Source organism: Neolamprologus brichardi, chromosome 8, assembly GCF_056152115.1.
Source record: "Neolamprologus brichardi isolate AB-2024 chromosome 8, ASM5615211v1, whole genome shotgun sequence".
NCBI lineage: Eukaryota > Metazoa > Chordata > Actinopteri > Cichliformes > Cichlidae > Neolamprologus > Neolamprologus brichardi.
In genome coordinates this window covers 10,375,511-10,447,599 of record NC_142111.1, presented here as the reverse complement: position 1 = coordinate 10,447,599, position 72,089 = coordinate 10,375,511, and the positions used below count along the sequence as shown (strand labels likewise).

Sequence of the window (72,089 nt, the reverse complement as noted above, 5' to 3'; positions counted from 1 at the left end):
TGAAAATTCATCTCTGCAGCTCCACCTATCTGTAATCAGACCTTAACCTGGGAATACGTTTAAGTCTAACAGAATACAAGCATTTTTATTAAGTATCAAATAAGCCTTTATGCCCTGTGTATAGGAATCAGGTCCAGATATAATTACAATATGTTCTGGTTTAAGCTGGTTACGCAACTCAGTGCTTGATTAAATTTTGCCACATTGCATAAGCATTTCTTGAAAGCTGTTTTTGCAGACATCGTACAATGGCTGGCACCAGAATAAGAGTTTAAAATTTAATCATTCTTAAAAGTACTTTGGCCTGTTTGACTGAACCGACTGAGTCTTGGCCCAAATCAGAACAGATGGAGGCACGCAGGAGGGGGGATACTTGGACGTTAAAAGCATGCGCCACTGTAAACATTTAGGATGTTTCTCATTTGAGAAATGGCTCGGGCAGACCTTGTTTTTCAGGCGACCATCAAGCTGGTGTTCGGCATTATGAAACCCCGGGAAATGAAGTGTAGCTTTGGTGCGCACCCGCACACGTTCACAAGTCAATCAGCAGCTTTGAAGCAGAAATCTGCTTCCAGCAAACAAAAAGTAGCCTACACACATCCTCTCTGCTATCCTTATGAAACCCTCCTCCTGCTTTCTTTTGAATAAATGAGTTTGATGAATGGAATCAGAGGCATTGTCTGCTGTGTTCATGTTTCTCTGTACAAATCTCTTCATTTCAATGTAGTGAAAATGATCCAGAGAAAACACCGAGATACTGAGAGTGCAAGGTAGAAAATGTTCATCACAATAACAGCTTTTTATCCAACAGGAAATCTTCACCATGGCCTTCATTAAAGTTTTGTAGTGTGTAACATAAAAATCCTGTCCATTCAGGATGCTCGGCCAACACAACCCCAGTGTATGAGATGTTGCAGTTATTCAGCCAAAGAAATCATGCTGGTGATTACAAATGAGCACTGTGCATACCAGATTAAATTAATTAGCATGTTGCATTAGTCATTGCACTGAATTGTTTTTTTACTCACACATTAATTCACTGTACCTTCAGATGCGCTGTTTTTCTCGCCTTATATACATCGTCTCAGTTTTTCTGCATATGATAATGTTGTTCTTTTGATAAATACGAGCTTTCAAGAAAAGAAAGCGAAAGGAAGTTACCCAAGAACATATTAGCATACTTTACTTTTTCATGTGTTTTACTCTGTCTCCTTCTTTCCTTGGGGCGGGCACAAAGTTTTTTCTCTCATTTGACAGTGTAAAAAAGCCACGAAATGCAGCGAGTATAAAAAATGACTCGTGCACATCCAAAACGTTTGTCACTTCACACTCCACCGATTAGCCCCGGACAGTTGGATCACTTCAGAAAATGCGGTAATTGTGTTTTCATGCTGTCCTGATGAGAGTCTGCGCTCTCATGCCGCGCTTTGCCGCAATCAGTAAGAAGTAAGAAGAAGAGAAAAGTGCAGAGACACGGGAAGTAACACACGAGCTTGCAAGGACAGAAAGGGCCACAAATAAACTGCTTCAACAGTGTCGAGGCCATAAACGACAAGAATTTATTTGAGACAGTAGTTTAAGCTAAATTAGTGACACCATAAAAGAGGAGAAGTAGAAATAATAAATAAATAGTTTTGAATAAAATCTCACTGAATGGCGATGATTGAAGTCTGCTCTGCTTTTGCTGAAGAATTGAATACGTATTTACATTATGCAACATTTAAGAAATGAATACACTTTGTTATTTATGGATTAAGATCAAATGTGTAATAACACAAATGCATTATGTTAAGAGTCGGCTCTTTGAAAAGGAAAACTCTTTGAAAACGCTTTGTTGGAAACTGTCAATGAAATAACAAAGCCTGACGTTTTATGTATTCATGTTCATGTGCAGAAATCACACAGAAAGTTTTCAAAAGAAAGTTTTAATAGATTCAAGACAGAGACAAAAGCATTTTTGTGCTTGTATAAATGACAAATTAAAAAAATATACCTACATTTTTTCATAAATATACAGCGTTCACAGGTGTGTGTACTTGTTTATAATTGTGTATATGCATAATTATGTGTACACACATAAGAATCATCATGGTGGTTTGGATAAAGGTAGCAATGACTACTAATTTACCTCTTTTATTTATACTTGTTTTATTTAAGAATAATGGTGAAGCTTATGATGAGAGTTTTAGTTTGTTCTCTAAGTGTAGGTATTTCTTTGGCTTTGTGTAATGAAACATTGAGTAAAGAGAATGAAAAGGCTACAAAGAGACAAGTGAAAACATTTCAAACCAAGGAAAGGAGCAAAAATTCTTTAACACTGGAAAAAAGCAGAGGAATGTGTATTTCACTGGCCATTTTATTACGCACACCTGTTTGCTTGCTAAAGCAAAAATCTAACTAGCCAACCACTTCGCAGCAACTTAATGCGTTTAGCTATTAGACATGATCAAGATGACCTGTGAAAGTCAGACTGAGCATCAGAATGAATGGCTTTGAGCAGGGCATGGCAGTTAGCACCAGATGGGCTGATCTGAGTGATGGAGATCTATGCAGATCTACTGAGATTTTCTCAGAGAACGTTTTCAAGGCTGCGTGTCAGTTTGGAGAATGGTATCAAATGGAGAAAATATCTGTGAGCAGCAGTTCACTGTAGAAAAATCCCTAGTTGATGGTAAAAAAAAAAAAAAAGCTGACAGGAAGACTCAAATAATGACTCATTACAACTAAGTTTTGCAGAAGAGCATCTCTTCAACTTGAAGCAGATAAGCTAAAGAAGCAGACCACGTTTGTTGCCATTGCCATCAGCTAAGAAACAGGAAGCAGACATTACAATTCAATTGATTTCTGTTGCAACATTTGAATGGTAGGGTCAGAAACCACGGAATCCATCCTGCCTTGTATGAGCAGTCCATGCCGGCAACGGTGGCGTACTGGTGTGAGGGATTTAGTCTACCTGAGTACCACGACCATTATTTTATGCCTACAGTGAACCTGTCTCCTGATGGCTGCTCACAGCAGGATAACACACCATGTCACAAAGCTCGAAGGCTCGCAAACTGATTTCTCGAACATGACAATGAGTCGCACTCAAACGGCCTGCACAACCACCAGATCTCAATCCAACTGAGCACTTCTTTAACTTTGTATCATAAAAAATTCATTAAAATGGACTATAAATAGACCTGGAACTGATTAGGTAACAGGGCTGACAAAGGTGAGTAAACCTGCAAACGAACACATTAACAGAAAGAAAAAGGAAAGGAAAAAAGACACATACACACAAATCAAGAGATATGGGAAGGCTGTCGATATCTGAAGAAAAGCACAAGAATGTGTTTTCTCGAATAAATGTTTTTATACTCACTGGGCTCATGCTGCTACCGAGGACACAAAAAGGCTTTCAGAGCTTGATGGCACATACTCGTTAGATAAACCTAAATGACTGTATTTAAGAACACTAACAGTTAAGTCAATCTTATAGGTGCTTCTGGAGTTACTTTCTTATGCAGAACCAAGGTGCTGTTAACGTCAAATGTCACTCTGCTGGTGCATACTTGCAGGTATTTTCATGTTTTTAAAAAAAGAAGTAAAATATCACTCCCTAATGGTTGAATAATTAGTTGAATTCATTTAGCTGTTTTCCAGACTCCACTCAGGCAGGATTTGAAGTTGAATAAAAAGGGGGTGCTTTGAATCTGAGTGGATCTCCCTCCAGCCACTTTCTAAACATCACTTCAATTTGAAACACTTGCTTGGTGTAGTAAATTGGCATTTGCCTCGCCGTGGCACGCATAAACATTCATTCATCAATCTGTCCCCTCTCACATTCCCCCTCTTCATCTGTCTCCCTCAGTCACCTCCCTTTTTAGCCCCGCTCCCTCGTCTCCTTGCATTTCTCGCTCCTCTCCGTGCCTTTCTGCACGGTGCCCTGTTTCCCTTTTGCCACTTTCCCCCCCTGTGTTTCTCTCCTGAGAACTACACCACCTACTCCCATTAAGGCATCTGCGTCATTCTTCCCATGCAACTACGTCAGACCTACTTAAGAATCCTGGGGGCAAACGGGGTTTTTTGTAATGCATGCTCATGCATACAGACGGGTATAGGCGTGGAAGGAAAAAAGGGGGGCTGGAAGGATCTTTAGAGAATGCAAGCAAAAAGGAAATTAGGGAGAATAAAGAAGAGGAAAAGATAAAGGTAATGGGGTGCACGATACAAAGTTTTTTACTGGATCTAGTTTCTTGTAAGAACATTTTTTAGGTGCATGTTTTTACTTCTAACTTGAAGGCAGACATACAAGTCTAACACAAAAGACCGAGACTTTTGCTCTTTCACATTGCAGTTGCGCGACGGCCCGCATGAAAAATTCCCCTTTAATATAATACTATGTGGCTCTCTCTTGGCTTAATCATCCAAATCCTCTTCATGAGCCTGTATGCTTTCATGAATAGGCTGCCAAACATTACACAAATCCTAGAAGTTGATGGCATTAGAAGGACATCAAACAGGCAGCCTTTTGAGTAATGGCAGATGGGAAGCTCAACCCTGACACTGAAAGCTGGTTGGTTATTATTGCTGCTCCGGGATTACCTCTCATTAATTGCTTCTCTCTTATCTTCAAAGGAGAGTGGAAGCAGCGGAGAAAAAAAGGGAGCCGCAGCCTTCAAATGTTGAGATGATTGAACTTGTCGCGGTGCTCAGACCTAAAGAAAGCCACGCTCTCTTTTCATTTGATTTTGAACAGATTTTTGGAATGAAATGATTGCAAAACTGTAATAAACGACATCGCTTCATCACACTGACAGAAAGTTCGAACCAACACACTAATAAAACACCTCAATACGACAAGAAAATATGGATCCAAACTCGGGACTCAGACCAGAAATAATTTAAGTTTTCTGGTTTATTTACAGAAAACTCTGGAACCTGTCATAGTGTTTACACAGTCGCAGAGCCTGGCCTGTTTCCCTCGAGGAGGATTTGTGTGTTTGAGTTGGAGAGAGAAGTTTTACTATTGAGTGTAAAGACTGAGTGGACTCTACGGGGCCTTTGGTATGGATACATTACATAGAGTCTGTGGATGCTTTACCTTTTTTGAAGGACACTGTAAATCGTTTTTTCACATCACTGTAAATAAATTCACAGAACTGCATTCTGAGTCTGCATTTGCGTCCAGCCTGAACAAGACTCACAGAATCTGGATGCTGGAACAGGTGAAAGAACAGGTGAGTAGCATCCTTACAGGAGCTTTGCTGGGATTTCTGCCAAAGAGAAGAGGACAAGTTAGAGTAGGCCAAGGTGACAGTTAAAATTACTGTTCGAAGGAGTTTGGATCTTTTTTGTGTGAATCTACAGTCCTCCGTCTTGATCTTCACTGAGTTCCCAGGAGTTTTTTTTAACTGTTTTATCAATCCGACGAGTGCTGTCAAATGAATCATTTTTATGCTAGCTAAGAGAAACTACCAGAAATGAATACACCTTGTGAAATTAAAAGACATTGTAGAACTTTTATCAGCACGTATTAAAAGATTTGAGTGTATGCATATAGGTCCTGTCTGGACAAATAAATAAAGGTCCTTTATTTTGAACAAACTGAATGATTTAAGAGTGAAATGTATTCTTTGAGTGCATCAACAGATATAATAAAATAGAACAGTAAATCATGAAATAACACCACAAAATATACTGCAAACAGTAAGGAAAACCAGTGGCCTTCATCCCCTCAGGCCTGCAAGGTCATTCAACCTTCAACCACACCAACAAGCTTGCGGATTTAGCAAAAAGCTATAACTCCTTGGTAAATACAATGCTGAACAGCCCATCCACACGAAGCATTAATCTGGAGATAGATAGAAGCATATTTCATAGCATTTCACCTCAGTTAACTGAATGCCTTGTTCCAAAAGTGTCGGCTGTGGCCCTCTTCCTTGGCCTGACTGATTCTTGTCCAGGCATTTGTAGTTTTCATTCCCCTTCAGCTACTGTTTACCAAAAGCAGAGAAGATGCTCACAATATCTCATAATCCCACTAGTGGAAAGGAGAAATGTCTCCCTCCCCCGGATTATTCCACCTGGCTACAATATTTGAGCCTGTATGTATACTTCTGATCCTGTCAGGCTTAGATAAACAAAGTAAATCCAAACCTTTGCACCCAATTCTTGTTTTTTAAAGTCATTAAAGATGTGTGCTGTAAAATCACTCCAACCTGGAAAAAGAATAGTTCAAAGAAGTAATTAAAAGCCCAAAATGACCATGACATCTGTGCCCATGCTGACTGGACATAAACTTCTGTCCCACAACTGTAGGTCACTGGCTTATAAGCAACACCCCTCACCCCAAAGGAGCACTGTAAAGTTGTTGGCCTGTATCTTATGCGATAGCAGTGCTATCATGCTGGCAAAATCTGTTTTAATGATGCTTGAAATCTGTTTCCTGGAAGTCTTTTACCGACAGAAACTTGAATGAAGTGTTTGGCTTCCTGTCTCTGCAAAAATGCCAAGATGGTGGGTCTCCCACAGTCTTGGCCCACAGAAGCTCTTACATCATCATCAGCATCACAGATGCCCCAGTCTGGATCTCTAAAGATGGATCACATCTAAACTGGCAGTTAATAAAAGAAGACCAAAAATACACTACCCCACGCACTTGCCAGGAAATCTAAACAGGGAGTCGGAAATTCAGGTAGCTGTGGTTAAATAAAAAAGGACCCAGTGAGGTAAACGTGTCAGCAAATATGACTCTCTGAGCTTCAGATGCATAAAAAAACCTCCACTGAAACATTTAGTCTGTTATGTTTTACAATTCTCTGATTTATTTGTCTCTGTATATTATATATATATTATCTTTTGGTTCTTTTTTCAAGCCTTGTTTCTTTCTCCCTCAGTCTGAGCTCTTTACGTCAAGCTCATTATTAAAAAGCTGTGGCTTCCAGAGGAAGCGCCATCTGCCATTGGCAGACATCTATCCTGGCATTGACTCTGATGAGCTTCTATAAATATTATCCTGACATATGTGAAGGAAACACAGATTAAATAGGATGACGCGACGGTGGTAAGTGTCATTCCAAATGCGCTAACACTGTTATTGACTGCACGTTTTTAAGTCTGTGTGCAAATACAGCTGGTGTAAATTTCCTTTGAATTTATCTGAAGGAATCCAGATAATGAGTGAGCATTGATGGACACTGCTTCCCTGCAAAATAGGCATATTAAATGCGTAGTCCCCCCCGGCACACTGCTCCTCTCTCAGGATCAGACCTCCATCAGCATCTTGCTGTTATTCTTCTGGACATTTGATTTCACTGATGCACCATGTAGCCTCGCACCATGCAGCCTCGCACCCACAGCGCAGGACTGTGTGCATCTGTAGTTGCATGCTGGAGCACCAGACTGAAGCCAGCTGCGTCTTTCACCGTCTCTTTCCTACTTCACCATCTCTGACCTATTTTCTTTAGCACACTTAGGCCACTGGGACAGGAAACAAACAACGTGTGAACAGGAGTGGATTAAGCCGAGTGAAGATCTGTGGTGAGATTAAGGTTCGGGTAGAAAGGTTGACTATGCATTCATCATTATATGCAACACTTCTGTTGCAGTTCTACAGATAATACAGGATGTTTCCCCTTACTTAAAAAGAGCAGCTGTGCACTGCTTTTACTAGAAGTTAACACATTAACTAGAAAGCAAAACAACCACCTTGTCCTTGAAGCTTTCAGTCTTGTCAAAGCAAAATATAGCGTTGGAAAAACATTTTTTAAACATTTTTAAAGCTCAAATCTTTTGCCAGGCTTAGCGAGAGTGACTGTTCACTGCCTGTTAGCATTGGGGGCAGCAATTAGCCTATAATGGCTTAGTGCACCAGAATGAGGCAGAAGATTTTGCAAAGAAGAGGCGGCTTGGCAGGATTAGTTTCGCTGGATTGAGCACAAGGGAACAGGGGCTGTTTCTTAAACAAGAGCTGATTTTATCTAAAGATTATGTAATGGCATCACATTAGCAGTGATTCTAATTTTCTTGAGTCACAAGTCCAACAGAAAATAATACAAACCTCTGTAAAAAAAAAACAAAACCTGGATATCCCATATGGTAAATTTCTATTGGAGATTATCTATCGGAATTTCAGGAGCAGGACCACGCCTCCAAACACGCTCCTTCCGGTTGTCATCTATATAGGTTCCCCCAGTTCTGCAAACTGTTCATTCTCGTTTACGTGCCCCACCCTGCCTCAGTCCTTTTTTTCAATTCTTTAACTTCTTCATTTCTATTTAGTGCACAGGGATCTGCCAGGACCGGGAGCCATCGCCAGTCCCCTTTGAGGCCTTCCCAAACCGCAGCTCAATTCATGTCAAAGCATTCATTTTTACCTACTAAAACGCTGTCAAACCTAAAATGAGGATGTGGGCCCAGCTAGTGAAATGCATTGACAATGCAAAAAGATTAACATGGTGATAAACTCTTAAGATACTTCTTGAGGTACTTCTAGGGACCTTTACCTACAGGGTGAACTACACCCCCACTTTGTAGTCTTCGTTTTATTGTTTATTTGTATTTTGTAGTTTTGTAACTGAATCTCGAACAGTTTTAATGCTATAGCAGTGACAAAACCTGCCAAAGCACCAACAAACTTAAAAAGTGAAAACAGCCTGAAGAACGAGGTGGAGTCCAAGTCTGAATGGAGTCTTTTTTTGGATGACATAACGCTGGTATCTGTTTTGTTTGCAGATGATGTCATCTTTTTGGCCTGTAACAGTGAAGTAACAACTGAGTCACAAAGCACAAATCAAACTTCACCTGCTAACGTCTACCTTTGAAACGGCTGAAAGACTTTAGTGCATACAGCTCCGGCGAAATACCGCAGGTGGCCTTGGAACATTTGGGATCCCGCAGGAGGAGCTGAAGGACACCGAGGAGACGGATGCCTGGGTGACTCTAATGCTCTGTTGCCATGGCAACCCAGTATTAGATAAATGGTGAAGAAATCAGTGGATGGGTAGGATTAGGCGTGGGACATTTTAGTGTGCAGGATTTTTTTCCTTGAAGGGAATAAAGTTTGGGACTACAGATTATATAATGCAACGCAAGAACATGGAAATAAAAGCCCAGCAAAATGCCAAGCATCTATGAATTAAAATCTCTTTTGGCTTTGGCATGCAAAAGTACATATTTGAAAAGGCATGTTACACCTGTCCTCTCTCAGGACGCCGGTACTCATCCACATAAGCACTTACTCAAACAAGCAGCTGTACGTGCAGAGAGACGAGCGGAGCTCCGTGTTCACCCGGGACCTTTGCCTTTTTAGCTCACCTTTAAATAAATAAACAGCATGCAGCAAGGAGTGTGAAAAGTTTGGGTGATGACAGGTTTGCTTAACAAAACACGAACGACATGAAGGGACAACTTTTATTATGGACATTGAATTAGATGCACACAGTCATCATGTCAGCTTGTTCTGGGGCTTAAAATCAAGAAAATCAATGCGCATATGTGTTAGATTAACATACAAAATGGTTAGTGTATAGGAATACAACAGGAAGTCACATTTATGGTGGTGATCTTTAACAGAACATAACAAAGTCACATGTCCAGTTTGACAGTGGCAGTGGGACTGTGCGCGTCTCTATGCCATGCAGACCCCAATATAGCTTTAGGAGGAGGGGACTTTAGAGGTGGATAGGAACCAAAGATGACAAAGAGAGAAGCTGCTCTCGTTTTCAGTGTTACTCCCTACGCCAACAGAAAGTTCCTAAAAAAACGATGATGATCCCAAAGCATCCAGATGATGGATCTCCAGTAATGAAGCTAAGGATCTGTGCACTTCCTGATTGCAGTAAACACTGGATTTTTCTACCTGATCACACATGCAAAACAAACCAAAAGTGAATAACAATTATGGCTGTGTGATCAGCGTGACTAATACAAAAAACATCCAGGCTTGTGTGTACCTGTGTGGTTAACAACAACAACACGCACCAGTGAAATCATTAATAATTCACTTGGTAATCAATTTTGTTTTAGCCGGGTTTTCACTGAGAAAACTCTGTCCTTCTCAAACTCTAATGAGGACCTGGTGGAGTACAAAATAACCTTCCACATGATTAAATTTGTACAACTCATTAGGCGGCAGTGATTGAATATGCAGGCGTGTAAATGGTGAGGCTTATGAGCCCGTGACCTTGCAGGCTGGGGAAGCACCGGAGCTTTATGCATGGGGAAAGCATCCTTAAACCTGCTGTGATCATTTTCAGCACAGCCAGCGGCAGCCAATCCCGGCTGTAACTGTGAATAATATTCCCAGGGTGGTGACCAATCAGGACTTCTGTCATCAGAGCAGTAGACCTAGACTTAACAATAGATTCATTTCTGGTGACAGCCTGGAGCCAGAGACTTGTTAAGTGTACAGCCGTGTAACCTTCAGGTTTCCACTTAAAACAGGATATTTTTTATAAACGTGGGTGACTGAAGATTCTGAAATAGAATTGCACCTTTGCAGCCTGTTTGTTATGACTCATAGTTTTAAATGCAGTTTTAAAAAGAGACTGCACTCTTTTTCTAAGAATAAACCGACACATAACTCCTTCATCAGTTAGTGTTGTCCTCTGCACAAGTGACGGCAACATCAATTGTTTCATTATGTGTGTTACAGCTGAAAACTGTAAAAGTCTGTGTCTTTCAGGGGAAAAAAATGCTAACAGCTAGTTACTGTAAATGTTACAACATAACATGTTATTTCTCCTCTTGCAAAAGACTCATGGGAATACAGATTTCGATGTTCAACGCATTAACGTAGAAGTGTTGTGATGCATATTTCAGTTATTTTATGTTAAACACTGGAAGGGTCAGGGCCAGTGGAAGAGTCAGAGAACAGCAAAATCAGGGAAGAAAAGAGAAAGAATTTGGTAACTTTTTTTTTTTTTTTACACCGGTTAAAAAAACATTTTTAAATGAGTGTTCCCATCCATCCTCATCTTTTTTGACTGTTTTTACGGTTTTTCATCCTTTGGATCAGTGTCACTACTTCTAGCATGAGGCAATACCTGAACTCTACATATATTCCAACTCCTCCAGGATGACACATCAATATGTGAAATTGTCATAAGGTTCGCTGCTTTTCTGAAAACAGTCTCAAGAGCATGGAGGAGATTCCGGTACATAGACAGTTACTGTAGGAGAGCTGGACAGGCCGTTGAAGGCTCTTAACCCATCAACAGGTCGGGTATCTGCTCCTTTGTGAAATTAGGAACAGGATGAGCACCCTCGAGCTACAAAATCACACCCAGATGAAAGATCCTTAGTTTGAAACCAAAGCTCATTCTCAGGGATTTGCAAGCTAGTGTTCTCCCGGTGTCCGTCCCAAGCCCGAATAAATGGGACTGCTGCATCAGGAAGTGCATCTTTTGTAAAATCTGTGCAAATCAAACATGTGGATCCAGTCATTGTAGCAAGCCCCTGCAAGATAAGGGAACCCTGCTGATTATCAGCAGGGAGCAGAAAGTATGGTGTTCGATATCCTTATATTTCACAGGATTCAGTACCAAATAAACAAATAAAAGTTTTTTTCCTCATAACAAACAGGGATGTAAATAAAAAGGACTAGACAAGATATTTGAAGCATTCTAAATTACAGAATACATATTTAAGTCCTTTTGTGACTTTAGATCACTACACTTTGAATTTGGAGTCGCATTTCTCTCAAGATGACATCTGTTGATGCCATCGCATTTTTAAGTGAGGTGGCCTCGACTGCCGAGATTTCCCCGATGAAAATAATGTGACTGTGGAGGGAAATAATATGACTAGGCACGGAGGAATCGCTAAATGGAAGGAACATTCAAGTGTGATTAATCCGGGTGCCAAGTCAACCAGCTCGCCTTCAGCTTAGCGTAAAAACACAAAAGGCTCCCGACAGAGAAGGTTGTCCTCTTTTGTTTTTTTTGCAGAAATATTCATCATGTGTGAGGCAGTCAAAAAATAGCGTGCTCATGTTGCAAATGGGGAGATGAAAGAGGAAAGGGGAGGGGGAGGCACTTTGGGGAGAAGGAAGGTTTTGCAGGCTAATTGTGGTACCTTCTCATACATAGTGTGTCAGCAGGCACAGTGCTGTGTCGGTAGACTTTGTGCCAGCAGATACAGTCTCTGTGGGAAGCTGTGAGGAAATGAACTGTGTTCAGAATGCAAGCATGGGAGCATCTGTGCTCAGTGTTCCTTGCAGAAGTAACATGGAAGAAAGATCAGAAACTGCAACTAAGTTGTTTTTGCATCTTGAGGCTAAGGTGCAGAGTAATCACACAACTGTAAGAAATGTAGCCGTTATGCTGCAGTCTACTTTTGTGTCTTTTTAACGAGACGCGGCAACACGCAATTATTCACAAGCATCTGATGCACTTCCACAGGAGGCTTTTAAAAATTTAAAATAACTAAAGTGGTCTGAAGTGGCTACAGCGTCACCTACCATTGTTTGTGGCTTGTGACGTCTGAAGTGTGATGTATTATCTTACATAATTTCCCCCCTATTCCCATTCTGGAAAACCATTAAAATTTAATGAACCCATGGAAATGGTCGGTCTCTAGACTATAAATTCCATTTTTAATTATTATCATGCATTCAAGCAGAAAGTTTCTCATAGCTGCATTCAGCTGAGCGACTGAAGATGTCAAACCCTCTCCTGGATCAGGAGACAGCTATAGGTGAAGATGTGAAAATGTGGCTAAAGGCCAACCAACACCCACATAACGCCCCTCAGCAGAAGAAGTGCTACTATGTGTTTGAAGACGCAGAAATTTATGCTCTTTATTTATGTACAATTCAAATGTCTAAACCAGCAATGAAAATAGAAGAAGTGTATTTTGGAGTGAATTTACAGTGCAAAAAAATAAAAGTATTAAATAATAAATAATTTTAAGAAATAAAAATACTGTGTTTAGATTTTGTTTGGGTTCTTTTGGTCATTTCTTGTCTTTAAATAAAAAGTCTCAGTAAAAAACGTGCAGTCTTTGTGCATGGCAGAGAAAAAAGATGTCATACATTTTTGCTAAAAGGATTCACAGTTCTGCTGTTGGGGCTTCATAGCATGCTCAGGTTCATATAACTGAAAGTGACATGCTCATTTCAGTTTACTCTTTCCATCTTTGCTCTGATTTTCTTACATGAAACTTTGTCTGTACAAAATCACAGTGACTCACTGCATGGGCTCATGCAAACACTGCACAGTTTTCTCTTACAAAACTGTGACTAGACACATTTATTACATGGCTTGATTCTCCTGACCTAGTTGTCAGCACAACAGCTGCGAATAGACGTCGATTCCAGTCCTATATTTTCATGTATTTTGTCCCAGGAGACGTGCACGGTGCTCACTCTTTCCCTCCTTTTTTAAATTATGAATAGAAATGAGGCAGAGAGGGGACTGAGGTCTCAGGAAACGTGAGTCATACATGGCACATCCCCAGCCTTATGACCTTTAGGTTAATAATGACCACTCGCTTTTATAAAGCCTGGCATTAATGAAAAGCTCCATTATTTATGACGTTCTATATATTAATGTGAATAATTTTAGTAAGCTAGAAGATAGGACATTGATAGTTGATATGTAAAACACTATTTAAGGAAACTGTGCTGAAAGCAAGAAAAACTTACAGATCCATTAAAGAAATCTGGATTATATGAAATGTTAAAGTTATCATAGTTAGTTCAGCTGGTGACTCGGCTGGTTTTTAACAAAAAAATTTAGGTGTTACTCTATGCTACTTTTTTTTTGGCCCACTTTCTTCCAATTTGAGGATATATTTGTCTGGATGAAAAGTGGGCCAGAACCTTCCCATGAGCCTCCACATGTAGACAGGAATTAGATTTATTACCCAGAGTGCCCCACAGGGGAACACTGTCCCATGACCTGTCTACGCAGAATCGATGAAACATAGAAAAGAGAAAAAGAGATGAAGTTACAGCTATTTTGGAGAGAGAGACAGCGAGAGCATCTTGAAAAGAAATTAAAATCCAGAAGAAGAAAAAAGGAGCACGTAGTGCAGAAGCAAGATGATCGGTGAGTTCTTTTATATAGATGAGACATGAAGGGAAGAGAAGCTCTACTTGTTTTTAGGACGAAACATGTCAGTCGTTCTCAGCTTTTAAAACTTTTTAATTCAGACTATGAAAATGAAGCTCACATAACCCCAACAGATTTAAAGCAGCTACAATCAATCGTTCCGTGCAACAGCAACCATCACTGATAGCCGTCCATCTGTCTGCGTTTCTGATCAACAAAACTTATTAACTGATTAATTTCTACAGCATATCTTGTTCGCTTCTGAATCAGTGAATTCACTGCAGTTTCTCTTCCAAGTCCAGATGGTTGTGGTGATATGATTCTCAACTAAAATGCTTGTTGAGTGAATAAAAACACTTTTTAATCAGTTATTTTAGTTGTTCCGACAAATGGCTCTAATGCAACATTGTAGGTTTGCATGGTGACCCAAATCGCCACTGTGACTGCACCATTTACGGTCACAGCTGGCAGCTGTTTTCAGCAAAAATCTCTTGAACTCCTGCTGTACATTTTCTACTCTCACCAAACAGCAGACAGACACAGCTAAGCCCCTTATTTGACATGCACTCCTTTTCGGCTTCGTGTTGGTGTGAGCGCCCTGCATGGTCACTGTTCTCTGAACAATAGTGAGAACAGTCTTTCTAGGTCAGACTATGCAACAGCTTTGCATCACCTGCGATAGAGCTTCACCCATATGGGATTTTTAGACCGATACTGATACCGATATTTGTTGATAGAAAAATCCAATACAAACTTCTTTCAGCTGCTCCTTTATTCCTAAGAGGTTGTCACGGTATTTATTTTTTAAATTGATCACAGATTTGTGTCTCCTCTGCAGTTCAAACCAGGAATCTCTCACGCGTTAAATCCAAAAATCTGATATATTGGCCGATATTAGTTTCTCCATTCTACTTTCTTTGCTTTTTACATTTTCTTTTTGCAGATTTTATAAATGCCAGTACCAATATATTGGCAAATAGCTAATATCGACTGATATATCAGCTGATAGTCTGGTATATCGACCCTGCAGATATAAGGGTCCTTGTGGGTTCTAATTTCCAACACAGCACAAGTATGTATGGCATGCTGTTACACTAACTGATGGGCATCCTCATGGCATAGCAATCCAACTTCTTCTGCATTGTCTTCTTCTGATGCTTCTCTTAAGGAGATGCCACATTGTGTCATCTGCCTCCACCTCAACCTAAATATATCATGGTCCTCCAGTTCTCGTGGGCATCTCTGCCTGCTGTTTCTCTTTCTTCCTCTCTGTCTCTCATGATGTGTGTGTGTCTGGATAACCACACCTTACCTTAAAGGGGCGGGGTCTTCCTGGATTTCCGCCCTGTTTGTCATCAGCTAATCTGCTGGCAGCGTACTTAAGCTGGAGGCAATCCTTTACTGCTTATCTGAGTGTCGCACTGCGTTAGTGAGCCTGCTGGCCTGCAAGTCTGTTTTCAGTTGTTTATCTAAAGATTTCTAGTCTCTCATTTCCTCTGTGCAGGATCCTGGATGTTTCCCTGCTATGGTGTTCATGTGAGAGACACAATTGTAAAGGAAACTCTGCAGACTTGGATTTACTAATGGACGCACTACCTGAAGACCGTTTGTAAATGGAGACTGTGGATTATTTCCTGTTAGACAATTTTGTAAATACTTCATTTGCAGCAACCACTGTAAATAAATTCATTTAACCTGCTTCCTGAGTCCTGCATTTGAGTCCAGCCTGCCTATTGACCACAATAAAATACATGGAGAAAAATATCATCACATGCTATCAAATCATTTGTTTTAAATTTCTCTCAAAGCTTTTGTTTAAGGATAACTAGCTATTCCTAATGGCATAAAGATGCTGACAGTGATTATTGCCACAATTGTAAAACATTTTGTATGGATATCCCTTACACTGTCATTAAGTAAAAACTTTAATGTAAGAGTTAGCTATGGGCTATTCCTCATAAAATCTATTTAAGAAATTCTCCCTCGGCCACATCAGAATCAATGTATTAAAAGAACGTGCAAGTATTTTAATCATTCCCTCATAACTTCATAACTGCAGAACCTAGTTACAGGATGTCAGAGCTGAAAAAAGCAAAAATGACAACCAAATCAATTTCACATGTTGTTACTGGCCTTTAACGTAGATTCAATGTCAAAAAAAGGAACAATTTCATGTCTATGATCCTGAAACAAGCACCAATACCTTGTTTTGTCCTCATTGTTGATGTTTTATCTATTTTCACCTTATAGTCATGATTCCAATGATAGCATGAACTTTCCTTTAGTTCTAAATGACAGAACACTGTCGCTTGAATAAAACTAATTCTAGGAATGTTACATGTCTGAAAATGCTTTTAGTGATCAGCTGGTGAACACAGTGAAGCATTTTGTTGCCAAAGAGGAGAGCAAAACAAAGCTAATTACAGACGGCATATTGGACCCAAATTCATCAGACACCTGGAAACATGTGTCCAAATAAGTGTCGGGGTTTCTTTCTATGGCAACAGATAGCTGTGAGTCATATTAACTCAGTGTCACAGCTTGTTTCGTCTGTGAGCAAATTAAAAGCTTGTGTGCCGACTTTCATTTATCAGCTCATAGGGCTGATGTTAGCCGTGCCATTTCTGTCATGATAAAACAGAAAACCAAAAATAATTAATTTACATTAGTTACGTTTTTATTATCGCAGATCGTAATTTATTCTCATCATGTCAGCTAAAGCAAATTACCGACCTGTCTGGTTCTCTCCACCCTGTCATTCACTGGCTATTGATAATCTATCAGCAGGCTCCACTTTGTGCTGTTCTGAACTGGAGTGATGGATGGTGTTAGAAAAGCAATTTACAACCAGGAAGTGGAAAAATACATCAAAAGGTTCATCTGGTGACAAGCGGAGTGTGTACGTTTATGTGGATCGGTGCTGGAAACAAATGAAAATAGGCTCTGAGGTTTGTTTTATTCATTTTAATGCTACTTATTTTATATTTACAAGTGATTAAAAGGTAAAATGTCTTAATAATGGGTAGCTGCTTATTCTAGTAGCTGCACTGACGTGAAAGTAGAGATTCTGTTTCAGAGTTGATGTATAATGTAACCAATTTTGCCTCAAATAAAGGTGGAGGTAAGGTTAATATTGACATTGCAAAACTTGGTTTATAACGTCCCATATTTGAAGCCTTGATTTTAGCATTTAAGCCACTGATGGTTTATTTTTGGAGCCAGATGGGAAGTAAGGAAGTACACTGTACTTAAGTACAATTTTCAGGTTTTTGTACTTGAGTAGTTTTTTTCTAACTACTTTTTAACTTTTGCTCCCTACATTTTTAAACAAATATCTGTACTTTTTTACTCTCTACTCTACTACTTACATTTTTAAACTTCTCCTTTAACACATTTGAGGGAAGTTATAATTTCGCCTCCAAACAAACCGATTTGAGCCTAAACAGTAACACGTGAAAGGCAGTGCTGTTCTTGTATTAATCACCAGAAGATGTGGCATAAAAAGAGATGCGGCAAAGTCTAGCTAGCTCTACTGAAGAGGAGCGAGCATAAAGGGAGTAATGTTGTTTTAAGTAGCAGGGAATTTCAAATGTAGCATTCCTATCAGCTCAACAAACATCAGCAAACACACAAACGGTTTGTGTGCAGTTTGTCACACAGTGTGTTGCTAGCTAAAGGGTCAACTGCTGTATTTCACAGGGAGAGAAAAGGAAGAGAGCTAACTTTATTCAGAGATGGAGAAAGATAAGAAAAACAGGACAGGAGAAGAAGAAGAGAGGTTTGATAAGCTGGAAATTTAAAGTTTACATGCGACATTATGGGTTTTTTTCATATTGCGAAACATGCTGCAAAACAAACTGAGGTAGACTAACTGTGTTATTTAAAAACTGCATGAAAATCCTCTGCAGGTTAGTGCAGGATAAACAGGTTGCTGTACTGTGATGGATTTAAAGTAAAGAACAGTGTGCGACTGGTGGACAGTGGCTGTGCTTTCTTGGTCAGAGTTCGGTTACATAAAGTGCAGCAGAGATTCGTATGAATTTTAGCTGATGATGCTGAGATCCATTCACTAAATTCCAACTTTATATCGTCTAGGAAAAAGACAACATAAACAGTATACTGTCAGTGTAGAGGATGGAAATGAGCCAGGACAACTCATGAAACATCTGCTGACATGTTGTTGAATTCAGTTGTGTACATCCACAAAGAGCAGCAGGTCAGCTGATCACAGCCTGCACCCTAAGAAAATCTACTGGAGCTCTCAATAGAAATTATCATGAGTTATGATTCTTTTCCCCACACTGAACCATTACAACAAATTTGAGGGTTCTTCCACCTGCTGAATCCACTTTAACCCCCTGACTGTACACATCTTCCTGTTTAGAGGCAAAGATGCCCTCTACAATGTAGGAAACAGAAAATAGATCTATATTTTTTATTTTCCTTCTTTTTCCTCAGATTCAAGCTGAATATGATTAGAATTTTTAAAAAGACTAAGGTTTTTATTCTACTGATATTATTTTATCATTATGTTAATATAGCACAAGGTTCAGCTAGCTTCGTACAAAATGGAAACATCCTCCAAACTTTTTACTTTCTTACTTTGAATACATTTCAGAGTCTGTACTTTTTTACTTGAGTCGAGAAGTTGAATCAGTACTTCGGCTTTTACTGGAGTATTTTTTAACAGTAGGATTTGTACTACATGAGTACAGATTGTTTGTACTTTTGCCAGCTCTGGTTATTATCATCTCTAGCTCTCTTCCACAGCAGGTCTTTGTCCTGTCCCCCCGGTTAAGGCAGATGGCTGCCACTCCCTGAGCCTGGTTCTTCCAAGTTCTTGCTCATAGGCCAGGTCAACAGTTAGATGGCCTGGTCATAGGCGGTCATCTAATTGTTTTTCCTCTTTATTATTGAAGAGTAAGTAACTTACAGTATTGAGGTGACTGTTGTTGTGATTTGGTGCTACATAGATAAAATTGAGGTAAAATCTACCTTAAAAGTGTAATTAAGTTTCTTGAGTAACTTTACTTTCCAGCATTGCAGCAGTTATGGCAGTTTATTATTAGTGGTACGTTTTGGAGCACTTTGCTGGTACTACATGTCAGGTGTCACCATATCTAAAATCGTGTCCTCTTATGTTTAAAGTGCTAATTACAAACACACAACATGCATCAGTGTGAGTTGCGGTTTCTGTTTGCACAGCTCATGAGAAATGATGAAAAGCAGCTTATGGCTCCTGTGTTTGTTCTTGTAATTACCAAAACTCATTAAGCAGCTCCTCAAAGTCCCCATGAGCCACTGTACGAAGCAACAGTAACAGATGGTTAGCACATGTTTGTGTACATATAGCACATATATAGGTCAGGTACGCCACAGTAACTGGTTGCCATGGGAACTGGGTATCAAACATGAGTGCAATCTCTCGGAGAAATCGACTTGTGGCCGAGCTCTCGCTCCCACACCTCTAATCCCCCTTTTAGCACTTAACCATTTTGGATTATCCCAAGATTATGATGGAATATAAATTTAAATGTATGAGCTTTGGAGGGTTTTCTTGGAGAGAAGGGAGATGAAGCATCACTTTAGATTAATAATCTAAGGCAAATCTAGCCAACGAGAAGCACCCTTTTATCTTCCCTTTGCTTCCATTAACCCTAACGAACTGCAAGCAAACAAACAAATCACACACTTTGACCTGGAATGTCATTATTTCCTCTTGGTGCCTGTCTCAGATGTGTTCATACATGACCTTGGGCATTCACAGGCAGCACAAAGGGATTCTCCCTGCCTGTCTCTGCCATTCTCCCATCATCACACACAGACTTTATACACACACACACAGTCACAAATGTTCGCTCTGTATGGTGAGAGCACGTGATTGGATGCAGTGAGCTGGTGATGCATGCTGAATGCTGATGAGGTTCTTTCTTGAAAAAAGGAAAGCGGTAGAAAGCTTCCTCTGTGCCTCTAAGACAGAGAGGACGGAAAGGAGAGGGTGGCATTCATCAATGTCAAACCCTGCTCTCACCTCCTGGTTAGCCTGTACTGGTGTGTGTCTCTGTGTACCGCCACATATCCACACACACAGGCAGGAAATGCTTTCTCGCACTCACGTGTCACTCTGATGTTTTGGGGATTTTTTTCTCATCACCTAATTCTTTGTCTTTATGCCTCTGAGAAGTGAAGTATTCAGAACACTCCAGCTCTTTCTCCGCTGCGTTGTCCCATGCCTTCCTGCTGTGGATGTATACACAAGCTGGCTTTGTCCTCACGGTGGCCCAGTTTTTATGTCTGCCCAGGCTAATGTGGTGAAAAATTAGCTTGAGGCACACCAGGGAAGGTTTTCGGGTCAGCGGCATGCAAAGCACTTTCTGGTGTGATACAGCTGCATATATGGACATTGAGAGTTAATACACAGGATTAACAACCAATCATCTATAAGACCACTGTGTGTCAGGTCAGATTATTTAGGTCAAGGTCTGAAGTAGCAATTTTTCCTCCACCGTCGTCTTTAAATGATTAAAATGCACACCATCAAATCTTTTACATGCATCTGTTTTTAAGGAATGTGCAATACTCATAGATTTAGTGAAATTAATGACAAGAAAATCAAAGATAAATACCATATTTCCAACGTGTTTTCTAAATTGTTGGACCGCCACACTGTTAATGGCATCACTTTATGGTGCCCTCGTTTTCTGCCACGACTTAATGCCACGTGACTGAACAATTAATGCCACCAGCTGTTTTTGAAGCAGCTGATGTCCATGGCAAGGGTAGTGGAAGAAGACAAATTCCACACACTGCAGTTTAAACTTGCATAATGACCTGAAAATTTTCCATTTTTTTATTTACTTCTACAAAACCAAATCTGAGAAATTTGGGATGCTGTGTAAAATATAAAAAAAAAACACAGGAAAAACCCAACACAGAGGGTATATCAAGCGATAAAATTGATACGTTTTATTGTTTCATGAGAAATATTATATCATTTTGAATTTGATGGAGGCAATAAATCTTAAAACACGGTTTGGACAAAAAAGACAAACGCCTGGAAAATAAGGAGTACTAAAAAACACAGCTGGAGGAACATTTTCCAGCTAATAACACTGTTATTAATTAAAGGTCAGTAGCATGAGTGGGTATAAAAAGAGCATCTTTAAAATTGTGAAGACTTATATCTCATCAACCGATTACAAAAATTTGGTGAAATCTCTGTACGTGCAAAGTACAAAGTCGAAAATCAGTCTTGGATGTCTGTGATCTGATCCCTCAGGCAACACTGCATTATAAACGGGCTCTATCAATCACTGGGAGTTGAACACTTCCAGAAATTACTGTCTGTTTGTTCACTGTACCATCTACAAGTACAGCTTAAAGCTTTATCGTTGCAAAGAAGAAACCACATGTCGACCCGTCGTCTTCTCTGAGCCAAAGCTCGTTTAAAAAGGACTGAGACAAAATGAAAAACTGTGGTCAGCCCTCTGGAGTAACAAGGAGAGAGAGCCTGCAGCTTATAGTCAGTGCTCCGTTTTTAAAGCCTGCATTTCTGATGGCACTTGTGTCTGTAAAGTTGACATCATATACAGGTTTTAGAACAACATATGTTCCCATTCAGGTGATTACTTTTTCAGGGTAGGCCTTGTAAATTTCAACAAAACAATGCTAAACTCCATACTGCATGTATAACAACAGCGTGGTTTTGCAGTAATAGAGACTGGATGGTGACCTGCCCTGCCTGCAGTCAGGACCTTTCTGAAAACATTTGTCCATCATGAAACAAAAACTATGACTAAGAAATCCCAGGACTGTTGTGAATCTACTGGTCTCAGTTCTCAGAGGTTTATGGACTATTGTTAAAGAAGAGCAGGTGCTCCAGTTTTTGTTCTTCTTGTTGTTTTTTAGAGATATGTTACTTCCATCAAATTCAAACTGAGTCAACAGTTTTCTTAAACTCGTTTGTTTGTTAACCTTCTCTGTGTTCTGTTGTGAGGGGTTTATGAGATAAGCAAATCGTTGCATTCTGTTCTTATTTACATTTTACCCAGCGCCTCAACTTATTTTGAACTGGAGTTTATTATGAGTTTATTATTATTATTTTCTAGTTTATTCTGATTTGGTATTAGTTCTTTAGGTTTGGTTGTTGCGTTTATTATCCCTACCTGTGTCTTCCCTCTATGCTCTGTTCGGGTGCCCGAGTTTTGTGTTGTAAAACAGTCTGTGCGTTTCCTGTTTTACTTTGTTGGTCTATGTCTCGTTATGCCCATTAGTCCCAGCTGTGTCCCCTCCTGTGTGCCATTTCCTGATTACCTGGTGTGTGTATTTATAGTATGGGTCTGCCTGTGCTCCTCGTCGCGTCGTCTGCATTTCTCTGCATCATTTTGGTATATCTCCGTGTCTCTCTGTTCCTCGCCTCGTGTCCTCTGTTTGTGTTAGTTTTCCCAGTTTAGGTTTATGTTCAGTTCTGCCCTCACCTTGGGTTTTTCACTGTAAATAAACCTCCACCTGCATCTCCACTGCCATCTGCATCTTGGGTCCTCGTTCATTCCACCACACGACTGTTGCCCCAGCCGTGACAGTAATGCCATCTTTAAACACTAACAGTGCACAACTGACAGACATCAGAAATCATCAGTAGTATTTATTGGCAATAAAATGAATCTTTATTCTTTATTCTTTAATTCCTGCCGTCAGCAGGTGTTAGTTGAAGACTCAACAATTGTAATAAATATACAGTAACTTTGAGGTTTGGTTGTCAAATATAATCCTGGGGCTGTCTTAAATGTTAGAGTAATTAACTACTGCACCACTATTCATTTATCTGGTGAAAGGATTTCATAAGAATTGTGGTTTAGAAAGTTTAAAGAAATCCCCACGAAGGAAATGCTCTTAGTTTGACTTCAGCAGGTTATATTCTGCTCTGAAGTTCCCTCAGGTTAATCATTCTGCATCCGAGCACAGCTTTGAGCTTCGGTGTGAGGAGTATTTCTAATATTGCAATACTGCAGCGTGCCTTGCTTTGAGCTGCAGGTGGCCCTCTGTGTTGAGTCCGGGCTAGGATGCTCTGTGGTTTTATTAGACCGTGCTCGCTCTGGCATTTACACCACACTCCCAGTGGGTGACAATATCCTACCAAGCATGCTTTTGCTTTTGCTGGCCCTCACATTCATCTGATGGCTGTGCTCAGATCCAACACTCACATCCAGTCGATGTCACAGTCTTTGCTGTGATCGGAAAGTGACACGACAGCACACTCGTCTGAAATAAAAATGTGGCGTCCTGCTGTATTGTGCTGAGTCGAGTACACTTTTACACCATTTTCCACCACTAGTTTTTGTTTCTCTGATGAGTAAATACACCAGATTCAAGGAAACTCAGGGGTCAAGGTCTATGAGGAAGAAGACTCCGTATTACACTGAACGGGTATTTTAAAGCTATACATAATTAATACTTTACTAGATTGGTTACCTCTAAGAATTAACTGAAATCCAATTATCTCACTTAAAGACTCTTCTGGACAAATGAGCCCGGCATTAAATCTTCATGTTAATTAAATCCATCTCCAGTGGTATGCATCCCAGCATAGCATACTGTCTTTCCATATTATCTGTGAGGAAGAGCATTTTCCACCACAGGCAGAGGCCCGGTGATGAATCAGAGGCGATGACATCTAAATCGTGAGTCATCAAAACAAACCAGCCAAATGAATTAGATGTACCTTGTCAATGGGCTGACTCCTGAAAAGAGAGCACCCCTTTTGACAGCAATTCAATTGCTTGCTCTGCGGTAAAAAAAAAAACGTTAAAAAAACATACCGTGTGCACACCACAAACAAAACGCGTACATCATTAACATTTCAACTGACCTTTTTCTGTGTCAAAATACACCCGGTGATGTCAAATAGCATCACACACACACAGAGGCACACAAACACCAGGAAATACCACCCACCCTTGAATCAGAGTCCCGTTTAAAAGGCTTCACTTCAGGGAGCCACAGTTATTAAAGACACTTTTGCTTATTTCCCCCCAGCTGACAGTCTCATTTCATCTTCGGTGCAACCCATCAGACACACTCCAATGATTATAGGGCCATCTTGTGGTGCTCATAGGCAATAAACCCAGTCACCAAGCACTTCAAAAACACCTCTAAAGTCTTAAAAACAGGACGAAGAGTGCGCTTTTAATGATAATGAGCAAAAATCACGGGAGTTGCTCCAAGTTAAGTCTTCATTTCATGTTGAACATCCAAGCTTGCCACATATCTAATGTGTGATACGCATCATCTCCACTTCCCTTTTGGCAGCTCATATTTTTAGGTTAGGCTGTGTGATCTTCCTGACACCTTCATCGTACCCCATCCTCCCACCTCCCAAATAATGCCGTCATATGACTACCTTCATAGGAAATATCATTAGAAAGGAACTTTCTCAGTTTTTTCTCTTTTTCCTGCCTCTAACATCGCCACATGAACGACAATAATCTCCCTTTTTTACTCATAAATGTGTCTTTAATGATGTAATCTTATTCACCTGAACTCAAGGTGCAACAACCCCAAATCCAACTGTATTTCAAATGTATTACAGTCACACTGGGACAACGTTTGCTACGACAGATGCTGATGTTCATAAAGTGAAACTATTGTAGGTGTGGCTGGGAAAAAATGAGTCATATAAGGGTGGCATATAAACATGAGATTCAAACTAAAAAAAGAAAAAGTTCAATCATACTTCCATATTTAGTTTTAAATTTAAATTAAGAGAAATTTGTAAAAGATAAAAAGAAACCTAATGCTTGACACTTACTGCTAAACCAGTCGCCCTAATAAAAATATATATTAGGAAAGGGAAAAAAGGGGAAAAGCATACGCACTTTCATCATAACAAAAACACCCAACTGCAGTAATTTTGCAATTTCTAGAGAGCTGAAATGAAACTGTCTCATTCACTCTCTGTATTACACAGTGTCCTTGGACTCGGTTGGTGTGGTCAGTTTTGTATCAGATGATTCCTCTGGGAGCTCAAATCCCAGCAGAAGGCTGCGGGAGTAGCGAGGGTGAAAGTACCACAGTAACTTTGGTGTTTTGGGACTTTTCATTTCCACAAATGTTAACCCTCTTCAGACACCCTGAGTAGCATTGAAAGAAAGGGGAAGAAAACTTGTACAGAGGAAATTTATAGTTAAAGAAATATCCTGAAATAATCATTAAGATTAGTATAATTTATACCGATTTTATTTTAGTAACTTCTCTGTTACTTTTCTTGAAAGTTAAGTAAAGTTTATTTATAAAGCACTTTTCACAGATATGTAGTCCCAAAGCTTTGTACTATGAAAATAATACAAACTATGAATAACTGCAATAAAATATAATAGAAAATCAATAGATAGATCGATCCAAATTGGTGTTTAATACAAATTATGTTGTTTATTTGCATTTGGAGGGCACTGGCTATATATGAATATAATGATTTATATTATTTGAAAAATGAAGCAACCTGGCACATTATTAAGCCGGGGCTTTTGTTGTGGGGGTCAGGGGCCCCATGTCAGTGGTCTGCTTGGCCCAGTTGGTGATCCAGCTTTGTATTCATCTCCCCGTGAGTTTTTGTTATGCGTATGCCCAAAACAAATAGGAGCTTTATTGTTGCGCATGAGGCGTATATAGATATACCTGCTCAGCTTTCTAGTCCACAGAAATGCTTGTGAAGTTGTGCTTTTTAATGAACTTCTCTTTAAAAGACAAACCAGCAGTAAACAGTAAACCTGGCGCTGGGAGGAACTTGTGCTTTCATTGAAGTGTTACTGAAGCCACTCTCCCCTAGTTCACAGAGCGGGGTCAGGGGCCCCCTTCAGGTCTTTGAAGGCGTCTTTCACGGAAGACTATTAGGCTGCTTAGCGCTGCAGACAGTCAGTCAGACAGACATATTTACAGCATTCACACACAGCTGCGGACTAATCTTTGTTTTCTTGTTTTTTCCTTCCTGCTAGCACTGCCTCTCCCTGTTTCTTTCTTTATTTCTTTTTTTTTTACTGTTTTGTCCTCAGCTGCGACTGGCCTGAGCCTCCCTGGCAGGCATCATCCCCCTCAGTCAGTCTGACCGCCCACAGCACGGTGGTGTCGGAGGTGGGGGGAGAAAGTGCTGCTTTGTGAATGACGGGAGCGGCAGAGCACAGAAAACAAACTTTAGCAATAATATTTCCGACGGGGAAGTGATTTTACATCCACTCGAGAAGTTTGAGCTGCCGAACCAGCGACACCTGGACGAAGAGGACCGAGAAAAATCTGTAAGTCGCGACGCTTTTTAGGACCTTGTGTGGCAATGATAGAAATCAGATTGACAGCCTTTTTTTCTTCTTCTTCTTTTCGACGGAAAGATGCATGCATAGCAGCCTAACCGTGACCGGAATAACTGCAGTGAGATGGGAGATAATTTGGTGAAAGAATTTAACTCCACAGGCGTTTTTCCCCTCCTCTCTCCAACCAAGAAGAGTGACTGCCGTGCAATCTAATGTAGTCTCTTTAACACACATTTAAAAAAAAGAATTAAAAGCTAATGTTAAATACTTAAGCTTTAGATTGACTCAGAAATGGAATAAGTAAATAAGAAAGAAAGGCTGGGAAGGCTAATGCCTCTCGTATAGTTCAAACTATATGTGGCCGTTTAGTTTCTTAATCCCATTTATTCACTTGTGTGGCATTTCATCGTTTCACGCAAAGTTTCCTTCTGCTTGCCTCTGCGTTTCGCAACAATTCATGACTCATTCAGAAGACGTGCATTCCCACTGTCACCATGAACGAAAAAAAAAAAAAATACACTCATAGAGGACTCATTCATGATATTATGAGGCTTCTCCTCAAGTGGTGAACAACTGTGAAATGTCACTCAGTCTTATTAATACTCCTTAACTAAGTTTATTTCACTGAGGAATGCAACTGGTGGTCTCCCCCCCCCCTCTTTTCTTGTCTTTGCAGAAGCTTCCGAGCTGCTTCAGTGAAGCTGTGAACCATGGCGGTCGGTCTAGCCTGCGTTGCCTGTCTCTGCCTGGTGGTGATGGTTGGAGGTGACCCCTGCCTCATCATCAGCGAGATCAATGCTGACAACCCAAGACTGGACACCACTGAGTTCGTGGAGTTGTATCACACCAGCGGACAGCGGGCCCCGCTGGACGGGTACACCCTCGTGTTCTATAATGGAAACGGAAATATAGCCTACAAGGTGCTGGACCTCAAGGGCCACAGCACGGATGACAGAGGTTTCTTCTTGGTGGGCTCGGTGGACATGCTCCCCAAACCGGCCATCCTCCTGCCGCCAAACACAGTCCAGAACGGCCCGGACGCCATTGTCCTCTACCGCACACCTGCCGCTCGCTATAATGAGAAGATGAACGTCACGGTTGTTGGGTTAGTGGATGCCGTCGTCTACATGACCCGCCGTACTGGAGGTGCAGAGTTCCTCGCGGAGATGCTCACGCCCGGGGAGCCGGCTTTCGTCGAGGATGAAATGGCGCTCGAGGGGGACGAATCGATCGAAAGGTGCCTGCTGTCTGAAGATCGGTGGGGCTTTCAGGTGTCCTCACCCTCCCCTGGTCAGCGAAACAACTGCACCCCTCCTACTGCTCCGTTGACCATCCCTTTAATTACTGAGCTGAAGCTAGGCGGAGGGCAGGTGGAAGGGCTGGTGGAGCTGACGGAGGCTCCGTCTGCAGGTTCTCTGGTACTGGTAGTGTGGGATGGGAAAACAGACCGGGTCAGTGTCAGCGTGGACGTGGACGTGGACACCTCCAGGAACGGGTTGATCTCTGTAACCATAGAGAAGAGCTACATGAAAGGTCAGTGTGTACTGATCCGATGGCTTTCTTATTGTAGGTTAAGCTTATTGTTTGTGGGTCTAGGTTTCTTCTGCTTTTGTAGGTTTGACATTTGCATTGGTCATTTTTCATTCGTCTTTTCTTATGGCTTCTCAGGAGATGAGTCTGGGGCAGTGGCCATTTACAATGGAAAAGCTACAGACTTTCCTGTAGGCAGTCCACTGAGCCAGATACAGCCTCTAGATGCATTTGTGTATGCCGGACCCGGAAACAAGCCTAGTGCCAACCTCACAGAGACTCTCATACCGGGCAGGCAGCCGTACCAGCTCAGCAACAGGCAAGACTTGTTGACAGTTTAGTGTTTTTTCTCGATTTTAAGCTCAAAAGTAAAACTGTGGGGGGGGGGGAAAAAAAAAAAAAAAATATATATATATATATATATATATTTGTGTGTCTGTGTGTGTGTATATTTTGACTGTCAGCAATGTTCTGTGGTTATTTTTGAGCCAGTAGTTTTGTTGTGCAACATGAGGCTGAGTCACTCAATGGAGGGGAGAGGGTCAGCTTGTGACCAGTGTTCCTCTTTTCTTCACTGTGTGGTCACAGCAGAGCTGTAGTGAAAAGTAGCCTTTGACTTGTGCTGATATTTGCACTTGAATTTGAACACTGCATTTCATTAACGCGTCCCTGATAAAAATATGATATGTTTTAGCTCTGTGTGGCTGTACTTAAGTGCTCTGAGCGGATGAATGTATGGTTTACGTGGGAATTCTGACCTACAATCAAAGTTATCAAACTTTATGGAATTAATTAGCTCCAAATTCCAAATGACATTTTTCTAAAGCCAAAAATGTCTCAACCTGATGGAAAAACTGCATTTAAAATTTAAGGGTTTATTATTGGGTAGCATCAAGAGTTAAATGTGTTTGCCCATAGTTCACTATGATTGCTCTCCATATGATATCTTTATTTTGTCAGTTTGAGGGAGGGCGGCTTCTATCTCAGTCGCTGTGGTGTGGCTACCTGGGCCAGAGACCCTGGCATCTTCTGGGAGGCTCCACAAACTCCTGGGCTGCCCAACCAGTGCCCCTGGCCAAAAATCTGCCCTCACAGCAATGGTGAGTGTTTTGAATGCTTTCCAGGCATGCATGCACGTTTTTGGATTATTCTAATGGAAAATCTTAAGTGTCGATTATACTCCATTGCAGACACGCATAGCTGGAGTCCCGATGGCGATGTAGCAGTTCCTGTTATACTTCTTCGAAGTCCACTTTAGGTCTGCCACCTGTCGCGTGTGCATATTTGGTGTATTGAAATGCAAACTCTCAGCGGTGTCTCTAAAATAGGCAGACACGCGTACGTCCACATGGATGCTTGTGCTTACGGTATGATGGTGAAATTTACATCACTCAGACCGGAGTAAGTTCTCAGGTGTAAGAGGGTTTAAAATATAACAGCAGAGGCTTTAATTTACTCCACTTCTAACAAGTATTGAACACAGATTGTTGCTGGGTCTACAAATTCAAAGTAAAACTATGTAAAAGAAGGTGAGCAAAATCTAGAAAACACAGCTCCCATTTAAGTTGGACTAAGGGAAAGTTGAAAACTGTCCTGAGACTGGTTTTGGAAATCACACATACCGCATCCTCTTAGCTAAAGAGAAGAAAGAGGAGTATCCTGGTTGTTGTCAGTACACAGTTCAAAGGCCAGCCTGTGTGATGGTATCTGGGTGCATCAGAGCACATGGCACCATTAATGCTGAGTGATACAATAGGGTAAATAAGCATTTGATCCCCCGCTGAATTTGCAAGTTTCCTCACTTTCCAAGAAATGACCAGTCATTTTTATGGTTGTTTCATTTTAATGGAAAGAAACAGAATATCAACCAAAAATCCAGAAAAAACACATTAGATAAAACTTATAAATAGATTTGCATGTTGTTGAGTGACATAAGTATTTAATCCCCTAAAACCCAGCCAGAATTCTGGCTCGTACAGATTTATTACAATCAATCAATCAATTACAGATACTCCTGATCTAAGCTTCTTATGTGTATAAAGGACACCTGTCCACAGAATCAATTTCTTCCACCATGGGTAAGAACCAAAGGATGTCAGGGACAGTACTGTCAACTTGCACAAGGCTGGAATGAGCTACAAGACCATCAGGAAGAAGCTTTGTAAGAAGAATTGTTGGTGCGATTATTCAGAAATGGATGAAATGTCCATCAGTCGCCCTCAGTCTGGAGCTCAATGCAAGATTTTGCCTCATTGGGTGATGATAACTGTTAGAAAGTTGGTGGATCATCCCAAAACGACAAGGGAGGAGCTTAGTTAGAGATCTTGAAGGCAGCTGGGACCACAGCCACCAAGAACACAAATGCAATCCATTACGCTGAAGTGAATTGAAATCTTTCAGCACCTGTGAGGTTCCCCTGCTCAAGTAGGCAGATGTACAGGCCCGTGTTAAGTTTACCAGTTAACATCTATATGATTAACTGAAGTCTTGGCAGAAAGTTTTGTGGTCAGATGAAGCCAAAATCAAGCATCAACTCCATCCGCCGTGATTGGAGGAAGATAAATGCTGAATATGACCCAAAGAGCACCACAGTCAACGCCCCACAGTTATGCTTGGGGCTGTTTTTCACAATGGACCATGTGCAATAAAATCTTAGACAATAAGCTCCTTCCCTCAACCAGAACGTGGAAGATGGGTCATGGATGGGCCTTCCAGACCCAAAATATACCACCGCAGCACCAAACGATTGGCTAAAGAAGAAGCACATTAAGGTTAGTGACTTGGCCAGTCTTCAAGCCTCAGTCCTTTGGAAAATCTGTGGAAGGAGCTGAAACTTTGAGTTTCCGAGTGGCAACCAAAAAACCTAAAGGATTTAGAGTTTCTCTGAAGAGGAGTAAGGAACTACAGGAAATGTCTTAGCGCTGTGCTGCCAACAAGGATTTCTCCACCAAGTACTTAGTCATGCTTTGCTTGTGGATCAAGTATTTATTTCACTCAGTGACATGGAAATCTTTTTTTTTTTTAATATTCGGTTGATATTCTCTTTCTGTCCATTATGATTAAACAGGCCATAAAAATTTTAGTTCATCGTTTATAGCCTACAGGTTTTAAACTGCCAAACTAAGAAGACTTATTTTCAGGTAAAGGCCTGATGCCACCAAACCACATTTTGCACATATTCCAACAACATGACTCCAGTTGCTAAACTGCGCTGGTTGGTCCAGACCTTAGTGCGTCGTGAAACAATAACATGACAAAAGAAACAAGGTTGGATTCATGGTGTATGAAAATCCACGAGTCATAAATAGTAGAACAGACATGTGAATGTATTTATGAGAGAAAACTTTTCTGTGTAGTAAATAATGCAGCTGGCTAAAAATGCTTCATCCTGCTGCTCACCCACCAAGTTTTTGTGGTGCCTTGGTGTGTGGTATTGTGAGGATTTGCCAGTCTCTTCACGCGACGAGTCGTCACATGCACCATCCCAACACAACTGGCAGGAAGGATATCGGTTAGCAGCTTTGATTCCAACAGATGGGAGTGCAGCAAGAAGACGTATTGCCATAATAAAAAAACATCCAATGAGTGTCCGTGGGAAAATCTGTGTGAGCTGTTTGCAGGGAAAGACAGTTTTTGATTGTTGAATTCTTTGGCACGTGTAACATAAGGAGCTACATGCATAGGCATGCAGTCATGGATGCTTTGAAATTTATTTTTTTTTCCTTTTCATCTCGTCGCAGGAATTTTCCCAAGGAGACGATGAATTTGGTTATTCAGAATTTGCGTGCTGTTAGAGTTGTGACCAGACGTTGATGCAAACGTTGAAATATTATGTTGTTTAGATAAAACTGGAAATGAAAGATTTTATGTAGATCATGTGATTAGAGGGAAAGCTCAGGAGAAGCTGGAGGTTTATTAGCTCGTCTTATGTCCCAAGACAATAACCTAAAGCTCGAAGTGGGATTGTTGAGCATATGTGGCTCAATCATTTCTGATTCTCATGTTTTGTCGTGCCAACATGTGCCTTAGATTAGCCTTCGATTAGCCTTTATGCATGTTTTTGCAGCAGGGTTGATTTAAAAAAAAAAAAAAAATCTATCAGTTTGTCTGTCATTTATTTAAATGTTTTAATTATTTTTTAATTATTATTTTACTTGTTTTATTTTTATATTTTATTGTTATTTTAGTTTAGCTTTATTTGTATTTTCAGTTATTTTTTATTATTAAATATTTTTTGTTAAATAAAGGTTATAAGAAAATGGAAAATTGAATGTCCGCTTCACAGGTTATACATAAAACCAAAAAAACTAAATGTCCCACTATTAATAGGAGAGAATCCTTTAATAAAAAAAGGTTACTGCTCACAAAGTAAACAATGCAAGAGTTTTGTCTGTGCAGCTGTTATGTATTTACTTAATTATGACCATGGTGATTCTTCCTCAGGCAGAGATTTGGGTTGTTTATCCTCTGTGACAGTGTGTGGGAACGGTACAACGCCCGCCACTTTGCACATGCTCTGTGTGGTGGTGGCTGCCTAACAAATGCGTTGCCTGGGCATGCCTTCACAACCGTTAGGATCAGACAAATAAGAAAGAGCTTTCAAGGAGTTTGTAATTAGTGAGGTCGCAATAATGATAAAAAATCAAATTCTTTAAGGCCCCAAAATAATTTCATTTAATCGCTGCTAAAAAAAAGACAGAAAAGTTGCTGAAGTACTCAAATTACCAAGTGAATATGAAAGCAGTCACACTATGTATGGTGGATGATTTTTTTCTTTTTTGGGGGGGGAAGTGGTCAATTTAAGAGTTAAAGTTAGAGCTGTAGCCAGTTTGATTGACAGGCATGCAATCATGGGCATGTGGGCATGTGACCTCACCTCATGAGTCACTGAACTGATCATCTCTATTGTGCTGTTGCTGCCTTTTGTAGCATTTTTATGTACTTACCTGTCAAATATTATGGCTCGCTGTGTGGTACATCCACATGGAACTTGCTAGCATTAGCTAATAACTTAGCAGTGCGTGTCCTCATCCAAATATGGTCAATTCTGGCTTAAAAACAAACAAAACTAAAAATCCTGTCATGGTGTCAACAAAACATTGAGGCTTAAAAATCCAAATTTCAGAAACTAGTAGGTGGTGGTAGTAGTAGCCTCATGAAGGCTGGGTCCATGAGCTGTAAATGTAGTGCATGAATATTTTTCCACAATAACATATCACTAAACTGTAAACCACAACAAATCAGAAAGTGACACATCCAAGAAGTTTAATTAGATGTACACACGTAATCAGACTTGGCAGGAAAGTCATGACGGTTATAATGATCAGCAACCTTGTGCTTTTTCCATTGTTGGCTGTCATTGGTCAGAGTTCAGTGAGGTGTTTGTATTTCTGCATTGTGAACTTCCAACTTTCTCAGTGAAGGTCTTTAAGTTGGTTTTAGGGTAAATTAGGTGTTTACATATGATGATTAATAAGGCAATGAAGATATGAGTTGGTTTTATGGGATATGGCTGTTTATTCTATAGTGGTGGAGCTGATGGATGGAGGGTTTTGTAGCCCCGAGCAGTGTTCTCATTGAGCACCCAGATGGCCAATGGGAAGAAGCTTCTCTTGAGCCTATCCATGTGCATCTCCGGGCTAAAGTAGAGCTTTCCTAAAACAGGCAGCTATCCCGGTGTTTGGGGAAATATGGTCCTCATTAATAAATGATACTGTGTCAGTCTTATTAAGCATGTAGTGCTATAAAAATTCATGTTTCGGTACTTCATTGCAGAAGTCACAGTTTGGGACAAATGCAGATATTTTCAGTTTCAGTGTTCTGTTGCATCCCTAAATGATAATCTCTCTCACACACACACACACACACACACACACACACACACACACACACACACACACACACACACACAAAAGATCAGCTAATATACTTGTTTTTAAGTTTACGTACAAACGTGTTAAACCCAAACATCACATCAGAATCATCTTTCGCTGCTCATGTAAAAAACAGCAATAGAATCTCTCATCTCAAAACAATCAAATATTTTCAGACTGCATAACCTATTTTATCACGTTGGAAACCATTTGTGTGTATTATGTAACACTGGCTGTCATTTAGGTATTAATAGATTGTAGATTAGGTCTTATTAGCGACTGCTGCAGTAAGCGGTATAGAAAATAGAGTGACTATGAATCTTGCGACTGATATATCATAGTCATTAAAAAAGAAATGTTTGTGTTTTGAATAGAATTTTTATAATTCAGTATCCTAATGTAAGCATGTACAAGATTTTGAAGACTTTATGAGATATGCTCTGGATGTGATGCCAACAGTTGCCTGTCCAGGTCTGCTGTTGAGGGAATTCCTCTTCATTTGTGGATGAGTGAACTATGAAGCTGTGCAGTGTGTCTGCAGCTGATGAACACATCAATTATTAAATGCATAATAAATATGTTAAGGACTTCCTTACATGTGTTTCCATTGTGCTCTGAGGTGCAATCATCTATTTAAGAAGTTTCATATGTTTTATCTGGAATATTTTTAACACTGCGCTGTAGTATTTTCCTTCTGAAGCAGCTGTGATCAGCTTATGTTTCCATTAAGGTTGTTCAGCCCTATGACAAATCAAACCATCTTGAATATGATGACAAACGTGATCACTAGTAGTAGAGGTGACATCATAATTACTTTTACCACGGTGTTAAGTTTCATGATTGCGCTGCATGTGGGAGTTTAAGAGGGCACATCGTCAGCTGTAGGAAAACATCACCTTGTTGCTGAGCTGCAGTGGCCTAATAAATCCCTAATAAATTCCTCCTTTTATGCTCCAGTGGTTCCAGGAGGCACAGACTCGCCGCCTCACCTCCCACCCTGGGGCAACACTGACTTCCTGATCAACGAGCTGAACACTGATACACCCGGCGCAGCTGAGGACGGAGAGTACATCGAGCTGTGGCACCCATCAGGCCGCCGAGTCTCCTTGCAGGACATCTGGATACTGCTCTTCAGTGCGCACAATAACAAACCGTACAGGGAGATCAGCCTGAGCGGACACTTCACCACCTCCAAAGGGTATTTTCTGCTGGGCAGCGACAGGTTGGTGCCAGCCCCATCGCTGCGCCTGCCTCCCAACACCATCCAGAACGGACCAGATGCTGTGGCGCTCTATCGCAGCCCCTTCGGCCCACCGTCGGCCGCGCAGAGGGGGATTCCTACTAAAGGCCTGCTGGATGCTGTGGTTTATCGACAGAGAGGGTCAGACAGGGAGGCACAGGAGCTGAGTAAAGCTCTGACTCCAGGACAGCTGCCACTGCTGGAGGACCCGGAGGTTCTGCCTGGTGATGAGGCCCTTAGCCGTTGTAGAGGCCTTTACCCCTATGACCTGTCTGCTTTTTCAGTGAGTATTAACACTTCAGACAATAAAGCACTAAGTCAGGATTGGGTGGTTTATTATCTTTTCTGTTTTGTCACAGACATTTTTGAAGTTAATAAAGGTCTGCGTCTTGTGTCATCCCGTGTAGGTGGCTCCACCAACCCCTCTGAGGGAAAACAGCTGCCCTCGCCCTCCTCCTGCCCCTGAGGGTGTGGTTATCAGTGAGGTGGCTAGCAACCACTGGACCAATCACAGCCAGCAGCGGGCCTTTGTGGAGCTTCACGGGCCACCTATGACAGACCTGCAGGGCCTGGTACTCTCTGTGTTTGACCAGGAGCGTAGTGGGACCGTCATTGCCCTTCCCTTGACCGGATCTATTGACCGGGACGGATTTTACATCATTGGAAATGTCACCGGTGCAGGTGAGAGCAATTGAAGATTTTCTTTCTTAAAACCAACCAAATCTATTTGCCTCTTTGACTCGCCTCACTTTTTTTTTTGTCTGTAACCGGTTCACCTTCTCTCTCTGCATAGATCAGACCTTCCCAGAGGGCTCCACGATTCCCGGGCGAGGAGCTGTAGTCCTGTGCTACGACCTATTCAGCATCTGCAGAGCTGGAACTGCTCTGACCAACTCCAGCCTCAGAGATGTGCTTGTGTTCAGTGAGAACCGGCAACTGCTGTCCTCTCTGTCCACCACCAGGGGGAGACAAGTAATGCCAGCTCTCAGGTACACACACATGACTCAACACATGAATCACACACTTTATAATTAACGATGCGCTCAAAACCACAGCTTTGTAGAGATATTTCAAGACTTTGTCGTTAATACAAAAGATGTCCTTATTCACAGGAAAAAACATCCAAAGAACATAAAACAACACATTTAAACACAGAAAGTAACCATTTATTTAGCCTTTTCATACGTTTTAAGTAGGCATAGCTGCCTCCATTACTTACTATACAAATATAACTCAGTGAAATATAACCATAGAAACCTGTAGCAAAAATGTTTCCTAATCACAGCAAATGCCATATTTGATTAATCAAAGTCTGTCAGACTTGGCACACGTCTATGATTTGATCAGAAAAACACATTTCAAACATGCGTCACTTCAGGTAATTGGAGCTTGGAAGTGAAAGTAGAAACCCAATTTTCTCCAGGTGGTGGTAAAAGGTTCAATCAGGAACAAACAGCTGGAGGTGTGTGTGTGTTTGTGTGTGTGTGTGTGTGTTTGTGCTGAACTGTGGAGTTCGGCTCATATTCTATCAGCACAGATTTGGAGAACAAGAGGAATGACTGCCAAATGCAAACAGACATTTGAGACTATACTGTCTATGTTTAAAGGCTACACCATTCGACCATACAGCAAAGTAATAGTTGTTTTTATTAAGAATTTTATTTTGGGGGGCTTAATTTTTTTTACACTTTCTGGAAAATATTGGCCTGATGGACAAGTGCAGAGATCAACAGAGGTCAGGGTCCAAGAGGCATAGCAGAGTGTCTCTGAGACAAGAAGATTGATGAAAAGATTGATAAGCGTCTGAAGTAATGCACACTATAGTGCAAGTCTTGAGCCACCCCACATATCTATATATAATTTTTTTCCAAGCAATCAGATTTTCTTGTTCTTCTTTCCAAGTGCACTTGAGCAGTGGCTCTCCAGGCTTTCCGAATGTTTTCCAAAGTTTTTCTTTGCTTGGCTGCTTTTTCACTCACTTTCAGCCAAGTCAATAAAACTGACTATTTTCTAAGAAACTGTTTTTTGTTAAGCTGTTTAACACTGACTGAGTCAGACAAGCATTTAAAAATGTACCTAATGCACCTTTGGCATTTTGAGGAATGCTAAATTACACAAAAAAATAAAGTTTGTTCAAATTACTGTCAGTATGTGTACCATTCAAAATCAGTGTACTCAAACATGCGCTGTACGTGCAGGTCAGTGGAAGATGGTCCCGTCACACTTAGCCGGTGTTCATGCTGTGAGGTGAGGAGCCCCTCATCCTGGACCACCTCGTCTGCCACACCTCACAGCACCAACCTCTGTCCTAGCTCCACCTTCTCAAGTCAGATTGATCTTTGCCTCGGACCGCTGTCCACTGACTGGCAAGACCAGGTGGGAGGTAAGGCATCTTAAAATGAACGTTTATAAAAGGGATACGGAAGCTTACGTGGAAGTGCCTTATACCTGCATTCTTTCTGACTGCCAGCAGAAGGCAACTCCTGTGTTTGCAAAAAGAAGTCAAAATTTATGAAGAAATGGAAAAACAGTCTGATTTCTTATTTTTGACATAATCAGACATTATTTTCGTGGTAAATTTTATGTTAGTTTGTGCTCATTTTTAGCTTCATTGAACACAATTTAATGCCCATTTTATTTTGTTTGTCAGATTCATCCCTTGCTCCTGGCGTCCGGCTTAAAAATAAATAAATAAATAAATAAAATCAAGATGACAATAACCTAAATGGTAGTCTGTAAACTAATGGATGATGACATGGTGGCTCGTGTGGTATTTTATGTATAATTTTACAGTTTCAGAGATGCATTGCTTTTGTTTGTTGTGGGGTTTTTTTGGTCTCATTATAACGCAGTAACAAAGAGCTCACACTCTGTTTTTCACAGACTGCAGTGGTCTTATCCAGGGGAAGGGGGTCTCTGAGGTGGCAGACTACTTAGAGCAGCGATGTCATTGTGGCATTTCTGCTCTGTATCTCCAAGGTGAGCCACTTATCCACAAAACCAACCACATTAGGCTCATATTCAATGAAAGACTGTAGTAGCTCATCCCTGTTCTTTGAAACAGCTCTAGAAACTTATAGTTGGAGAATGAAATCATTAGGAGATAGGCGGGCTCAGGTGTGGCTTGTTTCCTTTCATCATCATGCCCCATGTCCCTCATAAACACTGAAAAACTGCCACAAATGCTGCTGTTCAATAGTAAGCTCCAACCTCCCAGGTTTACAGAGTCTATATGTATACAAAAAAATGCACATCCTGAGCAATTTTTTGTAGAAGGTGAAAAATTTGTCTATCTGTTCTTGTTCAAGGGGCAAACGTTTCTTGTGTGTCTGGCTGGCTGCGAGTTTGGGGGAGCATTCAGGCTCTGTCGGCCCATCAGAGGGCCCTGATCATCCAGACATCGCATATGAACCTGTCGTCCACCCAGGGAGACGTCTGCGCCTCCCCCACTACCGGTCGTTACACAAGCACATGTAAGAATGACCTTGTAGCAGTTCAGCATCATTGTTTCAAAAAGATTAGCTACAGCAATCAGTCAGGACCCTGTAGTCTGCAGTGAAGTGCCCAATTTAGCAGGAAATCAGCAGGAAATCTGCATCATAACCCACCTAGTTACCTGACGTCCGCCTCCCGAGAAATGGAACTGGCTGGCTGGCACATACCACACGGTAATTAGCATGTAATGCAGCACACATAAGCATAAACGTCATCGACTACTTTGGTAGGCTATGTAAGAAATATGAAGCCTTAATCAGACATAAGTCTATACTTCTAAATTTGGTTCTTCGGATCCCAAATTTCACTGCATGAAATCAAAGAAATTTCTTGTGTCTCCACTTGTTTTAAATGGTAATGGTGGCATGACCTGTCCGATTTTGGCACACGGGAATTTGTTGTAGCCTTTTGACCTCTGGTTCAAAAGGTTCATGTAAGACAGAATTTGCGTCTTTCAAAACAAAAAAAAAAAAGCAAGAGTAAATCTGTCAAATGTAAGATAGTGGAAAATGTAGAATCTGGAGAGCAACCAGCTGCCACGAAGTCTGAAAGTACTTAAAGTAATCATTCTAAGTGTTAACTGCCATCATGATACTATGTTTAATTACATACAGTTCATTTTTAAAGTACTGTGCTGCCACACTTTACATCCTGGCTTTTATTGTGAACCAGTCGCAAGAAATGTGACAGCTGGTGATTGCTCATCAGAAAGTTATCTAAAAAAAAAAGTGGAAATGGTAATTTTTAGATTAGAAACGCTGCAGCAGGCTGATTACCTTTAACTTTACTAGGTCTTGCTCTCTGGGAGAAGTTATTAGATAGTATATGCAGCATATAATTAGATCATTGTGTTTCATGCATGATTTATAAAGGTGAAATACTGATGGACCTCCCTAATTAGAATGAAATCTGACCTGCTCTTACCCGTAGTAACAAAAAGGAAATGAGAAAGTAACTTCTTATTATGTTATATTTATATTAATAATAAGTTCTTCTGTTAGTTTAAATGTTGGAACATTATGCATATTTTTTATAGTAGGTACACACTTTTTACAGTGGTTTAAACAAGAGTATTTTAAAAAGTTCAACATAAGAAGTGAAAGACCCTGGTTTAGATTCAACACAGCAACATTTAAGCCCAAAAATGTAATTATCAATCAAGTAAAGGGTCTTGTGCCTGTGAATTTTGGCAGCGTAAGGAACGATTTATAAAGAACTGATCCCACATACAAATACAAATACATGACTAATAGTACAAAGTGAAAATAGACTGAGGAGAAAATAATTTGCTGTTAATTAAAAACTCTCCACAAGACAGTTGGAGTTTCTGTTTCGCTGCCGTATGAAGTATTTCTCGGCTCAGTGTTGCTTGGACTCCTCCTGCTTTGTATTGTGTTCTGTGACCCAGAAAGCTGTGTTTTGCAAAAAGAGATGAGGTTTCTATGCATCAAAATATCAAATTAAAACAAATTCTGTTGCACTTTTAAATTTCCTTCCTAATGTTTAAAATGCTGTTATTCTTTGCTTACGTTTTCAGAAATTGTATGTTATAGCCTTTTGGGTCTGGCCGAAACACAGCAGGACCATAACATCCACCTTCCCAAAGTTCCAAACAGCCACAGAAATGTTAGAAATGTTAAAATATTTTGTTTGCTTCAGAGATTTATAGAAGTGTAGGAGTTGGAATGAGAATCGGGGCTAGCAGTGGGCAAAACAAATGAATCTGTAAAGTATTATAAGCTAACCAAAGAGCACCAAACAAATTGAACAAATTGCCTCCTTATCTAACATAAGCATGAGAAAACCTTGTCATAGCAAATAGCAGCTCACCCCCTCAAACACCTTCAGACTGGCAAGAGCTGCAGGTGGACACAGGTGTGGCTGGTTGGAGGCGACACCTGTCCAGGGCGATGGCTGCGTTGGCTTTTTGCTGCGTGTAGGAGGTTGAATGTTACAACACCAATCACGACCAGGACAGTGTAATTTACCTTTGCTCTTCTTTTTAGCATCTGCCCTGGGGTTACAGATAGGGCTGATAGTAGCTGTGATCCTGGTGCTGGGACTTGGAGCTGCTCTGGTCACGTATTTCTACAGGAGGAGGTGAGATCTCCTGCATTATCTCCCCCTTTCATACTACATATGAATGTAGATTATAGACATTTTTAAATATCTTATCACAATATGGCTAAAGGCTTTTATGGATGTATTTGCTGTATAAATTCAGAAATGTGTGTAATTGTTTTGATTCGTAGTGATTAAAATATGTGTGACAGAGTTCACTACACCACAATGGGCACTGCTCATTTAGCCAAGACCACGTGTCCAAGTTATAACCCAGCCTTGAGCTCTGACTTTTGGGTGTACGCTTCCAGCTGTGAAAGATTGAGTAAATAACAGTTCTAGTCAGAAGTTTACATGTACTGACTGGTTTTGGAACAGATAAAGCAGGCTAACGGGAAGCTGCTGGAACGGCCTTCCCAAAGTCCTGACCTCAAACCTGTTGAAAATCTGTGGACTACTCTTACAAGCCGGGTCTGTGCCAGGAAACCAACCAACCAATTTAAATGAACTTTGACCACAATTCTTGGCAGAATTGGTAAATATCCAGCCAGAATTATAAGAGAGGCATCTGGCCGAAGTGCTAAGAGACATTTAACAAAATATTAGTTGGTTTCTGTGTTTATCTTTGAGCCTCTATGTATTAGAGGCAGATTAGAGAAAATCCAAAATAAATTCAAACTTGTGCTTCCACTTCTTGTTTATTAAAGTAATTAAACACAACCATTGCACCATGGAGAAAGAGCAATTTAAAGAAATCATTAAAGCCCCAAATTACCATGAAGTTCCTGCTCATCTGAGTGTCTGTAAACGTCTTCTGTAACTATTTATAAAAACTGACCTTCTTCCTGTCAGCACTACTTGTGAAGTTCCATGACTATTGCTGATTAGATTACATTGAACTCTTTTTAGCCACTTGCATGCATGTGTTTCAATTTAGCTGCAGACCTCAAACTTGCACAGAGTTTGCACAACGTTGCCTGATGAGCTGACCTGAGTTTCATTTTGAGGATTACGGTTAGTAACGAGAGCTACAAGCCAGACACCAGATAACAGTGTCTAACCCAGGAGCATGCTTTGTTTTTTGTTTTTTGGGTGTGTGTGTGTCTCTGTAATAATATTGATCAGGATACAGTTCCTTTGAGTTATGGTACCTGACATATCCTCATCTTTTTTGTGAAACCTTCATTCAGTCACTTCCCACCCTGCTTAAAAGAACTGGGTTTCTGCATGCAGTGCGCATGGAGGAAGACTAACTGATTATCAAAAATGAATAACTACCACAGGGAGGAAGTAAAACTCACAGCACTATATAAAGACCAGTGATTTAAAAAAAAAAGTCAGGAAATGACTTCACAGAAATCCATTACTCTGCGACTTTCTCCTCTAAATGAAATTTATGAGCTAAGGGGTCACCGTTGGGACTAGCAGGAGTGCTGGAGTCCTACAACTTTCTGATCACACATATGCGTTATTAGAGGTATATTTAGTGTATCAAAGAGCGAAACAACACAAGAGCAGATTTAAGGTTCAAACCTCCACATTTTCAGGTTTATGGATTGCAGAATTAAGGTGAAAACCCTTCAGTATGTCTTATATTTCTTCAGCTACATCTAAAAGACACTTTTTGTCAGCTGTTTAAAAAAATAAAAGTTTTACATTTTGTAACGCTGCCGTGTGCTTTCCCAGGCGTCCTCTGGACTATTACACCATGGAACTGAGTGAGCACGGGGAGGGACTGTCTGATCTATAATCCAGGCTTTGGGCCAGCGGCTTTTTGCATGTGGTAGTGGCCACGTGCAGGGGAGGACTTCAGCAGAGAGAGAGAGCTACTGTGGGTAATCAAAGGGTTAATTTGACCTGTGGGTAACTAAATGTGCGGCTGTTGTGAAACAAACGCCACAAAGTGTCCTTCTGTCAAAATGACTTGTAATTGTTAACTATGTGGTTGCATCCAGTGTGTGCGTGGCGTGACATTTTATAGCTTCAGTGACATGAAATTAGGCAACCAGTGTGCTGCGTTTTAAAAGTCATAACATTCTTCTTCTTCTTCTTTTTCCTAAGAATCGATGTGCAACCTTTGCCTGTGAACAGTGCTGGTTACTACTTTTAAAAGAAAGGAAGATATAAGAAAGGGATTTATTTTTAAGTACTTGAGTCCTAAATTGTTTTTCTTTTATTGAGTCGTTACTCGTTGCTATGAATGAAGCTTTTAAATTAAGACATTTAAAACAACAATGCTTCTGATTTCTGCAGGAATGCCTGCTGGCACTAAAGTGTTTTTAACACCAGGCTGTATAACAAGATTACATTCTGTTCACGTCTTATGTTTTTGACTTCCTGCCTTGTTTTTCTGCTCTATATTTTGATAGATGACTTTGAACTGTAGTCAAAAGGGCCTGATTGCCCTTTAAATGTGAATGTCTCTAACCTGTAATGAGTGTCTGTAACCACTTTTGTACTCTTGGTCAAAGAAAACTGTTTACAGTGTCTCGTTTTTGAAAATTAGAAGAAGGGATTGTGCGAGACGTATGAAGTAATTCCTTAAATGGGGAGAATTTGTTTATAAGAGATGAAATATTGCTTATTCTGTGTTTCGCTTGTGTTCTTAGTGGCTCGGAAACCGCTCTTGTGCCTTTGCCCGGTGTTTCGTTTGATCAGTTGTTTCTCCACTTAATAGAGGGGACAGCACAAGTTAGCCATAAGTGTCAGTACTACAAATATGACGTTGATATTCTCAGGGGGGGAAGACATTCTTAGCAGTCTGAAATGATAAGTTATTGCAGGGATGCGGAGAGAATTTTATCAGTTGAGTTAGTTTGAGTTCACTTTTAATAGATTATAAATATCAGACCTAAAATAGTCAAAATTGCCAAGATAATGTGCCATGAATGAGCATGTGTATGCTGTTTTTGATAGTGTTGATGTGCTGTTTGCCTCTTTGTGTTGCTTTTCTCATCAATGAAATGACCCCACCTCCCTGTACCTTTCTCGTCAACTCTAATCTCACAGTAACATTTCTTAATACAACCATGTAAAGCTACATCAGTTCTGTCAAATAGGATTTCAGTCAGGGCCACTATAGTTAAAAGAAAACCTTATTTTTTATGTAGCTCTAGATAGGCTTGTAAATAAGTGGAAAGCCAGAGCTGGGGAGAGCAGCAGCAAGATCTGCGTCAGAAACGGCATGAAGAAGGAGGAGCTGTGGGTGGAGGTTTGCACATGCAACGGCAAGTGTATGAAGGCTAAAGCAGCTTGAGTAGCGTGGCCTAAGTGAGACTGGATGCACAGAGCGGTATCAGCTGTGCCATCAGCTGACGTGACGTGGGCTCGCGTCGAGATCAGATGTGAGGCCGAGCTAGACTTCGTGGGCTACTGTGCTTGATTTATTTTAGAGATGCGCTGCTGCTTTCATGCAACTTCTTTTTTTTTTTTACGTCAATTTAGCCAAGTCAAGGCAATTTTTTTTTTGTTTGTTTGTTTTTTTTAAGCGTTCACAGTGATTTAGTGGTGTGGCGTTCCACCTTGTAATGCCCGTTAAATGTCTTTTCTGGTATATTTTAGGTTTTTGTGAAACGCAGTGCATGTTGATAGGTTAGAAAATGAAAAGACAGGATGAAGAAGTTGCTTTTCAAGATTACAGATTATACACGGACATGCAAATGAGCTCGCCGCCGAGTGCAACTTTGATGTCTCTAACCTAAAATAAACTATTGTGAGAAAATGGCTCATGCAACACTACTGCGTGTCGGCTTCTTGCTTTATAAACCTGAGCTGACTCATTCACAGATTCGGGTTTTTGCAGTATTCAAAGTCTAACAAAACTAGGAGTGAAAACAGAAGCGTGCGAATGTGACTGAGCACTAAAACGGTGTGTACACGCAGCAAGTACTCTCAGAACTTTACACAACAAACAACATGTCACAAAAAAACACTGGAAAAGTTTAAAAAAAAAATAAAAAACTTTGTATCATCTGCATGCACAAGTCATGAATTACAATATGTTTCTTTTTTTTTCTTTTTTTTTTAATGGTTTATTTTTCATGTTTTTCCTCAAATGTTTTGCACATTTATTTGAAAAAAGAAGTCAATAAATTTGAAATATGTGCAGTTGTGTTTCGGCAGTCTTTTTTTAATACAACGTGACAGCCTGAAATAACATAAATTAATATAATCTTGATTGCAGATGTTCCTACACTTATGTATGAACACAGCAGGTGCTGTTAGTTACTCATATTTACAGCATGTTTACTGTTTATCACCTTGCTCTGTTACTGCCTGACATGTTAGTGACCTGAAGCTCTTTGTACTTCCTCCTATTGACCCTTGATATGTCGTGTCAGCCCCTCTGCCTGTGGTTTGACAGCATCTGCACAGTTGATGGAGAGACGAGGCCTACAGTGCGGTTTTCAGGTTTTGGAGAGCGTGACTTCGTCTGCACACACAGGAAGCAGTTACTCTTTCTCTCTTTCTTATTGTCACTGTTCAACCTGCCAACCACAGTGCAAAAATGCAGATGAGGCACCGGAAAGGAGGTGCAGCACGAAGCGAATCTCCAGCAGCAGATTTTAGATCTACTTCAGCTGCTGTGTGTTTAAGGCTCACTTCACTCACCTGCCAACTTAAAGTTGTATTATAATCTTTAAAGATCCGTCAAATTTGCACTTCTACTCTTCAGATATGTGCTTTCTGTGATAATCATGTGGCTACTTTATGAGACCGCGGTAAAGGAAGCATCTTTCATCCTTTGAAACGTTCAGACAACCTCCTCTAACCCATGGTGAGTCACTCGAGTTTTCCTACTTTCTTTGCTACAGAGTGTCTGACTTCATGCCTTCAGCAGCTTAAAGAGTCGTAAACGTTACTTTTCCATCATGGCTTTGAGTCAGCATCAGCTCCTGCTAGTGAAAATAGAGTATGCGTAATCTTAACAGGCTTTCACTTACTTTTACTTACTTTACTATACATATACTGATACATTTCCAGCAAACACTCATATTCCTGGGTTTTAATTCTTGCTGTGTAATGCTGGCATTCTTGAATCAGCACATTGTGCTACTGTAATGTGTGTTTTTGCTGCTGCTACCAAATACCGTAGTTTGGAAGATTTCATACTGTCTGAGTCTCCTAATGATCTTTACTGACTTATCTGTGCTGGATGGCCTTTTAACAGTGACGTGTACTTTATTTTGTATACAACATAGTTCCAAAATATCACATGTAGGACCTTCTTATGAGGCTGCTAAGGATATAAATTTTTACTCTGGCTACTAAAACTGCGTCTTCCTTTTAGAGACATGATGCAATGAGCAACAAACCACACAGGAAAACATTTGCAGTTTCCCGTTTTCTCGGCACAACCTCAAACAAAACTTGAATTTTTGTTTGCACTACTTTCACTCCGCTTTAGTAAAATTGCAGCGAAAACAAGAAGAAGCTCCTTTCACTCTTTTCATGTTCATGCAACAAACTGTCAGCTTAATAATGTTTAATAAAGTGCGCACAGTGCAGGGAGAAGATATTTACTTTTATCACACAAGGCAAGGTAGATGTGGGTACTTCTTTCCCTTAACAAATGAAACGGCTGTTTAAAAGCATTTTGTATTTACTTGGGTTATCGTTGTCTATTATTTCGATTTCTTTCCTGATCTGAGGCCATTTAAGTGTAACATGCAAAAAACTAAGAATACAGGAAGGGGGCAAATACTTTTTCATGTGTATAGTTTACATATTTGCCTGTTTAATAGTATGTTTGTCTTCTGCAAAGTCCAGGATGTGTACCAAGCACAACATTACCGTAAATCTGGTTATTTGAAAGGCTGTGCACACTCATGGTTAAACCAGTGGGTGTTTCCAGAGGATTAAACTTGAAAAACATGGCCTGGGCACATTGTGCTCATTTCATTTGTCATTAATTTATAAAATCTTTTTGGTTCTTGAAGTTTGGGGATAATATGTAACTCCCCAGCAAAGCTGCATCAACTTGAAAGAGGCAAACACTGCACAGAATCACCGGCAATGTCTAGTAAAGGGATTATAGATTCTTAGTCCATGTTGTCGTGTCAAAAATAGACACAAAGACCACTGGAAAAATAGCTTATTGAAATACAGTTTCAATAAGATATAGACAAAACCGACAACGAGCACCCCCGGGGGATAAACTGACTGAAATATAATCGAGCAGCACCAGCAACTTGGGTCCTTGGGGGACGGGCAACCTGAATTTATTGAGAAGGGTCTTTCAAGATAACTTAATCAGTAAGTTCCACTCCGTTGTCTATCCTGGGAAAAGAAAAAGATCAAAAAGTCTGATCCTTCTGGTTCTCTCCCTATTCCTCATCTCTTATGTAGATCCATTGCTCATAACTCTCCTACAGGGCCCCGCAGACTTGTGTATCCCAAGCCAGTTAGCACATCCTTCTGCCCTGAAAAAGGCCTTAAGGGGGTGCAGGTGGTGTTTGTCTCCTGATGTGTTCAGAGTCACAAAATCTGCATGTAGTGAAGTCTTCATACAATATCAACACAAACAACAAACACAGTGTTCAACTGGTGCTTGTGTTCTCATAAGCTCTCATAAGCATGTGTTACTGAGGCGAATGCAGGTGTACCTTTTTAATAAACACACTGATTAATTGGAGGTGATTAAATAATAATGATGCTCTGCACACATATTTCTAAAGGAACTGGTCAAAATGATGATGATGATGCTTTAGACTTTGAGTTAAAGGCGAAAATTCATCTTCAACAATGTGCAAAAAGTGTTTATGAAACTCTAACAAATTAGCAGTTTAATTTCTCACTTTTATTATAAATATGTATTAGGGTTAATAGTAGCAGTATTACACAACGAACTCTTCTTCAGAGCTTCAGCAGGATGACTGAAGGCAAAACTTGTTTGATTGGCTTAACCCCCATTGATCACAGCCCATAATGTCCGGTTGCATGCAGTAAGTAATGTGTGTGTGTGTGTCACATAGATACAAGCGGGAGCATCAGCAGTAGACATATATCAGAGTTTCTCATGGAGAAGACACATTACGATTCTATCCTGGACCGAAGCAAACGCATTACGTGGCAGGACGACTGCTATGTGGATCTTCAGTCTACGACCTCATCGCAAGCAGAAACGGAGGGTAAGAGTCGAAGCCGCTGTGTCTATAACGGTTTATTTAGCCTTTTAAAATAATTTTTTGGCGAAAATTTAATAGTGATCATTCAGACAGCAGCATTTAGTTCAATCAGTCGTCATCAGTGGAAGTAAAGTGTACTAATACTGGCATCTAAATACTTTATTACACGTAAAAAATCACGTAAGTACATACAGGTTTATACTTTTTTTTTTTTTTTTCAGTGTCGTGCATGCATGTGTATCTGTCTGTGTATGTTTGTATGAGTGTATAGGTGTGGGGGCTTATGTAAATTTATGTATATATATATATATATATATATATATATATGAGCAAAAACAAGAAGAACAAACATGACCAAGAAGGAGCTGAAATGGCATAAAATAATCAGCAGCATGTCACTGTGCTATCTATCTATATAGATATATATATATAATGGATTTCATTTATATAGCGCTTTTCAGGGCCCTCAAAGAGCTGTACAATTCCACTATTCATTCACTCTCACATTCACACACTGGTGGAGGCAGCTACAGTTGTAGCCACAGCTGCCCTGGGGCAGACTGACAGAAGCAAGGCTACCATATCGCGCCATCGGCCCCTCTGGTCAACACCAGTAGGCGGTAGGTGAAGTGTCTTGCCCAAGGACACAACGACCGAGACTGTCTGAACCTCGAACCGGCAACCTTCCGGTTACAAGACGAACTGCCAACTCTTTGAGCCACGATAGCTCCCAATATATATATATATATATATATATATATATATATACATATATACATACATACATACATGTAGGTATGTGTGCACATATACATCTTTGTGGTATGAACACATATATCAAGGTTATCAGCACTGATATTGCTTCTTTTTTATTTGATTCCATTTCTATCTCAGTACCCTCAATCTCTCCCTGTCCCTCCCTGTCCCTGTCTATCTGTTTCAGCTTGCCGTGTTTTTCTTGTTGTCTGTCCTCGTTCTCGTCCTGCGCTGCTGTTCTTTTGTTAAAAATACAATTTATGAACTGACAAAAAAGGACGTAGTGTGTCAGTGATAATGGCAGGATCATAAAATTGACTTTAAATGAAGTAGTTATTTTAACATTAGTGGTGCACATCATATTCTGCTATTATCAGCAGTGTTGAGCTGCAGAGGTGTCATCTGTAGGACAATCTGATCTCTGTGATTTAGCTTTCAAGTCTTTGTTTCACCATATGGTTTGCAAACAAGACAACAATGTTATCACGATTCAAGATGCCGACTTCTGCTGTTGGAGAAGAGAATAAGTAGAATTGCATTACAGAAAACAGAATTGTTCTTTTACAAATATGAAAAAATGTTGTAGGTTTACCTCAGTCTGGCAGTTTTATACCTGAAAAAGCGTTAAAGTGTGGCGATGTTCATACTGTGTGCAGTGACAGGTGCTGTTTATGGTTAGTGTGTTTAGCCTGTCACCTAGTAACCATTAACAAAACTTTGACACAGTGCTCACCACGTCCGCTCAAAAATTTCCTGTAGGGGCAAACCCTAATACTTCTCAGTAAGTTTGCAGGTTTTTAAAAAATCACTTTGATCTCCATCCAACCATCCAGCCGTATGTCGGCTCCGAGCAGCAGTCTGAGCAGAGACTTTGATTGACTTTGAAAGATTAAACAAACCTGTCAATCCTGGGAGTTCATTAGGTAAACACTTGCTTGGACATTCGCCAATTTTTAAGCAGAAGATTTTCTGATTTAGGATTTTTAAGCAAGATCAAAAAAATGTGCGATCATCGCAGATCCTCAGTTTTCAGGTTTGTATTTCAAGCTTTCCTGTAAACTTGCTGATGCTCTTTATTCTTTCCTGTTATTTTCCCCCTCTTTGTTAGGAAACATTTACACCGTTTCTAAATGGCAGCTTGTTGGTTTTGATGTATTATTGAAGTGGTTTTAAGGACACCACAGGCTCTGATTGTGATGTGGTGATTTCTACTTTCCAAGAGGAAAGTGAAAATATTTATCTGTCTCTTTGTGTATTACACAACAAAGAAGAAGCTGACGTGTCTGCAATTTTGAGTGTGTGTACACACACACACACACACACACACATATAAAGATTAGGGGAAAAAATAAATGAGGCAAAGGCATGTTATTTCTTTAAAAATATGGTGTCCTCTTGTGTGCAAAGTCATTTACCATCATCAGACTTTTTAATGAGAATAAATATACGACAAAAACACAAATAATCCTGCATTGTCCCAGCTTTAGGAAGTATCTTTGCTCATGAGTTAACACCACAATAATCTCATCAATCATAAAAGTCCTAAAAGTGTTCTGTTATTCTTTAGATCTTGGTTGGATCCAAAAACATCAAGACCAGCTGCAGAGCTTTATTACGCCCTCCTTCCTGGGGGAGATCTTAAACCACATGAGAAACCTGGATGTCCTCACTTCAGCTGAGGAGACCAAGGTCAAGGAAGCAGGCCGACTGCAGGATCAGGTTAACATGCTCACCACTATTGTCACTGCCAAGGACAGTCAAGGCTCTGACGTCCTTCAGGGTTTTATAGAGAGCTCAGATTCTCAGGTTGCCCAGCTCATCATTAACCACGGTAAGAGGCTGCTACTCTCTGTCCTGTGTAATTCTTTAAAATGGTTAGGGGGGCGGGGGGCGGGGGGGGGGGGGGGGGGGTAGTAGTAGCTCAGGCAACGAGTCTGGAGGAACAAAACTGCAAAGAAAATAAATCAATAAAATAATATTCTGTATGTTCTGTCTGGCTCTGCCGGATGCATCTTCCTGTTAAAAGGGAGTTTTTCCTTCCTGCTGTCGCCAAAGTGCTTGCTCACAGGGCGCCATATGATTGTTGGGTTTTTCTCTGTATGTTTTATTGTAGGGTCTACCTTACAATATAAAGCGCCTAGAGGTTACTGCTGTTGTGATTTAGCGCTGTATAAATAAATTTGAATGGAATTGAATTAATTTGCCATTTTTGTTTACTAATTAATAATTTTTAAAAATGTTTATTTGTTTACTTATTTCTGCTTTCTTGCTTGCATATGGGAATATGTATATGAAATGTAGATATTAATACTTTTTCTGCCAGTTTGGTTCCTCCATAGACGTGCGGCTTTTACAAGTGTTTCTATAGTGTTTAGTGTATGATTGTGTAAGTTTAAATGCAAAGCACTTTTCACTCACTGGGGTCAAACAAAGTTACTCTTCCATATTAGTGTCCTTTTTCCAGAGAATAACCGATGTGAATTTCTTTTGTTTTTGTCTGTAGATGCCATGGTAAAAGAGCACAAGGAGGTCCTCTTACGCCGATATGAACAGTACAGAGACAGAGACTCAATCAGCTGCCCCAGACTTAACATCTCATCAAGAACCTTACTACTTGTCGATGGACTTTCTGACCTCCAACAAAAGGAGCATGACCTGATGCAGGTGGGAGTGACTCGAGGAGAGAAAAGAAATCATCTTAGGCAGCTGGGGTTAGCAAAACTGTTTGAGCCCCTCACCCGAGTCAGTATGCCCCCTAGGGTCTCCCTCACAGTTGGGGTAGCTGGTATCGGCAAAACAACCTGGGTGAGACACTTTGTCCGGCAGTGGTGCCAAGGGATCATCTGTACAGACATAAACTTTGTGCTACCGTTCACATTTGCCGAGCTGAACTTGCTGGACAAGCTTTCTGCTGAGAGGCTGGTGAAAATGGCTTTTCCTCATATATCTGATCCCAGTCTGGTCCTGAACAGCTCCTGTCGGACTCTGCTCATACTTGATGGTTTGGACGAATTCCGCTGCAAATTAAATTTTTCCGACGCAGCTTCTTGCAGCGACCCAAAAAAAGAAGTGCCTATTGACGACTTAGTTACCAACATCATTCGAGGGAATCTGCTTCCCGATATAGCAGTCTGGGTGACTTCCAGGCCAAGAGTAGCTTCCCTTATCCCCGGAGGTCTGGTTGACAGGGTGACTGAGATCCCAGGATTTAGTCCTAAGGATATAGAGATCTTTCTGAATCACCATTTCTCTGAGAAGGATTTTGCCAGGAAAATATGGTCACACTTGGAATCCAATAAGATCTTGATGGTGATGTGCTACATACCCTGCATTTGCTGGATAGTAGCTGATACTTTGTTATACATCATGCAGAATGAAGCACAGGAGAGTCTTCCGAGGACTTGCACTGAGCTGTATGGCAATTTCTGTTCAATGAAAGCAGAATTGGGCGAACCAAGAGGCAGAGAGCCTGTAAAAACGGAGCAACTTCACGGGAGCAATCGGAAACTGCTGGGGAATCTCGGACGACTGGCTTTCTATGGGCTTCTCAAACACAAGTATGTCTTCAGTGAACAAGACCTCAAGAACTATGGGATTGAGCTACTGCTGACTCAAAGCAGTCTCGGTTCTGGAGTTCTTGTTCGAGAGGAGTCAACCATCAACACGATGTTCCGCTTCACACATTTGACTCTGCAGGAGTTTCTTGCAGCTACCTTCTACCATGTTTCCTCAAAGCGGGCAATCTTTGACTTGTTCTCTGAGAGCTCCATGTCCTGGCCCAAGATTGGTTTCCAGAACCACTTCAGAAGTGCCTTTCAGCACTCACAACAAGCTGAGGATGGTCACCTGGATGTGTTCGTACGCTTCCTAACAGGCCTGCTGTGCTCAGCTGCAATCAAACCTCTTGCTGGACTTCTGGCCCTCGGGAAAGACGATGGCAACAACAAGGCATGGGCAGCAGGGTTTTTGCAGGGTCTGTTGGTCAGCGGGGGTGCTGTGGTCTCCCTGCGTGCAGTCAACCTAGCTTACTGTTTACAGGAGCTGCAGCACACAGAGATGCTGCGGAGCGTAGAGGAGGATTTACGGCTCGGCAGTCTTGCGGGAAAGTTAACGCGGCCTCACTGTGTGGTGCTGGGTTACCTGCTCCACGTGTCTCCGGAGTGCAGCGAACAAACCAACCTGACAGCTTCTCTGAACGCCTCGACAGTGAAATGTTTGCTCCCGCAGCTGCTGTACTGTAGCCATCTAAGGTGAGCTTCTCAACCCAAATACATCCAATAAAAGGAAAACTCCAGATTCAGTGGTTTTATCTGCTCATCAGGTTGGAGAATAATCACTTTAAAGATGATGTCATGGAGCTGCTGGGAAGTCTCCTGAGTGCCAAAGACTGCCATATCCGAAAAATAAGGTGAGTCTTTTTTGTGGTAAAGCATCATATGAGGAACAATTGTTGTTCTGAACAACTGTATCACATCAAGCTGCTTTATAAACTCAGATAAACAGCAGAGCTTTTAAATGAAGTTATGATTGACCTTGCTGATTACTCTCAGTGGTTGTGTGATTGTATGATTGGTGAAAGTATAATTGTGGTTGTAATTATTATTAATATTCGAACAACATAAATACAATTTCTTTTATCCCTCCATCAGTCTGGCGGACAATGCCATCAGCAACAAAGGAGCCAAAGCCCTGAGTCGAGCCCTCTTGGTGAACCGCACGCTGACTTCTCTCAAGTGAGATCTGCAGTGTTTGATGTCTGAATGAACAAATAAAACCTTTTGAGTTCAGTATTTCCAATTATCTGTATATAAAGGATAGCTGCTGCCCCCAGGTCTGGAAAGTATATTTTATGGTGTCAGTAGCTAGTTTTAATTCATTTATTACAGACACTCAAAGCCAAGTATGCTCTAGAGGAGCTATTCCCAGTCAAGAGTGCTGTGACCCATTTAATAAAACAGGAAAGCCCATGGTGCCCTCCCAATCTTAAATACAGGAGTGAGAGTATTAAGGCCAATAGGTGACCCACCTGCCACTGGGACACAAGCTTCAATAAAAGAGCAGTGAATTTAGGTCAGAGTAATATCACTAATAACCACCTCCAAGTACCAGTTTTAATTCACTTTTTATTTAAATCAATTAATATAAATAAGTAACTGTACATTATTTTGAGTCATTTCAAACTCAATTTCTTGGGAATCACTGCTGTAGAGCTTGGCTAGCTGTTAGTGTGCAGGGTCTCAGTTTCTCTTGTGTCTAGATTCAAAAACTAAGATGGCAGTGGATAAATTGCTCACAGTAAAGCTTTAAAAGATGAGTAACCATGACAACATGGAGGCTACTTCCATCTTTTATATACAGTATATAATGTTTTCCAAAAACAGAACCTTGTAATAAAAATGAGTAATCTGAAATGGGGAAAAGGCTTTTAGTTTTGATGTAGTATAGTCATTCAAGAGTTGATCATAATACTACATAATAATAATGCTAAACCTGCATCTTATAATTTACATCTTATTACTGCTAAGTAGAGTTTTAGTAAATCATCTAATGACCTGTTTATGTTGTTTTAGTCTTCGGAACAACAACATCGGCTCCAAAGGTGCAAAGTTCCTAGCAGAGGCTCTGAAAATGAACCAAGTCCTGACATCAATCAAGTTGAGTATAATTGCTCTACAGCTTAACTGACACACACAGAATTCCAGTTTATTTACTCTAGTTGGTGTATTTGCTCAATTTCCCCGACTTCTCATCAGCTTTCAGAACAACGCCATCGAGGAGGAAGGTGCTCAGTCGCTTGCAGAAGTGCTGCAGTGCAACCGCAAACTGGTGTCTCTGAAGTGAGTTTGGTCTTGTTTACAGATGTTGTTTTAATGAATGTCCCGTAGATTAATGTGCATCTTTTTTTTTTAGTATACGGAAGAATACAATCGCAGCAGGTGGAGCCAAAAGGATTGCAGAAGCACTGAAGACCAACCGGACTCTCACAAAGTTGATGTAATGCAAAATTAATATTCATTCAGTGATCTTGGAGATAATGTACTGAACTTCTAGGCCAGAACATTTAAAGACTAAAAGTTAATCATTACTTCTTCACATTTTTGCAGATTGATGATGAGGTGTACAGTTATGATAGCTCATTGACACACTTGTTTGTTACTAGGCTTCATTTGATCTTGTTTACCACCACACCTGAACCTGGTTCACATACTGATAACTCAGATTAATGGCTTTCTTTCTCCTAATGTGTCGGGTGTATTTGTGTTCTTGTCTGCAGTCTTTGTGGTAATCAGCTTGGGGATAAAGGGACGGTAGCTCTGGCCGAGGCTTTGGCGGTCAACCACACTCTTCTCTCACTCCAGTTAGTATCTTCTGCCCATGAGTGCAATTCAAATGCATTTTAATAGTGTGGGAAGTGACATTTCAGTTCATGCACCACAGAAGGGGAAATGGTGTTTGCTTTGAATGCTATTCATTACAGCTGCATTTAACTTTTCATCTCTTTTCATAGACTTCAGAGTAACTCAATCAGCAACAAGGGAATGACAGCCTTAACCAAAGCACTGAGACTGAACCATGGCCTCGTCTCCTTGAAGTAAGGACCAAGCTTAAAGTTTCACTCTGTTTCCCTGTTTGTGCATTAACCCAAGAATATTTTGTCTTTTTTGGGAGAACGTGATTTTCCAACAAGCAACTGTCAGTTAAACTCAGAGGAGAGTTACTTTAGCTAAGAAATTATTTAAAAAGCTGATGTTATTTTGAGCTTTAGGTGACCAATCAGTGATCTGGGTCAGTTCTTTGTCTTACTTAGCATCAGTAGGCATCTTGAAGTCCATGCAAGCTTTCCCTCAAGCTTTTCTTTCTGTGCAGATTAATTTTATTAGCACTGAAGAACGCTAGCATGTTGTTTCCCTCTGCATCTCCGACTCTTTATGTATGGCTAATTAGCTGCAGATTTTGGTTCAACAGAATAAAGTTTAAATGATTTTACAGTTACACAAGTCCACATGTTTTGGACAATTACAATTCTTTTTCCATTATTTTGCCTCTGTACACCAGATTTTAAATCAGTCAAGGTGTGATTACAGTTTAGACTTTAATTCAGTTGATTTAATTTTATTTACTATTTAGGAATTATAGCCATTTTATATATAGTCTACCATTTTAAGAAGCTCAAAATCAATTGGACTAAACTAAAAAAAATTAAATAAAAAGATTGTTTTTAATACTTGGAGGAAAATCATTTGCAGTCAATGAGTACCTGCAGGCATCACCAAATGCTGTTTCCTCCCTTTTTATTTTTACTTTTTCAGAACTGTGCAGTTTCTTTTGGATGTTTCCTGGCGAAGGCTACATTAGCGTTGTTATTCTTGAGTGTAGTTATTTGCACCTTCATTTTAAACCCTCTCTATTTCCATTCATGAAGGCATGTGTTGACTGCAGACCGATATTTATACGCCTACCTCCTTGAAAAACAGTTTTGACTTTGTTAGATGTTTTAAAGGTGTTTGGTTTTTTTTTTTTTCCTTTAACCATGGAAATAATTCTGTCATCATCCACTTTAGTTGTCTTCTGTGGTTTTTCTGTTTTTTTGTTGCGGAGCAGGGGGGCTTTGCATAAAGATGGCTGTATTTCCTGATCATTTAAGACACAACTTTTGTTAAACACCTTAAAAGAAAACTGAAAGTCTGCACATCATTCACACTTGATTATTTGATATAAAATCCACTGATGTGGTGTGCGGAGGCAAAATGACAAATATTGTCTCGCTGTCCAAAAACCTATAAAACTAATTGTATCTTATGTGCAGTATATCTTATCTGTTAGACACATGTGATCAGTATTCATATTTTGTGCCTCAAAAAAGGGAGTAAAAGAGTAAAAGAAGCCTCTCTTTGGAAAAGGTTTGCCAAATTGACAGTATCTTGGCATTTTAGTGGCTGTAAAGTTGTCATGCTTGTGTCTTATGTCACTTTTCATGTGTTTTTCTGTCTATTTAGTCTGAGGGAGAACTCCATTGGGGTAGAGGGAGCAAAGAACATGGCCCATGCCCTCCACGAGAACAACACTCTGCAGGACCTCGAGTGAGTCAGCTCGTTAATAGTAGTACACTATCATCCCTCACAAAACTGCGGGAATACCCGACTGTTCAGTAAATGTCACTCCCCCAGATCATGCCGTGTCATACAATACTGCTGCATGATGAAAAGCACAAAAACTGTGAGATAACTGTTTGTATTGTGTAGCTCTTTGAGGTAATGTGGGGACATTTCCAACCTACTGCAACACTGGCAGCAGCAGCCATATTCTAGTGTTATAATACTTCCTGTAAATGCCTTTTTTCAGTGTTATTTTCAAAACTTGAAGCTTCTGTGAAAGCAGACATGTTGAAAACGCTCTGATAGTCTTTGCATTACATACAACAGTGCTCATATTTGTGTTTTTGCTTGCATATTTGTGTGTTTTCCAGTCTCACAGCCAACCTTTTACATGATGACGGAATTCAAGCTATCGCTGGTGCAATCAAGTTTAATCAAGGCCTGACCTCCTTGCAGTAAGTGGAGCTTGAATCGGAAATAAACACATCCAAACAGATACACACAAGTCTGAGAGTAGAAGTGGGAGTCTGCACTGCACAGCAACCGATGCATTCTCAGTGATGTAATAAAGTTCTAGTGAACAAAGCAGGATATTTATACCCATATCTTTAAGCACACACTCTACCCATAACCCCGATAAGGACAAGTGGAAGAGAATGAATGGTTAGAGTCTAGATTCTGAAATGTGGTTGAGCAGAATTTTAGAGCTAAATCAAAATAGTAAAGTAAACAATTTGGTTCTTATGTAGTACTTTTCTTGAGCTTTTAAAGCGCCTCATTCAACACGCCTCATTCAACTATATTTTTTCTACACCTAAATGCTTTCTGTCTAAGATTCACACGCTGATGGACACATTGGAGAGCAACTTTAAGGTTCGGTATCTTTCCAAGTATACTTCGGCATGCAGAGTAGAGCATCCAGGGATTGAACCAGCAACCTGTTTAATAGATCTTTAATGAATTCAAGTGTATTTGCTTCATACTGGGTCTCTTCTTTTCCTCTCTTTTCACAGTCTGCAGTGGAATTTCATCAAGTCCACAGCCACGAAAGCTCTGGCCCATGCACTCCTCTCCAATTCCACAATGCAACTCCTGGAGTAAGACCAATCAACCTTTTTCACTCCTTTGTTTGTAAATATATCGATCTCACCCAAAATTTCAAAACTCTTTCCTGTCATCAAAGCCTGCGCTGATATTACTTTGAGAAAATGACTCGCTCCAGGCTTTGAGTGACCATATTTCATCAGCAACCATGCAATTATGTAAAGCTTTACTCTCAAGGCTTTATTGTTATTCATAGCAGTTTCTGTGTGTGCTTCTCCATCCTACAGTCTTCAAGAAAATGCTATCGGGAATGAAGGAGTCACTTATCTTGCCGAGGCTCTGAAAACCAACACGTCACTGCGCACTTTATGGTTGGCATAACGATCGTGTCCATCGACAGATCAATCATTTTTGTCGTTGTGGTGGTTGTGACCCTTTTGTGTGACGTCTCTTCAGTCTTCAGGGAGTCTCAGCAGGGACGAGTGGCGCCATTAAAATGGCAGAAGCTCTGATGACCAACCAGACCCTGCAAACATTAGAGTGAGTACAAATTTTACCTTGTGTCAACCTTTCCTTTGTTTTAGCCACATATCATTGACACGCTCTTCGGCAGTTCAGCTTTGTCAGTTAAAGTTGGCCTAATCAACAGCAAAGTGAAACCAAGCAGCACCCGTTAACTTCTATCTGAAACTAACTGCTAGTCTCTTATCTGTCTGCTTCTAAAGATTAATAGCTTTTGATTGGTTCCTGTTATGAACTTTGTTTATCTTCATTTGAGAATCGCAGCATGCAATTTAAATTTACTGATTGCAGTCTGACAACGTTGTGTCTGCTTGAGGTAGATATTATTTTAATAAGGCAGTTGTCTCTAACAGATCACTAACAAGTCATGATTACGATCACTAGATCAGATGAGTGTGCCTCCCTGGAAATGTTTGTTATTTCCAAATGTTAAACAATAAAAGTGATGATTCATCAGAATACCTCCAGACCTTCTCTTTGTGAATAATGTGAGAAAATTCACCAACTGATCCTCAACCAGTTTGAGACTATTTAAGCTCTCGTGCTGCTTGATGATTAAATGACTCAGTGTGTTTTAATGGCAACTTTACTTTTCTTTATTTTTTTCACATGTAATGACTTATCTATATTATTGTTGATTTACATTCACTCTGATTTTATAGAGTTAAATTTAAACATACCATAATAATATTACAATACATACAGCCATGTGAAAAAGAAATGCAATAATCCCAGTAATGTGAAAAACACCAAACTGCTTAACAAGACTTAAGAAGGCAGGTGCTGCTAATCAAATACACTTGATTAACTGATCATCAGCAAGTGCGAGCACCTCTGTAAAAGCAAAGGTTTTGGCATTTTGCTGGTTTGGAGAATTCAGGTGTGTTAACACAATGTCACAGTCTTCCCAAGAGTGAACAGCACACCAATTTTCCCTGAGGTTAGACCATGCCGTGCTCAAGGAAACTGCAAAACAAACCAAGAGCTACATCACAGACCCTACAGGCCTCAGTTAAGCATTAAATTTCATGATGGCGCAATGATAACAAGATTGAACCAGTGTGGCTTGTTCGAAAGGGTTGCCAGGACGACACCTCTTCTCTCTAAGAAGTTGCACAGGTTAGGATAGTAAAGTTGTATTTGAACAGACCTAGGGATGGGTATCGAAAACCGGTTCTTGTTGAGAACCGGTTCCCAGTGTTTCAATTCCTTGGAATCGTTTGCCATTTTTGCAAACGATTCCCTTATCGATTCCAGTCGCCCCGAATGACGTCACCACGTTGCGGAGCGTCATTTACCTGGCAGGAAACACGGCGCCTAAGCGGCTCAAACGCTCAAAAGTTTGGTTTTGCTTTACGAGAATGGATGACAACAGGGCAACTTGCAATACTTGCAAAGTAGATATTTCATTTAAGGGAGGAAACACTACGAATATGCAAAAGCATTTGCTTACAAAACACACGATGACCTTAAATGAATGTCGTGTTTTTAATTCCGCTCCGGACTCGTGAATCTCAACCCAGCAGCAGCGGTTTGCACGTCCTCTCCCGTTAATGCCGCAGGTAAATAATCAACTAACAGTGCATATTATGTTAGCGCGATCTGCCTTATTACAAAACCTGCCATTACTGTGCATTTAGGTGACCATGATGAGAGAGCCAGACAGAGTCTGGCTCAGATGCTGGCAGTTCTCACTGCAGTCTACCGGTAGCGTCTCCTTTCAGGCTAGGATAGACGAATGTCACCGAGCAGTGACTAAGTTTGTGGTCAAAGGTTTGCACCCATTTGCCACAGCAGATGATTTTCGGTAAGTGAATGTGTTTAATTGTAGGCAGGGACATTACTGGATATTCTTGTGTAATTGCTACAGAATAATTGATGTTATACTTTGTTATTGCTACAGAAGAATATTTATTTTATTATTTTACATTTACAATTTTTTTTCCTGGGGACCCTGTGACACCCCATTGAAGAGCCGTATGCTGTGGATCTCTTAAGATCTCACTGTTGGGTTTGTAAGGCCATGTTACTCCTAAATTTCTATCTTGTTCAAAGAGAAGATATAAAACAAAGTTCTAAGCTATTAGACCTTAGTGTTCTCCTTTTTTAAAAAGAATCGATAAGAGAATCGATAAAGAATCGAATCGTTAAACAGAATCGAAAATGGAATCGGAATCGTGAAAATCTTATAAATACCCATCCCTAAACAGACCACAAGATTTCTGGGACTTTGGACCTCGTTTACTAACAATGTGCAACCAAAAATCCGACCTTGTGTACAGACAAATTAAAATCTGGCTGTCGTAGGAAATTTCTACACGATGTTTAGAATTACAGTTATTTTTTATTTTAAAAAAAGCCTTGATATTAGTGCTGGATGTCATCACTTACAGTCTAATTTCTTGGCCCTCTCTCATGGATGCTGAAAAATAGAATTCAGTGAGTTTATTATCACAGATTGACAGATATGGTCCTCTTTGTTCTTTTTCTCTCATTCAGTTAGGCTTTTTTATATCAACTTTGAGTTCCAAGCAAGTCTCAGGGGATGTGATATACAGAGCTACTATTTTGTCAGTAGGAGCCCCACTTTTCATTTTTCTTTTAAACTGTTGAAAACACTCTGGAAAGCTGTGCCTTTTCCTCTTTGGACAATTGTTTAAGTTTCTTCAGTTGGATTTTTTCCTGCTTTCCTCTTTTAGTGGTGCACGGTTCTCTCTTGCAAGATAGTAACTGCTTTCTCTGCTTTACCTGGAAGTACTAGAGTTGGATGTCTCAAGACCACTTTGGTCTTGGTCTTGTCTCGGTCTCGACGGGCTTTGGTCTTGTCTTGGTCTCACTGTCACCTGTCACTGATCTTGCTGTCTCAGATCGACATAGTGGTCGGGAGATTTGGAGTCAACAGTATCCATGACCCACAATGTAACGTTCGATAATGTGTCGTGCGCAAAAGCATCAGCTCTAAGAGCCATGCTTAGAGAGTGCTTTATAGTGAATCACAAGAGTCGACTCCCAGTAAGCGAGAGCCGGCTCCTCACTTAATTTCCTTTCACTGCTCAGCTCTCACGCAGTGGCTCAGCTATGCTCCAATCCCTCCATATTGTGGCCAATCACATGCGAGGATATAGGATAATATCATTATGTGAAAAACAGAGAGGGTGAGAGACGCAACAGTCAAGTGGAGCGTGAGTCTGTCCTCTCAGTAAGTGAGTGAGACAGTAGACAGCGGTGAGGAGGGCTGTGTGAGTGCATCGAAGCAGCATCTGGCTGCAGTTTAAAGACTTTTTTGTCTCGGTCTTTGTCTCGTCTCGACTTTGTCTTGGTCTTGACTCGGTCTGTCTTGGTCTTGGTCTTGTCTTGGTCTCGATACCCTCTGGTCTTGGTATTGTCTTGGTCTTGGTTTAATCGGTCTTGACTACAAGTCAAGGAAGTACGCCTGAATGACATGGAGACGTGACAATATCCAGATTTTATGGAGATTGCAAAAGCCTCTTTGTTTAGAAAGAGTCTGATTTATCAACATATAAACTGTGGTAAGAATAAAAACAAGCTGGTGCACATGTTTCTTAAATCTAAGAGTAATTTTGCATAGCCACTTGTTTGTTTGAATAGAGTAAGAACTCCACGCACATTAAATGAAGCCCATTGTAAATTTAAAATGTAAAATCTCTTTGTTTATTCAAATGGCTTTTTTTTGCAGCAGTGAACAAAGATTGGTCAGCAGATTTTAGAATGAGTTGGACTGCTTCTTATTTGCTGAAGTAACCAATACAAACTTTCTTCATTAGTGACTTTTTATCTCAAGATTTTCTTGATGGGTTTGTCATAACCTTTCAGAAACTTCACTAAAAGGATAATTAATTTTTTTTTGAAGCAACAAAAGACACAATTAAAATACAATTGCCTCCAACAGAACAACGCTGTGCTAAAAAAACAGGAGCAAAGAAGAATACACGTCAGCTATGGACAGAAAAGTGTTTGAAAGATTCTCAGAAAGAAAACAAAAGAAGCGTTCTGGTGCGTGAGCTCTCTGTGACTCCCATTTACATTTTATTTCTGCTGAGCATTGTGCACACAGCAGCTCATTGCAAATTGTCATTTTTAGTCCTGGTAAACAACCAGTTTCACCTGTCATTGGACGACACAAGAGAAAAGTGAGAAAAATGATAGAAGGCTCTAGTTTGATGAGACGCTCACTTGGGTGGAGCTCGGCAGCTCATTTTCCACTATGTTTTTCAGTCTGCGTGGGAACACTGTAGGAATGGAGGGAGCCAAGGCCCTGGCCAACGCCTTGAAATCCAACAGAAGCCTCAAGGCGCTGAAGTAAGCACAACTGGCACTTCATTTCATGACATAAACTACATTCGTATATTAAACCTGTGGTAGAAAAGTAAATGCAGCTGCTGATTTCATAGCTTTTACTCTGTCACATCAGAGCAGCTTCACCCAGTGATTTAAAAAAAATTATAATATGTAACCTGTATTTAACACTATAACTTCAGAAAGAAAATCACTTTAAAGCAGCAGCCTCCTCCAGGGTTCCTTACTGCAGATTGACAGGCTGAAGTTTATTCTCCCACACACCGCTGTTCATCCATTATTTGGTCAGCTGTAAATAACCCCAGCTACAGAGATGCATGTGTGCTGAACTCCCTGTTTTTGTTTTTGTTTTCTTCTGGAATCCAACAGTCATCAATATCCAGACCTTTACATTTGAAATTTAGAGAGTTACTCACAGATATCGCTACATTTGATCAAAAAAATAAATCTGTGTGTGATTCATCAGTCTGCAGGAGAACTCTCTGGGCATGGACGGAGCCATATTCATTGCAACAGCCTTGAAGGGAAACCACCAACTGACATACATCAAGTAAGTTTTCTTTTACCGTTTATTTATTGTTATTTATCTGTTTATTGATTTGTCGTATTAAAACTGTTCCTTCAGTTTGCAGGGAAATGGCATTGGAGAATCTGGAGCTAAAGTCATATCTGATGCTATAAGAGCCAGTGCCTCCGGCTGCGTGGTGGACATCTAGCCCACCAGAGAGAGCAGCTGTCACTGAGGAGGGTCATGCTACCAGCACGGGGATTACAGCTGCCGTTGTTATACAAAGCAGATGTAAACTATGTAATTTAACTCATTCTGTATAATAGTTCTGACAAGTTATTTGGTGCGTTGCATTTTTGTATAGATTCTGTAATATTTATTAGATGACTAAACAGCTGTTTTGAAGCTGCAGTTCAGCTTTAGACAAACACTTGAGAAGCACAATAAGTAATGTAATAAACACACATTAAGCTCAGAAAGTTAAAGTAGAGCAGAATTCCTCCATTAAGATGCCATTTTGTACATTTGCTCTGTTTGCACAATTAAATGTGGCAAAAAAAAAAGTAAGTTATTTCAGGAGGACCAAACTGGTTTTATAACCTTTGTTGTTCTGTTTGGTTTATTATGCCTGTCTTACAAGTTAAATACCAGAAATACTGACACGACACAAATACACTCCAACTGAGCAGAACTTTTTATTTATTCCAATGTTTCTTGTTCCAGTCAACCTTATTGGAAATGAGGCTTTTGGCTATTTTAAGCCTGCATGTTATAGATGCAGTTATTATGATGTTTGGAGCCTCTGAAGACAATGAACTGAGAAGGAGAACATGTATTTAAAATTGTAAGAAGAAAATCTGTGTCCTTTGACCCATATTTAATAGTGCTTTGTGGACCATCCAGTTCATTATTTGTCCTGGCTTGTTAAGCTAGCACCCCAGTGTGCCAATAACAGTATATATATATATATATATATATATATATATATATATGGACTTAATTGAAACGGTACCTGTTAATAAATGTGTTATATACATGAAGAATTAACTTGACAGTCTGTGGTCATTTAAATGAAAAAAAAAATACATATGTACGCCAGATTCTTAGATCAACAACAAGACAAACACGGGTTCCTTAGGGAGCTGCAGGTGGAGCTCTGACATCTCAGGTCTGATCTGATACTGAAGTGAGTATGTACTGTCATGGTGCCAAGCTCTAAAGAGCCTTTGAAGAAAAGGCTGTGGATAGTGAATAAATGACCGTGTAGAAAAAGCAGGGGCAACAGTTTCCAACACGAAGAAGAGTAAGAATTGACTGAAGTGTCCATTGCAGGAAAAACGGTATAACAGAGGGACAACACAATGAGTAAAAAGACAAAAGTCTATGTCAGTTTAAATACTGCCAAGTGTAAATGAGTGCAGATTTATCTAAACTGTGCTAGTCTCCAAACCTCCCACAGTGACAGGTGTGGAGTCAGTCAATACTTGAATATTTTCCAGTTACAGAAGTAGCCTTGTACACTGCAGGTGCAGTACAAAAGCATTTATCTGCACTGATCACAATTTCAAGCTGTTTGAATGTTATTGTGAACAATCACACCCACTGCATCAACGGCATCCTAGTTGCAAAGCCAGCACAATGCAATCTAGCTCCATTAAATAACTTGTTTTTTAAAGGTCAGTGTTCGTCTTCTACTCAGATTATAAAGCTGAACCCCACAAGAGGCAACATTTTCCTTTTGTCCCCGGAGCTCCGCACCTGTTCGGCATTGAAAAGTGCAAAAATATTATTGCTATTCTAACTCAACAGCCTACTCTCTTTTCATCATTCCTCAACACAAAGATAACAATTCAGACAGGCATTTCAAAATTACATCAAAAGGGGGAAAAACAGGCAGCAGAATCAAAGATATGAAAAAATGCCAAAATGCTCTCAGAGAGTTTGTGCTCAGGCAACCTTTAGTGTTGTTTATCTCCTGGGATCATGTCAGTGTAATCATTTCTTCTTCTTTTTTTTAACAGAGAACAGTCATGAAAGCTCATAGCTGTCATGGTCTCATGATCGGTCTCGATAGAATGGCTAGTTTGTTCTCTTCTTGTGCGTGTGGGGGAGTTTGTGTGCATCATGCACATTGCTATCCACCTGTGTTTCTAAAACTCTTACTTATGGCTATTTATGACTCAGTATGTGATTTAATATTTATTTTCATAATTAAAAGAGTGCATGTTTTGTACCATCATCAAAACTGTATCTTCATAACTCAGCAATACACAAGATGAGGCGTCTAAATAAGAATAAAAAAAACAAACAAAAAAAAACAAATCTCTCAACCCTTGTTAAGCCCAAATTTCAAAAAGACATAAACTGTAATGAATGTAGTTGTGAGGTAATGATTTACTTTAAGGTGGACATTGGTGAGTTACACCAGTGAGTCAAGCATTTCTGATCTGTTGGCACGTGGTGTTGAAGATAACATCTCCTGTAATGAAATATTCCTGCTTATGTATTCCTGCTTAATTAATCCATCCATCCATTCATCCCAGAATGAATGGATGGAGCCTATCCCAGCTGTCTTAGGGCAAGAGGCAGAGTACACCCTGGACAGGTCGGGCTGTGCCATCAATTACTGTAAATTTAAATCTTATTAAGAAATTATCATACAAAAAAAGGGTTTATAGAGAATACTGTTAAATGTTCCATTTCTATGCCATGAACAATTTCCAGAGTGTGATCACAGTCCTGTGTGGGCTCATTCACATTTTCAGAGAAACCAATTGAGTCTAAAAATAGAATACATCCACTGTGAAGGCTCTTGCTTTCAGCATCTAGATGTTATAACTGTCCGCTGCTATTATTTTATCAAAACTGAGCGCTAAACCAGATAAAAAAGACTGAGAAATCAGATGAAAACTCTGAGTAAGGGCAGGTGGATGATAGATAACAACAAACTACAACCCTTTGCCAGTTAGGGACAGGACTAACAGTCAGGCTGTCAAATGAAGGCTTTCTATAGCTGACAATGTATTTATATAACACATAATACAATTAATATACCCAGACTTGAATGATTTGTGAAACTCATGATCTGATGAGAAAATAGAAGCCCTTATTTAAATGTTACTCTAACATTTAGAAGTACAAAGTGTAAAACTGATTATATATATTATATATAAGTTGTAAACTTACTAACTCACTGATAAGTGACTACAGCTCAGAACACATGCTCATACAGAATTACTCATACCCTCACCAGGGACCTTACCACCCTTGGTGACCACAGAGCTTATCCATGCCTAAAAATAGCCCTGGTTCAATTTGTCAGAAACTTCAACATCTGCCAGCATTCAGAGTCCAATAAGGTCACAAAAAACAATAAACCTCTCCATTGTGGCAGGGAGCACATGTCAGGCACACACACAGGTGAGGAAATTTATTATGAAACCACAGAGAAGCGTCCTGCAACAACAACATCTCTAAACGCACAAGTGTCAAGACAAACAATAACCCTAAGTACATACAGAAGACTAGAGCCTATTCACATGCATATGCATATTTTTTTTTACCAGGTTTATAAAAGGTTTAAAAAAACTAATTAATAGCAAAGATAGTATTATGAAAGTTCTGCTTAATAATAATGTTAAACCGCTCAGCAGCAGCTCACAAAGGCCTGAGGGGTTACATTCATCTGGGTGCACAAATATAATACCCCAAATGATAAATCAGTTCTCAATAAACGAGGTGCACTCAAAGTGCTCAAAATGTCTGTGAAGGTATTCATCAGGGGAAGATTTGTAAGTCTCTTCTGCTGGACTAAAACCATGTTTTTAATTACAAGGTTGAAACTAAACAATCTGGTGAGGCCAACAAGCGGACAATTATAACAGATTTTAGGGGGCTGAAACTTATTAATACTAAGCAAACTGGTGGTTAACAAACAAGTAATGCTTTTTTACTATTGTGATAGCTAATCACATTAGCTAATAGCTCATTTTGAAAAAGCACCATTTATTTAAGTATTGGTTACTACTATGTAATGTAATTTGGCTTGTGTTAGAATTTAATTAAATAACTAAAGCTTTTAAATAAATGGTTTGGCAAAAGCTCAATATTTGTTTGCAAAAATAAAGTGTAGCAGAAGCAGAAAGCAGCATAACACGGCAATATTTCAACATTTGTTCATCCAGTCCGAGACACGGTCAGTGACACCCTCAGCAGTTGTTAGTCACTATGGAAAAAATGTTTATTTTGTGACATCAACCAGTTGGAAAAAAATAAATAAATCTCAGATTCTGGTTTGCTGGTGAGGGGCGGTATTGTACAAGTAGGGGAGGCATCATTGGGGGGCCACTGCCACCCCTGCCACTACTCTTGACACACCCCTGCTCCATGCTTCGAATTTAATCATCGAACAAAATACAGACACAGAAATGTAATTACATATGACTAAGGCAATATACTCAAAAAGATTTGATAGTGTCACTTAATGTACATTTAATCAATGGATGCTTTGACAGCAAGAAAACTAAAAATTTTCAAATAATTTGAGGAAAATAACATAGAGCTATATTCTAAAAATAACACCAAAGGAGAAATCGGTATTCAAAGGCAGATGGTGGGCAGGGCATCACGGATTACTCCGTGGAGCTTCAAGGTGCAGTTTCTTCCACACACGCTCAGGACCAAACATCTCCACAGCGCATCTGAGAGCAGCAGCAGTTCATTTCCAAAGGACGTAAAAGCTGTAAGTAAATACATGTTTTCTTTGTTTTCCATAACCTGTTAGAGCTGTTCCACAGATGTCCCCAAATACTGTTGTTATTTCTTTATATAAAAGGAAAGTGTTAGCACTCTGCAAAAATATACTGCAGGACTCAATTAACCATTTTATTTACTAACGTAGCGTCGCATTTTTAAGGGAATTACCGAGGTTGAAAAATCGACAGATTTAAAAGAAAAAAAGAGAAAAAAAAAAGTTCATGCTTTCTTGAAAAATTATAGCTTCATTTTCTATTTAGTGCAGCTTAAAAGCATTGTCTTTGCAAGTATAAAAAGTGTGATGTGCTTAAGACTTCATACCTTCATTCTCTTCTTGTTAAAATGCTTTGAGTTTCTTGCTCTTATAGTTTTATTCTATGTTAAAATGCATTAATCTTAATGGGAAGACCCAACAGCTACTGTGCATCGCTTCACAGCAGTCCTTTGAGTGAAACCACACAATATTTAGAAGGTTAGTTTTCATCTGGTTTAATAAGCAGTTTAGGATAAACTTATTTTGGATTGGGGTTTAAAAAGCTGGAATGAGCAGAGAGAGTAGAGATCCCACACTTGAAAGAAACATTTGTGAGGGAAATGCTGTGCTGTGTTTATCTTTGCAGTGCTGGAAGCAGACAGGGTTTTTTTTTTTTTAATAGTGGAGTCTGTCTGAGATGATTGCTGATATCAGGGCAGCGAGGATAGCTATGCCCCCTGAATGCTTTTTTTCTCCCTCCACTGTTTAGTTCAAATTTTTTTTTCTGTTAATCTTCTCAGATGCACAGTTTGCCTAAGTTATACTTGATAAATAGTCAGCACATTTCACAGGATTATTACAGTTAAACTGCCATGCGTGGGAACAAACACCACTGAAAGATATTTTAACTAACCAAAGAAAGAAAGAAATACAACACTGCTGTTTTACTACACATGACCCCAGTTCAATGAGTATGTGCCTAACTCCGTAATCGCCTTCACCACTGGTTGAGTGGGAGGGCCAAAGAGGTGTCCTGAGTCAAGCCTGAGGTAACCATGGCCACACTTAGCAAGTCCCTGGCTCCAGTTGTTTCTGTCATTTCTGTCTTTAAGTTGTAGTTTTCTTTGGATTTTTTTTTTTTTATCACTACGTGAGTGACAGGCCAGAGGAAGCTCCACATGGGGCAGGTTAGAAAGAAACCAAGCCCCATGTGATGCTTCACGCTGCTGCAGGGAATGATTCAGAAATGCCGCCTGCCAGGAGACAGAAATCAGTGTTTTGGCAGCTTATTGGTACACAGTGGCAGGCTGCACTCAGCCTAAGGTGGACCTCCCACAGATGGTTAGGACATGGAGCCCCCTGAGAAACTTTTGCTAATAATGGAGTTCCTGTGCAGTAGCACCAGTGGGTTAACCTTTAGCCATGTGACACAGCACAGAGGTAGAGGTGGGTATACTCTGGACAGGTCGCCAGTCAGCATTATTTTATTTAAGAAAGTCAAAAGAGGAAAAGCATTTTTTCCAAGGGTTATTGTACAATTTAAACTGCTGTCTGGTCAAAGACTGATAATGAGATTTAAAAACAAAACAAAAAATACATACAGTATAAAAGTATATATAGGTCTGATTTTAAATGAGTATGTGCACGGTGTTAACAATGAAGTAATCTTGTGATTGAGGTTTTTTTTTTATTACCTGCTAAAATGTTTGTTAGAGCTCTGATCTCTCTTAGTTTCAGCATTTTTCAGACTACCAGAACAAATCTGCTCGACACATCTGTGAACAAGTATCTGTATTGGCAACAAAACCTCATTCTGCTGTAGGCAACTTCAGAGGACAAAAGTATTGACTGCTTTGAACTTCTTTCATTTCCTGGTGAAAAGGCCAAAATTAACTATCAAAGAACTACAACAAGATTGTTGAGCACTGATCCACAAACTATGAATCATGAGCTGCGAAAGGCTCTTAAAGCAAAACAGGCAGAGAATTTTCAGTTAAACAGGACGCGTAAAGAGCTAAGCAAACCTTGCAAAGGCTGCTAGGTGAAAGAGCAGATATGTGCATCAACCTAGACAAGAACAAGGTGACAATCGGGAAACTCAGCAAGGTCTGAGGTCCCGAAAAGGAGGAACTCAATGAGCTGAGTGCAAAAAGGATGCGAATTATGCAAAAACACTTGAAAGGAGCAAAATAGGAATTCATTAGACAAAGAAGGAAATGTAAAAAATACAAAGAAGAAATTGTTGGAAGTCCAGAAAACACTTGAACACGAGAAGATCGAAGTGATGGAAGAGTGGGAGAGAGTGGAGATCTTGCTAGACCTCCCATGTGCCACCCCATTTTTATATTTTAGTACCATCAGAAACGATTAAACTTAAGAAAAATTGGTTGAATTAAACTGAATGAATTGAAAATGTCCAGGAGTGCAGGACTGCAGGACAAAGTCTGTGCTTTTGGAGCTGTAATAGCTCAGATCTATTTTGAGGTTACTGGAGTGCTTTAGAAAAGATATGGTCATTGAAGTTCAAGTCATGGATGAAAAATCACTCTCTCAAATGTTGTTACACTATGATCTTAACCACTTTCTAACAACTTCTAACAACTTCCATCCGTCACAATTACTGTACTTCACTGCCTCCCCTCAATTTTGCAGATAAAGAAGAACAAGTCTGCAGCGATGGACGTTACTCACAACTTTATAGTGCTGACCTGCCTGCTGTTCCTCCACCCACTTAAGGTTAGCCAGTGAAAATAGACAAAGAGGATATCTACGGCTGTTTTTTTTATTATCTAACTTTGATACATCTCTTCAATTAATCTTCTTCATGAAACAAGCCGGTTTAGCTCTTCTGGTTTTAAGGTTATCCTCTGTTTTAGTAGTTTTCGTTCTGATTGGTTGCCCTTCATAAACAAAAGGTTTAAAGTGAAGGTCTGAGCCTGAGAGCGAGTAAATCATGATAGAGCGAGATCTCTTCTTTGACATCATGTTCTGAATAGTGTTTTTATATGTATCTCATTACAGGTTGGAAAGGTGAGCGCTAAAGTTCTGGAGGAGACTTATCGAAAGTGGGTTCAGTACAAAGAAGACTGTTTCAACACGATAAGAAATGAGTCACTGCCTCAAAGTAAGCAACTGCGTGGTAGAGGAAATATGGCAATATGTGATGAAATAGCAAAGGAATTATTGAAATGTTAAATCAAACCTGGGGTTTTCTCCTAAGTTTCTTTTTGTTTGGCCTTCCAGCGGGCTTGTTCTGTAACCGGACGTTTGACAGGTATGCCTGCTGGCCAGATACTCCTGCTGGTGTTATGATCAACATCTCATGCCCGTTCTACCTGCCCTGGTATGACAAAGGTAACAACAAAAAACTGTCTGTGTCTGTCAGTTTGTCCTTTTTCCCTTTCAGTAGCTGCCAGTCTCTTCTTATTACTGGTCAGTGAGATTTTGCTGTGGATAACCAATCTTACATTTAATTGTACATTTTGATCCTGATGAAGTGTTGGCAGTGAGAGCTTAACTAGAAAAAAGATGGTGCACATTCTGTCAGAGCTAAGCCAACTGCAAATAGAAGTTATGCTGATCATCTACAAACCAAATGTTTGGATGCTCTGTAAATAGTAAATATTTATGAGATATGCAAAAGGATTTACATATCTCATAAATCCATGTTTTCCACATAGAACACAGGAAAAAATTTAAATGCTTAAACCAAGAAAATATTGTACAATCTATAAAAAACTTGGGCTGGGCCGATATTTATTTTCATTTGCCATTCATATGATCCTCATTCTTTTTACAAGAATCCATAAACGTCTGAGGACTGTGGAGACCAGTTACTGGGAGAAAAATGTTTTTCTAATCTCTTTAGTCCAAATGAATTGCATCAATGAAAAAGATTTTTTTTTTTTTTTATTTCAATTCATTTGACCACAGAACAGTTTTACACTTTGCTTCTTTACATTTTAAATGCACTTTAAAATGAGAACACAGCAGTATTTCTGGATCATGTTCATATCTGGGTTCTTCTTCTTCTTCTTCTTCTCCTTCTCCTTCTTCTTTCTGGAAGAAAAGTAGCTTTAAGTCAGGTTTTTCTCTTGTGTTCATCAATCATGAACATTATGCATCTTTATGTCCTTTTCTGTGAGCAGTGATTTAGCTTGTCTCTGCATGCTTGAGCCCCCAGTTTCCCTTAACTTGTACTAGGCAGGTGGTGACTGAATTACTAACTGTGTTTCATCCAGTGTCCCAGGGTGTTGTGCGTAGGCGATGTGGATATGATGGCCACTGGGAGAGAGAGGACAACGGACAGGTGTGGAGGGATAAGACACAATGTGAGGAGGAAAAAGAGGTTGCGTCTCAGGAGGTATGGCAACAAAGTAGTTTTTTTTTCTTCTTTTTTTTCCTCTGTGGGGAAACATAGTTTCTTTTGTTTAGTGCTCGGTGTCTGTTAAAA

At 40.1% G+C, this 72,089-nt stretch overlaps 3 protein-coding genes across 3 annotated transcripts in view; all 3 read left to right on the top strand.

The window, feature by feature from the left end:
* Positions 1–26,067: 26,067 nt before the first annotated feature.
* si:ch211-183d21.1 (uncharacterized) lies at positions 26,068–44,637 on the top strand. The gene is made up of 12 exons (XM_006801099.3): positions 26,068–26,326; positions 27,015–27,871; positions 28,007–28,187; positions 28,829–28,968; positions 34,699–35,264; positions 35,389–35,662; positions 35,775–35,970; positions 37,180–37,364; positions 37,865–37,960; positions 38,290–38,454; positions 40,483–40,576; positions 42,224–44,637. The coding sequence occupies exons 2-12, from the start codon at positions 27,049–27,051 to the stop codon at positions 42,285–42,287; spliced, it is 2,784 nt and encodes a 927-aa protein (XP_006801162.2). The 5' UTR covers positions 26,068–26,326; positions 27,015–27,048; the 3' UTR covers positions 42,288–44,637.
* A 2,906-nt stretch (positions 44,638–47,543) lies between these two features.
* On the top strand, positions 47,544–63,873 carry nlrc3 (NLR family, CARD domain containing 3). Its single transcript, XM_006801064.3, has 18 exons — positions 47,544–47,667; positions 49,988–50,251; positions 50,924–52,670; positions 52,742–52,828; positions 53,070–53,153; positions 53,991–54,074; positions 54,174–54,257; positions 54,331–54,414; positions 54,695–54,778; positions 54,929–55,012; positions 56,418–56,501; positions 56,888–56,971; positions 57,530–57,613; positions 57,848–57,931; positions 58,017–58,100; positions 62,319–62,402; positions 62,866–62,949; positions 63,025–63,873. Exons 1-18 carry the CDS (start codon positions 47,556–47,558, stop codon positions 63,113–63,115), a joined length of 3,393 nt encoding a protein of 1,130 aa, XP_006801127.1. The 5' UTR covers positions 47,544–47,555; the 3' UTR covers positions 63,116–63,873.
* Positions 63,874–69,691: 5,818 nt separating this feature from the next.
* The window catches only part of LOC102779099 (glucagon receptor-like), a 7,257-nt gene continuing 4,859 nt past the window's right edge, over positions 69,692–72,089 (top strand). The window contains exons 1-5 of the mRNA XM_087845178.1: positions 69,692–69,742; positions 70,289–70,372; positions 70,658–70,760; positions 70,880–70,990; positions 71,878–71,999. Of these exons, the coding sequence (XP_087701304.1) occupies positions 69,692–69,742; positions 70,289–70,372; positions 70,658–70,760; positions 70,880–70,990; positions 71,878–71,999 (471 nt within the window). The remainder of the gene's footprint in view (positions 69,743–70,288; positions 70,373–70,657; positions 70,761–70,879; positions 70,991–71,877; positions 72,000–72,089) is intronic.

Excerpts from the sequence above, each read along its gene's own strand:
- si:ch211-183d21.1 (XM_006801099.3), top strand. The coding sequence starts at position 27,049 with ATGGCGGTCGGTCTAGCCTGCGTTGCCTGTCTCTGCCTGGTGGTGATG. Across the intron at positions 35,663-35,774 it reads TGGAAATGTCACCGGTGCAG|ATCAGACCTTCCCAGAGGGC; the intron begins GTGAGAGCAATT and ends CTCTCTGCATAG. Across the intron at positions 40,577-42,223 it reads ACGTATTTCTACAGGAGGAG|GCGTCCTCTGGACTATTACA; the intron begins GTGAGATCTCCT and ends GTGCTTTCCCAG.
- nlrc3 (XM_006801064.3), top strand. The coding sequence starts at position 47,556 with ATGGAGAAGACACATTACGATTCTATCCTGGACCGAAGCAAACGCATT. Across the intron at positions 54,779-54,928 it reads CACACTCTTCTCTCACTCCA|ACTTCAGAGTAACTCAATCA; the intron begins GTTAGTATCTTC and ends CTCTTTTCATAG. Across the intron at positions 56,972-57,529 it reads CAAGGCCTGACCTCCTTGCA|TCTGCAGTGGAATTTCATCA; the intron begins GTAAGTGGAGCT and ends CTCTTTTCACAG.